The 70314-nt window shown below is 41.9% G+C and overlaps 5 protein-coding genes across 10 annotated transcripts; 1 reads left to right on the top strand and 4 right to left on the bottom strand.

Annotated features, from left to right (window-relative positions):
• Positions 1-43239: 43239 nt before the first annotated feature.
• Positions 43240-43959, bottom strand: LOC122039932 (NDR1/HIN1-like protein 13). Its single transcript, XM_042599346.1, has one exon. It carries the CDS (start codon positions 43956-43958, stop codon positions 43335-43337), a length of 624 nt encoding a protein of 207 aa, XP_042455280.1. The 5' UTR covers position 43959; the 3' UTR covers positions 43240-43334.
• Positions 43960-44063: 104 nt separating this feature from the next.
• Positions 44064-45355, bottom strand: LOC122042064 (peroxidase 1-like). The gene is made up of 3 exons (XM_042601996.1): positions 45115-45355; positions 44677-45028; positions 44064-44604 (listed from the first exon to the last, which is right to left on the bottom strand). The coding sequence occupies exons 1-3, from the start codon at positions 45340-45342 to the stop codon at positions 44204-44206; spliced, it is 981 nt and encodes a 326-aa protein (XP_042457930.1). The 5' UTR covers positions 45343-45355; the 3' UTR covers positions 44064-44203.
• Positions 45356-46825: 1470 nt separating this feature from the next.
• LOC122042066 (vascular-related unknown protein 1-like) lies at positions 46826-48660 on the bottom strand. Of its 4 annotated transcripts, none has more exons than XR_006129143.1 (4): positions 47901-48653; positions 47688-47817; positions 47311-47607; positions 46826-47231 (listed from the first exon to the last, which is right to left on the bottom strand). XR_006129143.1 is itself a non-coding variant. In XM_042602000.1 (4 exons), exons 2-4 carry the CDS (start codon positions 47807-47809, stop codon positions 47100-47102), a joined length of 522 nt encoding a protein of 173 aa, XP_042457934.1. In that variant the 5' UTR covers positions 47810-47817; positions 47901-48660; the 3' UTR covers positions 46826-47099. The 4 variants fall into 4 exon arrangements, 3 of the variants coding, with proteins under 3 accessions (XP_042457934.1, XP_042457935.1, XP_042457933.1); XM_042602000.1 differs by having other exon boundaries at positions 47311-47578; positions 47901-48660; XM_042602001.1 differs by having other exon boundaries at positions 46826-47102; positions 47190-47231; positions 47311-47578; positions 47688-48657.
• A 176-nt stretch (positions 48661-48836) lies between these two features.
• LOC122042065 lies at positions 48837-62168 on the bottom strand. Of its 3 annotated transcripts, XR_006129142.1 has the most exons (3): positions 61442-62102; positions 60225-60765; positions 48845-49259 (listed from the first exon to the last, which is right to left on the bottom strand). XR_006129142.1 is itself a non-coding variant. In XM_042601998.1 (2 exons), the coding sequence occupies exons 1-2, from the start codon at positions 62033-62035 to the stop codon at positions 49002-49004; spliced, it is 852 nt and encodes a 283-aa protein (XP_042457932.1). In that variant the 5' UTR covers positions 62036-62168; the 3' UTR covers positions 48837-49001. The 3 variants fall into 3 exon arrangements, 2 of the variants coding, with proteins under 2 accessions (XP_042457932.1, XP_042457931.1); XM_042601998.1 differs by lacking the exon at positions 60225-60765 and having other exon boundaries at positions 48837-49259; positions 61442-62168; XM_042601997.1 differs by lacking the exon at positions 48845-49259 and having other exon boundaries at positions 60088-60765.
• A 33-nt stretch (positions 62169-62201) lies between these two features.
• Positions 62202-69260, top strand: LOC122042063 (polyadenylate-binding protein RBP45-like). The gene is made up of 7 exons (XM_042601995.1): positions 62202-62841; positions 64544-65021; positions 67616-67671; positions 67754-67884; positions 67981-68077; positions 68146-68292; positions 69008-69260. The coding sequence occupies exons 1-7, from the start codon at positions 62461-62463 to the stop codon at positions 69011-69013; spliced, it is 1296 nt and encodes a 431-aa protein (XP_042457929.1). The 5' UTR covers positions 62202-62460; the 3' UTR covers positions 69014-69260.
• Positions 69261-70314: the final 1054 nt, after the last annotated feature.

The raw sequence follows: 70314 nt of genomic DNA, 5'->3' as shown, positions 1-70314 counted from the left end.
AACTCGCACTGGGCGAGAGTCTGGGAGTGAGGGTGAGAAGCCATTTAAGAGACTCCTTAGGGTTGGTTCGGGAAGTGGATTGATGTTTGAGGGTTGGCCCGAGGGTTATCCCCGAAATTCCCGCTCTGGTGTCGCGTTTTAGGTGTCCAGCCAATTGTGCGTTACTTGGAATATTTTTTGCAAATATCTTATACAAACTTTAATCAGTCAATCTCTTTGTTTATTTTAAATCTTATTGGGCGCCAAATTTAAATTTGTGCTCCTCTTCATTTCTTCCCCCTTTCCCGAGGTGACTGCATAACCATGACGTATGGTTTTTGTTTGCTTTTCCTGAGGTAACCACATGATCGCCTTTCCCTCTGACGTATAGCCTTCCTGTTCCGGAATGCTGTCGTACAAAAATCTCCTTCCATGATTTCCTTGTCATGCCCATCATTAATACCTTTCGTAGGGGAATGGCGTGTGCCCCACTAACCTTTCCCGACATTGTGACTGATCAGCACCTTTTGGCACGCGACCCTAGATCCGACGACTCAAGCTATCATACCTCCCCCTCACCTTTCAATGCTTCCTAGGGGTTTGGCTTTATAAACTCTAAAGGTTGTCCGCCGTCATCTTCTCACCCCTTTGGCTGCTTTCACCTCTTTGCATTTTCTCTCGGCTCTTCCCGTTAAGTCTTTGCTTTGCATTTGTTTCTTGTAAGCGCTTCTTCTTTTTCTCTTCATCCTCCCCCGTGTCCCCATGGCTGAAGGTAAGGAGATGTCTTGGTATTCATATTATATTTCAAACTTGGATGATAGCGACTTGTTCCAGATCCGTACTAATTTACACCTTACTGAAGACTATCAACTACGAGCTCCCCAACCGAATGAACACCCTTCTTCTCCTCCCCAAGGCTTTGTAACTTTCTTCAAGGATCAACTCTTGGGAGGTCTTCGCTTTCCTCTTCATCCAATTTTCTCGTCCTTGAGTCAATATTTTGGTATTCCACTTTCACAGTTTGCCCCCAATGCTTTTCGTGCTATCTATGGCATGGTTATCCTCTGTAAAGTATACCAAATTCCTTTAACCGCTCAACTTTTCCACCACTTCTATTCTCTTAAACGATCCGAGCCTACGTGTTTATGGTGCAATCCAGGGTCAGGTGTAAATTCTTCTTTGATACGCCTTCCTCCAACAAAGGTTGGAAATCTCACTTCTTCTTTATCGGGCTGCCCGAGGCAGTGACTTGGCCGACCCTATGGCACTCCATTCTTCCTTCACCCTTTGAACTGTTTGAACACAGGCATCAACCTACTTGCCCTACAGCTTCAGCGAAATTAAAGGGAGTCCGCCTTCTCCTATCCGTAATATTACGAGAAGGTTTTTTACATTATTTTGGACTCAGCCCGATCCCCGCAGCTATATGAGCTCCATTTGGTAAGACTTTGCTTTTCCTTCCGCTTGTCTTCACTAACTGAGGTATTTCCTTCCTGTTTTGCAGAGGCTGCAATGTTTCGGGCCTACTCGGCCGACTTAGCCAGGATGCCGAGCAATATTTTGAAGACCGTGGGCGAGGAAATCACGAAAGGCCTCGTCACTCCCTCAACCACTTCTTCTTATGAAACAGCGGAGGAGCCATCAGAGTCCTCCGGCCAACTTCTTCTGGAAGCTGCTCTTCCCGAGACTGGCTCTATAGCTCTGGAGCCCATCGAGGAAGAGCAAACTCTTTCTCCATCCCCAGATAAGCGCCTCCGCCTCTAGCGCAAGCGTAAAAGAGTCACACCATCCGTTCAGCCCTCCCCTTCGCTTCCTCCTCTTGGGCAGGCTTCCTCCAAAGTGCCAAAGGTCAGGGTTAGAACAACTAAAACCCCTATCCAGGAGTCTCCTCTCGTGACGGAAGTCCCTGCCCCTACTTTCGTCCGGGCCTTAGCCCCCGCACAGGTCGGCCCCTCTGTAGGAGATCAGCCCGGGAGTTCTGTGACCCCTTCCACAACCCCTATCGCTTCCTCCCCTTCATCTGCTCATACCAGGGCTCAATCCAGCAAGAGTAAATATGATTTCACGGCCTCCTGGAACCTGCCCTCTGTACTCATGCTGGATTTGGCAGGGGGTTCAGCAAATGTGGGTAGCACTTCTCCTCTCCGCGGCCAGGTTCAACTTCATAGAGCCTTAGCCACCTCCTGAAGGTCGGTTAATGAGCAATTCTGGGGAGGCACATTGTGGGAAGGGTTGGATCTGGCTTTGCACCATATTATATTGGTGAGTCTTCCTTTTCCTGGCCTGACTATTTGACATTATTTCTGACTCCCCTCTTTTTGCCGAGCAGCCCTGCTCCGCGAGCCTTAGCTTGACCCAATTTACCGCTGAGCTGCTGAAAGAGAACGAGTCACTAAATGCTCGGATTCAAGAATTGGAGTTGCCCCTAACTCCCCGCGATCCGCTTGACCCTCTGACCACGGACGACCCTCTGGATTCTTATCTTCACATGGTAGGGGAATTTGCTCAATCTGCAAGGAATCTGGCTCAAGCGTCTTCCGAAAAGATAAAGGAATTACAAGCGGTCCTGAAGACCAGTGATTCAAAACTAAACTCAGAGGGGCAGCGTCATCAACAGTTGGCAACCGAGCTGAAGGAGAAAGAGTCAGAGCTGGCCACTCTCTCTGCAGATCTAAAGGCGCTCCGGGAGTCTAATAAAGCCTTACAGAAAGACCTAGGAGTTGCCCGAACAGACCTGGCTACAAGCGCGGATCGGGAAAAGGCTCTCAAGACCCAGCGGGACATTGACCAAGCCACCATTAAGTCCCTCCAAGCAGATCTTCTCAAGGTCCAGATGGATGCCTCCATCCTTAAACAGGAGAAGGTGCTCGCTCTTGCGAATGCCGACAAGATCAAGGTCGAGCTGGTGGAGTAACGATCGGGCGAAAATGATCGCCTCAGAGCCTATAGAATCTCATACGTCAAGTCTCCACTCTTCCGGAAGAAGATCGACGATCTAATTGGCTTGATGGTCTGCTATGGGGGTGTGGGTGATGTACGCCAACTGTTTGAACAAGGCCTCCTTCGCTCTGTCCCCTCGGATGATTTCCTGGACAGGGCTCGCCTGATGCAAGAGCTTCCTGATAGAGCCTTCCCTTCTTTCGTTGCCGACGATGACTTTTTAGCTGTTTATGTACCTTCTCCAAGCGTTGTACCTCCTCAGCCTTGATGTAAAAAGTTTCACATGCAAACATTTTCTAATTGCTTTTATCTGAAGTTATTTAAGCTTAGGAAATCTCTCGACCATTATCTTTTTCTTAAGAATTCTTTATTTTACTTGTCCTCCGACCCCGGATATGTTTTGACCATGGTGACGTTCTGCCTAGTGCCCCTGTCGTGGGCTTCTGCTCGCTTAGTGTCCCGGGCTGGCTCCCGAATTGGGTTCGCCTCCCCAACTTTAGCAAACCACGGTGAAGGAAGGAGAGAGAGAGAGAGAAAACGTGAGAAGATCTCAAAAGCTTCGTACTACAGTAGCGCGCTTTCCCGAGGTAACTCCATAATAACCTTCGTACATCGCGCCATTTACTTTCTCCAACACCCTTCACATAGCTTCATTTTCTGTGATGATCCGACGACCCCTTTTGCTTGGATATCTTAAACCGCCTTTATTGTAAGCCATTGGATGGTGATTTGACCTTAATACCCTTATAAATGTCAGCTATAAATAGGACGCCGCCTCTATCCCATGGGACTTTTTCACCTGCTTCTGCCTCCTCCTCTCGCTCTTTGCCCCTTCTAGCCTTCCGCTTCCTCTTGTATTCTGCTTCGTCCTCTTGCTCTTTGCCTTGTGCCTATATCCGTCCTATGGCTTTCCCTACCATCGTTTACCCCCCTGGGGTTTCTTCCTTCGCTGGCGTGGATCTGGATAATCTTCGTTTCACCTACAAAATCTCGAAAGACACACATATCATTATCCCTAACTTGTTGTACCGGGCCTCCTCTCCTCCAAAAGGATATGTCACTTTTTATAAGGAGCAATTTGTCGCGGGGCTACATTTTCCCATTCACCCCTTATTCTCTAACGTAAGCCGCTACTTCAGGATTTCTCTGAGCCAACTTACTCCCAATTCCATAAAGATCCTGTGCGGATTCGTGGTCATGTGCGAAGTTTGTGACATATCCTGATCTGCTCGCTTGTTCCATTATTCTTTACTCCCCGTCAGCAAAGTGAAGACTTGTTTCGTTTCCAGACCCGCACCCGCACTACTTTCTTTTGTCTCATTCCCTCCTCCAAATCTAATTGGAAGGATAAATATTTTTTCCTTAAGTTTTCTTCCGCTGTGGAATGGCTCATCAGGTGGCAACAAGTGCTTCCTGTAGCACCTTATGTGGGGGACTTCAGCACCGATCCCCTCTTCACAGAAGCTTTGGCTCAACTGAGATGCTGAAGGTTAGACTTGACCAGGCTACTATTCGAGGACGTGTTGTCCTTCTTCTGGCTGAGCCGCATTTTCACTGCTGAGTTGTCTTGCTCCTTGGGTGAGTCTTGCTGGCCCTTGAATGAATTACTTCGCCCTGGTTTTTTTTTTTGGGTATTGTTATTACAATTCTCATTTCCTAATGAAGCCAACACCTTGCTCCGCGTGTCAGACGTCCAGCCTCTCCCCTTTAGCCACCAAGAAATAATGTGTAGAGGCAGAATCATTTTGGAAAGGAGACCCCTCCCACATTCTACTCCTACCCGGTTGGGAGCGCCTACCGCTGCACTTCCTCGGTCAGCTCCTCAACCAACTCCCCTATCCGCTCCCCCAACAACTCCCGAACCTACAGTCCAACCGGCTCCCAGACCACCTTCCAGGCCGGGCATACCTTCGGCCAGTCCTTCCTTTCGAGTAGTTTCTCAGGCAGCCCGGTAGGCACGTGCTGCTGTTGATCCCACAAGTCGAACTGTTGCCCCTCTTTCTGGTCGGCGACCCCGACCTTCGCCTGAAGATTCGGATTCAGACGATCAGCCATTGATATGTCGATTCCGACATCGAATTGACCCTGTCTCTACTGGTCATCCCGCTGCGCACCGATGGCTGCCTCTAGATCAGTACTCCTGGGTACTTCTGCGCCTACCTCGGAGGTCCCGGAGCAAACTCTTTGAGGGATGCCCCAAATTATCTCCGAAGAAGCCCAAGGCGAATCTCATCTGCCCCCCAGGGGTCCTGCTTCACCTCCAGCATCTCCTCGTGCCTCTCCGACCTCTGCGTCCCTTCATCCAGGAGCCTCCACTGCAGCTGAAGGACCTACCACTCATGCCCCTGCGGCCGGAGGCGAGGCCGGACCATCTGGATCACAACACCCAACAGCCGGGGTGATGCAAGAACATCTAGAGTACGACACCCAACTTACTCACATTTCAGGGTCACTCTACCTTCAGAACGACACCTGCAACGCCAAGAAGAAGCCCATACCAGCCGCATTACTATGCGAGGGCTATTGTCTAACAGCTGGCAAGAACACATGGAGCAGATGTATTCTTGTTCAGTACCAGGCCAGTTGGACCTGATCGCGGAAGGAGCTATAGTCGTAAGCTTCCCACATTATTTCCTTCCCTAATTCCTGTTGGGGTTGCAAGGTTACAAACATAGTCTCACATTGAAAACACATGGGAAAGATCATGGGTTTATAAGAGAAAAGATATCTTCATTGGCATGAGGCCTTTTGGGTAGAGCCCAAGAGCAAAGCCATGAGGGCTTAGGCCCAAAGTGGACAATATCATACCATTGTGGAGATATCTAAATTCTTTTCGATCCTACAATTGGTCTCAGAGCTCGAATTGCCAGAAGGTTTAACCGCCAACTGTGCACAAAAGCTATGGTCTGATTGAGCCATGTGGGTACAATATTGACCTCGAACAAAGAAAGTGGGGGCTCCTATGTTCGGATCAAGAGGACTAGACACCAGGCAGGAAGTCCTAGTTGTGGCTAGGCAAGGAAGTCCTAGTAGGTCGGGTGGACCGAGGGGCAGGAAGACCTGGTGGGTCGAGGATCAGACATGGGAAGCATGTGGTCCTTTGTTTGAGGGGGGGATTATTGGGGTTGCAAGATTGCAAACATAGTCCCACATTGAAAACACATGGGAAAGATCATGGGTTTATAAGAGAAAAGATATCTCCATTGGCATGAGGCCTTTTGGGTAGAGCCTAAGAGAAAAACCATGAGGTCTTAGGCCCAAAGTGGACAATATCATATCATTATGGAGATATCTAAATTCTTTTCAATCCTACAATTCCTACTATCCCTGATACTTATCTTTCTGTAGAACCTCACTGAATCTTTGGCAATGAGTCACACATTGTCCGCCCTATATCTAGAGAATAAGACTATGAAGGACAGGGTGGCCGAAGTGGAACTCCAATTAAATAACCCGACGGAGGCCAACCAAATACTGCGGGCTGAAATAGAGACCTTGAAGAGAGCAAACGCTCTTCATAGGCAATCCCTGAGGGAAGTAGACCAGGAAATCAAGGGCCTTCGTGAGGAAAAAAGCTAGGCCACGACTCTTCATCAGCAAACCGTGGATCAATTGAATAAGGAGCTGCAATCTAAAGAGGCACTGTTATAAGAGCAGAAGAAGACTCTAGAATCTCAAGCAGCCAAATTATGTGCGGTACAGACTGAACTAGCGCAAGCCCACTCTGCTTCCTCCAGAGTTACCATAGCTCTGGAAATATATAGGGCTAGAGAGGGCGAACATTGCAGGTTAAGCCGAGAGGCCTACCTCCATTCCAGAGAGTTTGACATCCAGGTCGAGGACCACTTCGTGACCTCCATAGCTTATGGTGCGGCAGGGGCATTGTGACAACTATATGAACAAGGATATCTTAAGTCCGCTCCCCACGAAGACTTTTTAGATCATCATCGTATCTTGAACGAAATACCCAACGAAGTCTTTTCTGCCTTTAAGTAATTTGTATTTGTATATTGTGTAAGCCGAACTACTATCTGCTTAATGTTCTATCTCATTTCTTGCTTTCTGGGTATGAGTCCAAAATGGGTTTGATGATTTACAAAGAGTACGTAACAATCCTGACCACGCAGACATTCTCATTGATTGGTCGGGTAAGTATTCCCGACCTGCTCTATCCTACCTCCCTCAGACCCACACGTATCAGGGTCAGGTTTTACAAAAAATAAAGTTGTATATGTGTGGTAAGGCCGAAGATAGTTAGAGTTCCAGGGCCGATCTAGATTCCTACCCCGGTCATCCTGCAGGTAGTAAGCACCTGACATCAACTTTTTAATAATTTTATAGGACCCTTCCCATTGGGGTGCCAACTTGGCTACGCCCCCCACAGGTTTTGCTCGCTTCCAGACCAGGTCCCCTTCTCCGAAGAAGCGAGGAACTACCTTTCTATCATAACTTTGCCTCATTCTTTGCCAGTAGGCAGTTAGCCTGGCTATCGTCCATTCGCGAGTTTCACTAATGAAGTCCAGCTCTGCAAGTCGTCGCTCGACACTCTCCTCGTCGTATAGCATCCTTCTCGTGGAAGGCACCCCAATCTCTATAGGCACTACCGCCTCATTGCCGTAGACTAGATGAAAGGAGTGAGGCCTGTGCTCTCTCGAGGCGTCGTACGGTAGGTCCAAAGAATACTCTGCAACTTTTCCCCCAATCTCCTCCAACGTGATCTAGCTTAATCTTCAATCTCCGCACAATCTCTCGGTTGATAACTTTCGTCTGCCCATTACTTTGTGGGTATGCTATGGATGTGAAGGCCTGGGTATTGTCGAACCCTTGACACCAGGCCTGCATCTTCCGGCCTTGAAATTGTCTCCCGTTATCCGATGCCAGTTTATGGGTTATGTCGAATCTGCACAGAATGTTTTCCCACAAAAACTTAATAACTGCTCCCTCTGTAATTCTAGCCAGGGCTTTGGCTTCTACCCATTTGGAAAAGTACTCCACTACCACAAGTAGAAATCACTTTTGATCGAGTGTCATAGGGAATGGTCCTACAATATCCATACCCCACTGATCAAAGGGGTAAAAAACGATGGACGTCTTTAGCATTGACGTGGGCATATGTGTCAGATTCTGATATTTTTGGCAAGATAAGCAAGTGTTCACCAACTACTGCGCATCCTTTTGTAAGGTAGGCCAGAAATAGCCGACCAGCAGCACCCTGCGAGCTAATGTCCTGCCTCCAGCGTGACAGCCGCAAGACCCTCGATGTATTTCTTGTAAGGCGTGCTCCGCCTCTTCCATGTTTAAACACTTGAGTAAATGCCTGGAAAATGCCCTCTTATATAACTGATCTCCTATCATGGTGTAAGCGTGAGCCTTTTTCCTGACCAGCTGTGCTTCCTCAAGGTCAGTTGGCAGGATACCCCGCTGAAGGTAACTGATCATCGGTGCTCTCCAATCAATAGGCTCGTCCATGTTATTCTGAAGATCTATCTGAACTATGAGGAAGGTTTGCGCTATTGACTTGTCTAAAACTCATGTGGTCAGAGAACTGGTCATTTTGGCTAGCTCGTCAGCTCAACCATTCTCTATTCTGGGAATCTTGCTCACCGTGACCTCCCTGAACTCTTCTTTCATTTTCTCATAAGCCTCTCGATATACCTGCAGCTTATTACTATTGATCTCAAAGTTGTCGGCTACCTGCTGGGTTACTAATTGAGAATCTGAGTAGATGATTACTCGGACATCTCCCACATGTCGGGCTGCCTACAGCCCTGCCAATAAAGCCTTATACTCTGCCTCGTTATTAGTGGCTCTAAAGTTCAACTGCATGGCTAGCTGCAAGATGTCTTCTTGAGGGGATATCAGAAGAACTCCGACGCCGCTTCCCTGTTGTGTAGCCGATCCATCCACATATACCTTCCAAATTTCTTCGGAATCATTTTGATGAATCTTGGTCAAGAAATCAGCCAAGCCTTGCGCTTTAATAGTCGTGCGAGGTTGATAAACTATATTATACTCTCCCAATTCTGTCGCCCACTTGATAAGCCGACCCACAACCTCTACATTGGTGAGGGCTTTACCCATGGTGCTATTGGTCAGGACCGTGATGGGATGTGCCAGAAAATAAGGCCTTAGACGTTGGGCCATGAGCACCAGTTCGTAAACTAACTTTTCTAGAGCTGTGTATCGAGACTCAGCTCCCTTTAGTAAGTGACTAAAAAAAGTATACTTGTAGGACCGTTAGATTCGATAGAGGGGGGGCTGAATATCGATTCGAAAATATTGAGTATAAGCGCAGCGGAAAAGTAAAGTAGACACAGGGTGTTTTTACTTCGTTCGGAACCTGTGACGAGTCCTACTCGAAGGCTCGTACTCCTTGAGTACTTTCGTTGGGCAATTCACTAGCAATTCGAATAATTACAATTTAAGTACAAAAAAGATGCTAATAAAAAAAAACAAAGCTGTACCGACAGACAAGGAATTTAAAAGAGCGGGAACGTGTCGTCGGAGCTTTGTGAGCGTCGTTGGAGCGCAGAGCAGCAGAGCGAGTAATCTCAGAGTTCTCAGATGTGAAAGATGATTCTGAAGCTCCTGCCTGGGGCTTCTTTTATATGTTGCTCCGGGCGCCTGGATTCCTTCTGGGCGCCTGGAATGTGACGTAGCTGCTCAAACCGAGATGCTCCACGTGGTGACGACTTTGCCTGGATATAATTTACTTTCCGGGCGCCCGGACCACCTTGTTCCAGAAAACTCCCTTTTCCTGCAAAACAAAGTTAGTCCGAGGCAATATATATCCTGCAAAATAGATTGTTAGCACATTTATGAATTAGCACAAATAGTATGACTTAGATTCCGTCTTTCCGAGACCGGAATCTAGTCACGATCTCGACTTAGACATCTGAAATGGATCTAAGCCGGATCGACGCCTAATGTTCCCTTCTTGGGAACGCGTCCTCGCAGTCATCCCCTCCAGTGACTTACCTTACTTACCTGCCAGACGTCCGGTCAGCCCTTCGACCCGTCTGGACTTCTTGCCAGCTATCCGGTCAGCCCGTCGACCTAGCTGGCGTCCGGTCAGCCCGTCGACCCGCTTGGACTTCTTGCCAGCTATCCGGTCAGCCCGTCGACCTAGCTGGACTTCGTGCTAGACATCCGGTCAGCCCGTCGACCTGTCTGGACTTATCCTGCACACTCGATCAAAGTGTCAGACAACAACAAAACTAACTTAACCTATTTGTCATTCATCAAAACCTAGGTTAGACCGTTAGTGCTACCCGCACCAACAATCTCCCCCTTTTTGATGGAATGACAACCTGGTTAAGTTAGTGAAATGAATAAAACAGGTACATGGTAGTTAGTTTTAGTGTTTTCAATTTGATTTAGCTAACTTAACCACCTAACCCTCCCCTTTGACATTCATCAAAAATAGGCAAGGATAAGCAAGCATAGTGTAGAGTTACTGTAAAAATTTAAGAAACAGCTAAGTTTGGAGAATATCTAAGTCTGATAAAAGTTACTGTAGAGTTACATGGTCAAGTTGACTTGGGGGAGTCAAGTTTTAAATTTTGAAAAAGTATAAGTTTAAAATTTGATTTTTCAAAACAAAGCAAGAATAAGTAAAATTAATTTTTCAAGAAGTAAAAGTTTAGCCAAAATAATTTTGTTAAGGCTAATTTGATAAAAGCTAAGTTTGGAAAGTTTAATTTTCAAGCATATGTTACAAAACTGAATAAGTTTAAATTTGCAATATTCAACTTTTAAATCAGGTTTAAAAATTAGGTGGGATTAAACTTCCAAGTTTTTCAAACACTTAGTTAATTTTAACTTTTTGAAAACTGGTGTTTAAAAATAAGTTAGTTTTAAAATAAATGTACAAAAGCATTTTTAAACACACAAAATTTTAATTAATTTCTCCCCCTGAACTTGATACTTAAAATTAAACAACTGTCTAACCAATTAGGTACTAACTAACTATCAGAAGATAGTAGCTTTCACTTGGTTAGTCAGATTAAGGTGATTATAAGCAGTCAGTGTTTGACTTGACTGATGATCTTAATCTGATTACTGTCTGATTTGTATTTAACGTCCAGGCTTATGCTGATGCACTGAAATAAGCATCTTAGTCCAGACAGTTGGCCTATGCATCTCACCCCTTTCTATGTTTGTCAAACACAAGCAAGGTAAACCTAAGATGTTGGTGAGATGCTAAAAAACTAGTCCTATGGGTACATGCTTTCTAGGGATTCAAAACTAGTCTAAGGCCAAAACTGTTTTTAAAAATCTAAAAATGGAAGGTTTTGAAAACAAATAAGTTTAACTTATAATTTGATAAAACATGTTTGAAAATATTTTTGAAAAATCCTAGTCTACCAAGATTGAACATAATCAATGCAAGTCTGAAATATCACTAGATAGATCCAAAATATTTTACAGGTAGTGTAGCTACAGAAGTCAGTCATAACAAGAGCTACTGAGATGATGAAGGGGGTGGTCCAGATCCCAAGGATCGGAGAAGCGCCATCAAGGTGTGTCTCCCCTCAGAACTCCAACCTCTCGCCAGATGTCCCGATGAAAACCGAGTTCTCCTGTGGAGACTGCATAGCTTTCTAGTCCTACCATATGGTGGCTAGAGTGCGAGAGCGTGACGTGGTGCTCGAGTTGGTGGTGGAGTTGGAACAACCTCCTCCGGAAACAGTGCAAGCATGAACTCATCATGCTCGGCCTCTCCTGGTGCTGTGCCCCCCTCCGCCAAGACATAGTCCCGTCATCCCTATCTACGTGGATACCATCTAGGGAGAAGTTCCTAGCTGCTATAACATCGAACTCGGTCATATAGGCAATGTCTCCTCTAGTGACATCAATGTGCAACGAGGACATATATGCTGTCAGAATGTGACAGTGCGGCATGTGAACTCGTCTATCAGTCACATATCCAGCCGAGTAGATAATGGTGGAGAAGATATGTAGGCTGATGTCAATATCTAACCTATGACTCAGGGCATAGAGTAAAAATGAATGGAATGGGCGCATCACGGCGATGTCCCGAGTAGTCAGTGGTAAAACGCAACAGACTAAGACCCTATAAAGAGCGTAGTCCTGGACTCGAAGTTCTACTGACCTAAACTGGGTCACAGTGGGATCTCGTTCTCCCCCCAAAAAATATGAATAAATCGTATCGAGAGTAATATGTGAGTAGGGATCTCCGAATGGTAGATCCCTGGGAGGATAGCACAAGAAAGGACAATCAGACGGACGTAACTCTAAAAACTCTCGGATGGTCGTAGGGGAGAACGTGATATCAGTACCTGCTGCCCTAGTGGTATAGGTGAGATCGTCTACTTTCACTAGGTTATTGCAAAATTCAGCACACAGACTTATGTTTACTGGACTGGTACATTCGACTAGGTTCCTTAAGTTATAGTGGTTTATCACCTCTATAACGGAGGCACACGAATTTAGAAAGAACGATCTATCTATACATTTAGTCCTAATGGCTTTATAAATGGTTGACTCAAACTTAAGCCTTAGTTCTTCTGTGGGAAACCTAGGGTCAGTGCTAGCATTAGAGGGTCCAGCACCAGTATTTGTTCGTTTCCTACTGTATATAAAACAATATTCTAAGAAAGAATTAAAGGACAAATTCAAATAAATTTTCAGATAGGTGAAGAAGATTTACCGAGGAGCCATCGACAAATATAGATCTGACGACCTCGGTTGAATCGCAGCAGCGTCTTCACCGCAAGAAAATTTTGATTTAAAATACTTTCGCACTGAGGTTCGGAGTGAACCTTGGCAAAAGTGAAGGAGTTTGTGGCAAGTGTTGGGGGCACCTTATAGGGAGCTCCGGGCGCCCGGAGCCTTTCCGGGCGCCCGGGGTTGATTTTGGGCGGGGCGCCCGGATCCCCTTCCGGGCGCCCCGGAGGGGAATACCAGGGGCGCCCGCCCCTAGTTTTTTTTTTTTTTGGAGATTAGGTTTGAACTTAAGTTTTAAAAGTAAAATTTTGAAATTAATTTTTAAGTTTAAAATTAAAATTTTGAAATTAATTTTTAAGTTTCAAATTAAAGTTTTGAAATTAATTTTTAAGTTTAAAACTAAAATTTTGAAAATTTTAAGTTTAAAATTAAAGTTTTGAAATTAATTTTTAAGTTAAAATTAAAATTTTGAAACTAATTTTTAAGTTTAAAATTAAAGTTTTGAAATTAATTTTTAAGTTTTAAAATTAAACTTTTTGAAATTAATTTTTAAGTTTTAAGATTAAAGTTTTGAAATTAAAATTTTTAAGTTTAAAATTAAAATTTTGAAACTAATTTTTAAGTTTTAAAATTTTGAAATTAATTTTTAAGTTTAAAATTAAAATTTTGAAATTAATTTTTAAGTTTAAAATTAAAATTTTGAAATTAATTTTTAAGTTTAAAATTAAAATTTTGAAATTAATTTCTGAGTTTAAAATTAAAATTTTGAAATAATTTTTAAGTTTAAAATTAAAATTTTGAAATTAATTTTTAAGTTTAAAATTAAAATTTTCAAGCCTTATTCATCTCACCCGATCTATATTATCAATCAGGGAATCCTATGATTTTGTGAGATGAAATTAGATTTTTTAATTATGGAGTTTTGGTTTAACTTGTGTTAGATTCAGATTTAGCTTTGGTCTCCACAAATAGGCAATCTTCGGATAAATTTCTAAGCTTGGTGAGTCACATGGACATCATTAGAAGTAACCAACCTTTCGAGGTTTTCCGAATAGTCCTATCCACGGAGCTTAGTACTAAATCTTGGTCTAACTGGTTAGGATTCATTTAAGGGTAGCTTCGGTCAGTTCCACTTGGCCAAATGCACCAGATCGAAACCATATCTTTCTAGACATGCGATGCCCAAGTTTCCCTAACGTACTATCATCCAAAAACTTCACCAGTACCATGATTCAAGTTAAAATTGGTCTCTAATCCTAATTACCCTGCCGGGTTAGTTTGTTTTAGGTTACCCTATCGGGTAAGTTAGTTTTGGAGGTGCCAGCTATTCTGGAGCCTCCCCCTGAATTATTGGCCATTAATTTAAATTTTGGATTTAGGTTTGTGTCGATTCCTTTTATAGTTATGGTTAACTTGATGATAATTTTGTTGATGTTTAAAGTGTTTAAATTTTGAATTTGATTTAGGTTTGTATTTTGGATTTTGGTTTGGTTTATTCGATTTTATATAATGTATTTTTTCTTTAGGTATATAATATTGATTAAATCCTATTTGGGTGGTTAAGCACGCTTTCGGAACCCAAGCTAGATTGGTTGATTTGTATTGGGTTATTAATGATTTGAAGGTTTTATTTGAATTCGACTTATATCCTAGTCCGGTTTTATTATAGCATGCCTTTTGATTATTTAGGATTAAGTCTAGATTTTTTGATCTTGTTGTGAATTTTTCTAACATTTCTTTTAAATTGTTAATCTCATTTTTTTAATGATAAATTCTCCTCTTCAAGTGTTAGATCTTGAGTTGGATTTGTATTTTCTTTTTGTTCCTTGAGGTTTTGATTTTCCTCAAGAAGTGATTTGTTTTCATTTTCTAGTTTAATCAATTTACTATTTAAACATGAAATAATTCTAAAAATTTTTTGTTTAAATTAAAATCTACCTCATTCGGGCCTTCGGAAACGAGTACGGACTCGTGGCTTGTTTCGGGTTCAGACCCGTCTTCATCTTCCGACTCATCTTCTGTTTCAGCTTCGCGGGCCATCAGTGCGAGGTGGCTCTGATGTTTCTGCTCTTCTTCCTCCGATTCGTCCGAGGAGTCGTCCCACGTTGCTTTGAGAGCCTTCTTTTTGGTTGACTTCGGTTTGTCGAACTTCAGTTTTGGGCATTCATTCTTGTAGTGTCCCTTTTTGTTGCAGCCGTAGCAAGTCACGTTCTTTTGTTCTAAGGGAGAACTGATCTTTTGAAGGTCCTTTTTGCTGAAGCTCCTTTTTCTCCTGGTGAACATTTTTCTTACCAAGTTCACCAGGTGTTCTTCGTCTTCGGAGTCTTGGTCGGAATCTTCTTCAAATTCAGGCTTGCTCTTCTTTTCTTTGGAGGAAGCTTCAAATAAAGTTATACCTTTCTCGGCTCCAGCATTAGTTTGTTCATGTAATTCTAATTCACAGAAGAGCTCGTCTAATTTTAACTTAGAAAGATTTTTAGAGATTTTGTAGGCATCTACGATTGATGCCCACAAACTATTACGTGGAAAAGCATTTAATGCGTACCTTATTAAGTCTCTATTTTCCATCTGGTGGCCTATCGCATGAAGCCCGTTGAGGATGTCCTTGATCCTCGCATGGAGCTGATTTGCCGTTTCACCTTCCTGCATTTTTATATTAAAAATTTTGTTTAAAAGCAGGTCTCGTTTTGTTACCTTGGCGTCGCTCGTTCCCTCATGCAGCTCGATTAATTTGTCCCACAGCTCTTTAGCATTTTTGTGTGGACCGACTCTGTTTAGTTCTTCTCTTGTTAATCCGCACTGTAGAGTGTTGATCGCTTTATTTTTTGTTGACGCTTTTTTCTTCAAATCTGCTGTCCAGTCTTCAGGATCCAGTATATTCCCAGAGTTGTCCGCTGGAATTTTATAGGGTCTCGTGACGCTCATCCACTGGTCGAAGTCTGTTTTGAGGTAAACCTCCATGCGCTTCTTCCAGTACGGAAAATCGTCCCCGTTGAATAGTGGAGGTCGTACTGTGCTGAAGCCTTCTTGTTGGGACATCCTATACACAAGTAAATAGCCAAAAAAAATATCCCAAGACTTGGTCTTGGATTAGTAGTGCGGGAAAAAAAATCTAGATTGGTGTTGCACCAATTTATATTTAATTAAAAAAAATAAACCAGTTTGGAATAAAGTGTAAAAGTGAAGACCAAAAAAAAAAAGGTTTCACCCCCAGTCTGATTGGTGGTTGCACCAAATCAGAGCGGTACCGCTCTGATACCACTTGTAGGACCGTTAGATTCGATAGAGGGGGGGTGAATATCGATTCGAAAATATTGAGTATAAGCGCAGTGGAAAAGTAAAGTAGACACAGGGTGTTTTTACTTCGTTCGGAGCCTGTGACGACTCCTACTCGAAGGCCCGTACTCCTTGAGTACTTTCATTGGGCAATTCACTAGCAATTCGAATAATTACAATTTAAGTACAAAAAAGATGCTAATAAAAAAAAAACAAAGCTGTACCGACAGACAAGGAATTTAAAAGAGCGGGAACGTGTCATCGGAGCTTTGTGAGCGTCGTTGGAGCGCAGAGCAGCAGAGCGAGTAATCTCAGAGTTCTCAGATGTGAAAGATGATTATGAAGCTCCTGCCTGGGGCTTCTTTTATATGTTGCTCCGGGCGCCTGGATTCCTTCCGGGCGCCTGGAATGTGACGTAGCTGCTCAAACCGAGATGCTCCACGTGGTGACGACTTGGCCTGGATATAATTTGCTTTCCAGGCGCCCGGATCCCTTCCGGGCGCCGGACCTCCGGGCGCCCGGATCCCCTCCGGGCGTCCGGACCACCTTGTTCCAGAAAACTCCCTTTTCCTGCAAAACAAAGTTAGTCCGAGGCAATATATATCCTGCAAAATAGATTGTTAGCACATTTATGAATTAGCACAAATAGTATGACTTAGATTCCGTCTTTCCGAGACCGGAATCTAGTCACGATCTCGACTTAGACATCCGAAATGGATCTAAGCCGGATCGACGCCTAATGTTCCCTTCCTGGGAACGCGTCCTCGCAGTCACTCCCCTCCAGTGACTTACCTTACTTACCTGCTAGACGTCCGGTCAGCCCTTCGACCCGTCTGGACTTCTCGCCAGCTATCCGGTCAGCCCGTCGACCTAGCTGGACTTCTTGCCACGCGTCCGGTCAGCCCGTCGACCTGCTTGGACTTCTTGCCAGCTATCCGGTCAGCTCGTCGACCTAGCTGGACTTCGTGCTAGACATCCGGTCAGCCCGTCGACCTGTCTGGACTTATCCTGCACACTCGATCAAAGTGTCAGACAACAACAAAACTAACTTAACCTGTTTGTCATTCATCAAAACCTAGGTTAGACCGTTAGTGCTACCCGCACCAACAATACTGACCGTTGTACATTGTCATGCTCTTTTACCACCACTGCCCCCACGTCCTCAGGGGTGGCTGACAGGTAGACCCAGAGCGGCTCTCCTGTAATAGGCTTGAACAAAGAAGGCAAGGTCTTCAGATACTTTTTTAGCTCTTCAAAAGCCCACATGCATTCCTCGTTCCACTTGAATTTGGAGGCTTTCCTGAGCACTTTAAAGAAGGGTGTCACTTTGTCTGCTGATCGGGAGATAAATCTGGATAGGGTTGTTATCCTGCCCACCAATGTTTGAGCCTCCTTCAGGTTTTGGGGAGCCTTCATATCCCGGAGTGCTTGGGCCTTCTCAGGATTGGCTTCGATTCCTCGCTCAGTCACCAAATATCCCAAGAACTTCCTGTAAGACCGTTAGATTCGATAGAGGGGGGGTGAATATCGATTCAAAAACTTAGAGTATAAACGCAGCGGAAAAGTAAAGAAGTAAAGAGATGAACACTGTTGATTTTTACTTCGTTCGGAGCCTGTGACGACTCCTACTCGAAGGCCCGTACTCCTTGAGTACTTTCGTTGGGCAATTCACTAGCAATTCGGATAATTACAATTTACGTACAAATATTGCTAATGAAAAGAAAGAAAACAAAGCTAACCGACAAACAATGAATTAAAAAGAGAGCCGGAGTGAGTCGTCGGAGCTTTGTGAACGTTGTTGGAGCGCAGAGCAGCAGAGTGATTGGACTCAGAGTTCTCAGAAGACTGATATCTTGAAGCTCCTGCCTGGGGCTTCTTTTATATGCCGCCCGGCGCTGGATCCTTCCGGCGCACGAGGTGACGTAACACTCCCAACCAGATGCTCCAAGTGTCAACGTCGTCCTGGGATAAAATTTGCCTCCGGCGCTGATCCTTCCGGCGCCGGACCAGCGCCGGGACTTCCGGCACCCGAGCTATTCGCGCCTGACCCTCATCGCTCCCTACCGCAAAAAGTGTTAGTCCGAGGCAAATAAACCCTGCAGCACAGTTAGCACATTTTTAGATACGCTAAGTAATAAAAATTAGCATCAAGAGTATGACTTAGATTCCGTCTTTCCGAGACCGGAATCTAGTCACGATCTCGACTTAGATATCTGAAATGGATCTAAGCCGGATCGACGCCTAATGTCCCTTCCCGAACGCGTCCTCACGGTCACCCTCCGGACTTACCTCACTTACCGCCAAACGTCCGGCCAGCCCGTTGACCGCTCGACTTCTCGCCAAGCGTCCGGTCAGCCCGTCGACCGCTTGACTTCTCGCCACTATCCGGTCAGCCCGCCGACCTAGTCGACTTCTCGCCAAGCGTCCGGCCACCCGTCGACCGCTTGACTTCTCGCCACTATCCGGCCACCGTCGACCTAGTGGACTTTTCTCGCACACTTGATCAAAGTGTCGACAACAACACAACTAACTTAACCTATTTGTCATTCATCAAAACTGGTTAGACCGTTAGTGCTACCCGCACCAACAATCTCCCTTTTTGATGGAATGACAACCTCGTTAAGTTAGTGAAAGCATATGTACGAAACAACATGCATTTGTGTGGTTTTAAAGTCTTTGTGTTTTCAAATTGGTTTAGCTAACTTAACCACCTAACCCTTCTCCCCTTGGCATTCATCAAAAGTAAGCGGGGTAAACAAGCATAGTGTAGAGTAATAAAAATTCAAAATCTATAAAGTACAATTTTAACAGCAAGTTAAAAAATAGTCAAGTTGACTTGGGGGAGTTTAAGCTTTTGAAAGTTTGTTTAAAGCATTAGCTTTTAGCTTTTAGAAAGCTAGCTAAGTTTTCATTTTCAAACACAAGTTTTCAAAAACCAGAATTCCAAAACTAAGTTTGAAAAATTTATTTTTCAACACTAAGTTTGTAAACGATTTAATTTAAAACTTAAGTTTTGACAGTGATTTAAGTTTGAAAAATTTAACTAATTTTGATAGAGTAAAATAATTAAATCTAATTTTCAAAAATCAAAATTTTAAAGTTCAAAAGTACTAGTTTCAAAACCATTGTTTAAAATATTTGAAAAGTTGAGTTTTCAAAAACTAAGAAAAATGGATAAAAAGTTTGTGATTTAAAAGAAACAATTTTGAGTTGATTTAAAAAATTTTCACAATTTTAAGCAAGTTGATTTTGAAAATTGATTTTTAAACTTTGATTTTCAAAATTAAGAAAAATGATTTTGAGAAGCTTAGTTTGTAAACTTAAGTTTTAAAAAATCTAATTTCCACAATTTTCAAAACTAAGTTAAATCTAATTTTCAAAATCAATTTTCAATAAAAAGTAAAACCCAATTCTTAAAAACAACTTAGTTTTATAAGAGTTAGTTTTCAAAAGTAGGTTTAAGAAATTTTTAAGAGAACATTTTTCAAACAAAATTTAAAATATTTTATATAAAGGAAAATTTTTAATTAATTCCTCCCCCTGAACCTGACATAACTTTAACCAGCTGTCTAACCAATTAGGTACTAACTAACTATCAGAAGATAGTAGCTTTCACTTGGTTAGTCAGATTAAGTTAATTACAACCAGTCAGTGTTTGACTTGACTGATGAACTTTAATCTGATTAATATCTGAATTGTATTTAACGTCCAGACTTATGTTGATGCACTGAAATTAGCATCTTAAGTCCAGTTGGCCTATGCATCTCACCCCTTTCTATGTTTATCAAACACAAGCAAGGTAAACCTAAGGTGTTGGTGAGATGCTCAAGAACTAGACCTATGGGCACATGCTTTCTAAGGATTCAAAACTAGTCTAAGGCCAAAACTGTTTTTGAAAGTCTAAGAATGGAAAGTTTTGAAAAACAAACAATTTTAGCCTATAAGTTGGTAAAATCATTTTTGAAAGTATTTTTGAAAGATTCTAGCCTATTAAGATAGAACATATTCAATGTAAGTTTGAAACGCTACTAGATAAATCCAAAATATTTTACAAGTAGTGTAGCTACAGACGTAGGTCATCACTAAGGCTACTGAGATGATGAAGGGGGTGGTCCAGATCCCAAGGATCGAAGAAGTGTCATCAGCTCAGTGTGTCGGGTGACTCCGGCAGCTCGTAACTCGACAACCTCTCGCCGCATGTCCCGATGAAAGTCAGAGTTCTCCTGTTGGAGACTCGCCATAGCTCTCTCTAGTCCGGTCATACGGTCGGCTAGAGTGCGGGGAGCGTGTCGTGGTGCTCGAGCTGGGGGTGGTGGTGGAGCCGGTGCGGCTTCCTCTGGAAATAGTGCGAGCATGAACTCGTCCACCTGTGCGTCTGGATCGGGCTGGTGCTGTGCCCCCCTCCGCCAAGACATAGTCCCGTCATCTCTATCTATGTGGATGTCGGCTAGAGAAAAGTTTCGAGCGGCTATAACATCGAACTCGGTCATATGGGCAACGTCTCCCCTAGTGACATCAATGTGCAACGAGGACATATAGGCTGTCAGAATGTGACCAAATGGCATATGTACTCGACTGTCAGTCACAAATCCAGCTGAATAGATGATGGTGGAGAAGATATGTAGGCTGATGTCAATGTCTAACCTATGAATCAGGGCATAAAGTAAGAACGAATGGAATGGGCGCATCACAGCGATGTCCCGAGTGGTCAGTGGTAAAATGCAAAGGACTACAATCCTATAAAGAGCGTAGTCCTGGACTCGAAGTTCTACTGACCTAAACTGTGTCACAGTGGGATCTCTCTCTCCTCCGAAAAAATACGAATAAATCGTATCGAGAGTAATATGTGAGTAGGGATCTTCGAACGGTAGATCCCTCGGAGGATAGCACAAAAAGGAGCAAGTAGATGGACGCAACTCTAAAAACTCTCGGATAGTCGTAGGGGAAAATACGATATCAGTGCCTGCTGCCCTAGTGGTATAGGTGAAATCGTCTACTTTTACTAGGTTATTGCAAAATTCGGCACACAGGCTTATGTTTATTGGACTGGTACATTCGACAAGGTATGTTAAGTTATAGTAGCCTATAACTTCTAAAGCAGAGGGACATGACCTTAGAAAGAACGATCTATCTATGCAGGTAGTCCTTATGGCCTTATAAATGGTGGACTCAAACTTAATCCTAAGTTCGTCTGTGGGAAACCTAGGGTCTGTACTAGCATTGGAGGGTCCAGCACCAGTATTTGTTCGTTTCTTACTGTTTTTTAAAAAAATATTCTAAGAGAGTTTGCAAAGATAATTTCAAATAAAATTTCAGATAGGGGAAGAAGTTTTACCGAGGAGCCATCGATAAATGTAGATCTGACGACCTCGGTTGAATCGCGACAACGTCTTCACCGTAAGAAAATTTTAGTTAAAAATACTTTCGCGCTGAGGTTCGAAGTGAACCTTGGCAAAAGTGAGAGTAAGTGGTGCAAGAATTGGGGGCGCTTACTGCCCCTTATTTATAGGGGACTCCGGGCGCCCGGATTCCTTCCGGGCGCCCGGGGTTGATTTAGGGCGGGGCGCCCCGGAGGGGAATACCAGGGGCGCCCGCCCCTGGTTTTGGACTGACATTTTTTTTTTTTTTTTTTTGGGTTTTAGGTTTTGGAGTTAAGTTTTAAAATTAAAATTTTGAATTTAAGTTTTAAAATTGAAATTTTGAAATTAATTTAAGTTTTAAAATTAACATTTTGAAATTAATTTAAGTTTTAAAATTGAAATTTTGAAATTAATTTTTAAATTTAAAATTGAAATTTTGAAATTAATTTAAGTTTTGAAATTTTGAAATTAATTTAAGTTTTAAAATTAAAATTTTGAAATTAATTTTTAAATTTAAAATTGAAATTTTGAAATTAATTTAAGTTTTGAAATTTTGAAATTAATTTAAGTTTTGAAATTTTGAAATTAATTTAAGTTTTAAAATTAAAATTTTGAAATTAATTTAAGTTTTAAAATTAAAATTTTGAAATTAATTTAAGTTTTAAAATTAAAATTAATTTAAGTTTAAAATTGAAATTTTGAAATTAATTTAAGTTTTAAAATTAAAATTTTGAAATTAATTTAAGTTTTAAAATTAAAATTAATTTAAGTTTAAAATTGAAATTTTGAAATTAATTTAAGTTTTAAAATTAAAATTTTGAAATTAATTTAAGTTTTAAAATTAAAATTTTGAAACTAATTTAAGTTTTAAAATTAAAATTTTGAAATTAATTTAAGTTTTAAAATTGAAATTTTGAAATTAATTTAAGTTTTAAAATTAAAATTTTGAAATTAATTTAAGTTTTAAAATTAAAATTTTGAAATTAATTTTTAAAATTAACATTTTGAAATTAATTTAAGTTTTAAAATTAAAATTTTGAAATTAATTTAAGTTTTAAAATTAAAATTAATTTAAGTTTAAAATTGAAATTTTGAAATTAATTTAAGTTTTAACATTTTGAAATTAATTTTTAAGTTTTATTCATCTCACCCGATCTATATTATCAATCAAGGAATCCTATGATTTTGTGAGATGAAATTAGTTTGATTACAGAGTTTTGTTTTAACTTGTGTTAGATTCAGACTTAGCTTTGGTTTCCACAAATAGGCATTCTTCGGATAAACTTCTAAGCTTGGTGAGTCACAAGGACATCATTAGAAGTAACCAACCTTTCGAGGTTTTCCGAATAGTCCTATCCACGGAACTTAGTACTAAATCTTGGTCTAACTGGTTAGGATTCGTTTAAGGGTAGCTTCGGTCAGTTCCACTTGGCCAAATGCACCAGATCGAAACCATATCTTTCTAGACATGCGATGCCCAAGTTTCCCTAACGTACTATCATCCAAAAATTTCACCAGTATCATGTTTCAAGTTAAACTTGGTCTCTCTTTAACTAATCCTAATTACCCTGCCGGGTTAGTTTGTTTTGGGTTACCCTGTCGGGTAGGTTAGTTTTGGAGGTGCCAGCTATTCTGGAGCCTCCCCCTGAATTATTGGCCATTAATTTAGATTTTGGGTTTGTGTCGATTCTTTTTGTAGTTATAATCAACTTGGTGATAATCTAAATTTTGTTGAGTTTTGAATTTTGATTTTAATTTAGATTTATATTTTAGTTTTTGATCTGATTTATTCAAGTTTATATAATGTATTTTATCTTTAGGTATATAGAATTGATTAAGTCCTACTTGCGTGGTTAAGCACGCTTTCGGGACCCAAGCTTGTTTAGTTGCTTTGTGTTGGGTTAATAATGATTTAAAGGTTTTGTTTGAGTTTGACTTATATCCAAGTCCGGTTTTATTATAGCATGCCTTTTGGTTATTTAGAATTAAATCTAAATTTTTAGATCTTGTTGTGAATTTTTCCAACATTTCCTTTAACTTATTAAGTTCATTTTTTAATGATAAATTCTCCTCCTCAAGTGTTCGATCTTGAGTTGGATTCGAATTTTTTAATTGTTCCTTGAGGTTTTGATTTTCCTCAAGAAGCGATTTATTTTTATTTTCCAATTTAACTAATTTTTATTCAAACACGAGATAATTCTAAAGAATTTACGATTTAAATTTAGGTATACCTCTTTGAACCTTCGGAAACGAGTACGGACTCGTGGCTCGATTCGGTTCGGACCCGCCTTCCGATTCCTCCGATTCGCCTTCCGTTTCAGCTTCGCGATCATGAGGTGACTTTGGTGTTTTCTCCTTCCGATTCATCCGAGGAGGAATCGTCCCATGTTGCTTTGAGGGCTTTCTTCTTGTTGACTTTGGTTTGTCAAGTTTCAATTTTGGGCATTCGTTCTTGTAGTGCCCTTTTGTTACATCCGAAACATGTGACATTTCTTGAGTCGGTTGGCGAACTGATCTTCGAAGATCCTGTTTGCTGAAGTTTCTCTTTTTCCCGGTGAACATTTTCCTTACCAGGTTCACCAGGTGTTCTTCGTCTTCGAGTCTTGATCGGAATCTTCTTCGATTCGGCTTTGTTCTTCTTTTCTTTGGAGGAACTTGCAAATAAAGCTACACCTTTCTCGACCCCGGCGTTAGTTTGCTCATGAAGTTCTAATTCACAAAAGAGTTCATCCAATTTTAATTTAGATAAATTTTTGAAATTTTGTAGGCATCTACGATTGATGCCCACAAATTGTTTCATGGAAAGGCATTTAACGCGTACCTGATTAAGTCTCGGTTCTCCATTTGGTGGCCTATCGCGTGGAGACCGTTGAGATATCCTCGCGTGGAGGTGACTTGCCGTTTCTCCTTCCCGCATTTTATATTAAAAATTTTATTTAACAGCAAATCTCTTTTTGTTACCTTCGCCTCATTGTTCCTTCGTGCAGCTCGATTAGTTTATCCCAAAGCTCCTTAGCTTTGATGCGGTCCGACCCCTCAGTTCTTCTTCCATCCGCAGTGTAGAGTATTGATGGCTTTGTTTTCAATTGATGCCTTTTTCTTTATATCATTTGTCCAGTCTTCAGGGTCTACTATGTTCCCGGAGTTGTCTACTGGAATTTTGTAAGCCCTTGTGACGCTCATCCATTGGTCGTAGTCTGTCTTCATGTAGACCTCCATTCTCCTCTTCCAATACGAAAAGTCATCCCCGTTGAATAGGGAGGACGTACTGTAAGCCTTCTTGTTGAGACATCTTATCCTGCACACACTAAATTAACTGGAAAACAAAATCCCAATACTTCGATTAGCAGTGCAGGAGAAATAGAAACTCTAAGTTGGTGTTGCACCAATTTAGATTTTAAATGCAAAAATCTTCCAAGAAGATAATAATAATATCAGTTTAAAAAATTCACCCCTATCTGCTTGGTGGTTGCACCAAATCGAGGCGTACTCGCTCCGATACCACTTGTAAGACCGTTAGATTCGATAGAGGGGTGAATATCGATTCAAAACTTAGAGTATAAACGCAGTGGAAAAGTAAAGAAGTAAAGAGATGAACATCGTTGATTTTACTGCTCGAGCCTCGGACGACTCCTATCAAGGCCCGCACTCTTGAGTACTTTCTGGGCAATTCACTAGCAATCGGATAATTACAATTTACGTACAAATATTGCTAATGAAAAGAAAGAAAACAAAGCTAACCGACAAACAATGAATTAAAAAGAGAGCCGGAGTGAGTCGTCGGAGCTTTGTGAACGTTGTTGGAGCGCAGAGCAGCAGAGTGATTGGACCGAGTTCTCAAGACCGATATCTTGAAGCTCCGCCTGGGCTTTTTATATGCCGCCCGGCGCTGATCCTTCCGCGCTGAGTGTGACGAACACTCCCAACCAAGATGCTCCAAGTGTCAACGCCGCCCGGGATAAATTTGCCTCCGGCGCTGGATCCTTCCGGCGCCGGAGTTATTCCGGCGCCGAGCCATTCCGGCGCCTGACCTCACTGCTCCCACCGCAAAACAGCAGTTAGTCCGAGGCAAATAAACCTCGCAGCAGCTTGTTAGCACATTTTACAGACACGCTAAGTAATAAAATTAGCGTCAAGAGTACGACTTAGATTCCGCTTTCCGAGACCGAATCTAGTCACGATCTCGACTTAGATATCCGAAATGGATCTAAGCCGGATCGACGCCTAATGTCCCTTCCCGAACGCGTCCTCACAGTCACTCCCCTCCGGTGACTTACCTCACTTACCGCCAGACGTCCGGTCAGCCCGTCTGGACTTCTCGCCAAGCGTCCGGTCAGCCCGTCCACCCGCTTGGACTTCTCGCCAGCTATCCGGTCAGCCCGTCGACCTAGCTGGACTTCTCGCCAAGCGTCCGGTCATCCCGTCGACCCGCTTGGACTTCTCGCCAGCTATCCGGTCAGCCCGTCGACCTAGCTGGACTTTTCCTGCACACTTGATCAAAGTGTCAGACAACAACACAACTAACTTAACCTATTTGTCATTCATCAAAACCTGGGTTAGACCGTTAGTGCTACCCGCACCAACACTTCCCACCTTTGGCTCTAAACAAGCATTTCAGGGGATTTAATTTTAACCCGTACTGTCAGAGGGTGTCGCAGGTCTCCTCCACATCAGCTATCAGATTTGCGGCTGAAGGGGATTTGATAAGTATATCGTCCACATAGACTTCCATGTTACGCCCAGTCTACTCCCGGAAGATTTTATCCATCATCCTTTGGTATGTGACTCCAGCATTCCTGAGTCCGAAAGGCATGACAGTGTAGCAGAGAGTACCATCAGCCGTAATGAAACTGACCTTCTCCTGGTCCTCCAGGGCTAGGGGGATCTGATGGTACCCTTGATAAGCATCCAGTATGCAAATCCTCTCACAGTCAGCGGTTGAATCTACTAGCTGGTCGATTCTTGGAAGAGGATAACAATCTTTAGGGCTAGCGCGATTGAGATCCCGGAAGTCTATACAAACTCAACACTTATTGTTGGGTTTTGCTACCAAGACCACATTAGAGAGTCAGGACGGGAATTGTACTTCCCTAAAGTGGCCCGCTTGCTTGAGCTGATCCACTTCAGCTCAGATAATTTTATTTTGATCGGTCGAGAAATTTCTCTTCTTCTGCTTGACGGACCGAGCGTCAGGCAGGAGATGTAACTTGTGTTCCGCTACTTCAGGCTTGACCTCTGGTAACTCTTCAGTAGACCAGGCGAAAACATCTCTATTGCGGGTCAAGCACTGGATCAATTCTTCTTTAAGCTCAGGAGGTAAGTCACCGGCTACACGAGTAAGACTTTATGGGTGTTTAGGATATAGCTGAACTTCTTCCCAAGGAATGAGTTCTTCAGCTATAGGCAGGGGTTCTTCTTGAATGGCATGCATAGCCCCATCTTGAGTCCTCTGTGCCTTGCGAGCCTCTACTTTGGCCATGTCAATATAGCATCGCTGAGAAATCCGCTGCTCTCCTCTAACTTCCTCAACCTGCTCTCCAACGGGGAACTTGATTTTATGGTGGAAAGTAGAGATAGCAACTCGGAACTCATGTAGAGTTGGTCGGCACAAAATGACATTGTAAGAAGAGGGCGAGTCTACTACAATGTGTTAATACAGTCTGACATGGCTGTTGTTTTGATGTTGACACTAATTTAAGTTTGTATCAGATATTAATTAGACTCAGACTGATTAATGATCAAGGTTGACCAGTCGGAGAGGGCTCGGTAGCTCGTTCTCTGGACCGGACGAAGTCGGAGAGGGCTCGGCAGCTCGCTCTCCGGACTAGGTCAGAGAGGGCTCGGTAGCTCGTTCTCTGGACCGGACGAAGTCGGAGAGGGCCTCAGAGCTCGCTCGACTAGGCCGAGAGGGCCCTGTAGCTCGCTCGACCGACTAGGTCGAGAGGGCCCTGTGAGCTCGTTCTCGACCGCACGGCCCGAGAGGGCCTCAGCTCGCTCTCCGCACTCAGGTCGAGAGGGCTCGATAGCTCGCTCTCTGACCGGACGGAGCCTGAGAGGGCCTGTGAGCTCGCTCTCCGGACTAGGTCAGAGGGCTTGTAACTCGCTCGACCAGAAGACGTTAGGTTTTAGGCCGAGGCTCTAAAACTAACATGGGATATGGATCGGTCCGCTGACCGATCCAGAGGCTGATGTTGACTAGATCGGTCAACTACTTCCCAGCTAGCTGTTGATCGATCCACGGATCGATGAATCATCCTACGATTCTATTGTCGATCGGTCTGCGGACCGATCGTAAACCACACGTAAGCTTTCAGGTTATCCGACGGCCTGCGGACCGATCGCTACCATACGTAAGACTTGGTATATCCGATCGGTCCGTGACCGATCGCAATGCTTATAGGATTCGGGGAATAGCGGGGATCGGTCCGGACCGATCCATTTATAGGCCGATCGGTCCACGCATCGATCAAGATATCCTGCATCGATCGTGGTGTGTCCCGATCGGTCCGGAGGATATGGATCGGTCTCGATGACCGATCCACAACAATGTCGCTTGTTTCTGCCGCTTTTCTGCAATTTCTGACTTCTGATTCACCTGATCAAATCATCTGCTGTGAGATTTTTAAGTTACAGGTTGCAGGTGTCGTGCCAATGGTTGATTTCAAATTAAGCTCCATCAGAAGAATAAGACCAAGTGATCTTTCTGATGTGTTCCGCTGCAAATGGTGCATTTGGAGCATCAACATTCACTGGCGGCGATCAGTGGCTACAGCTTGACTCTTGCTCATTGGTTCGAGCTCAGAGACACCAGTGAAGACCATGGATGGTATTGGTGTGAGTTCAGAGAACCAGATGAGGAGGAAGAGTGACTGGCGACGCAGTGATTCGATACAGGTGACAGCGATTCAGCTCTGGCTGAAGACAGTGAGCAAGCAGAATAAGAAGAAGGAAGAAGAGAGGTTTGCAAAGGTTCTGGAAAACTCTCTGTCGATCAAACAAGAGGCTGTGTTGTTGAGCTCTTGGCTTCCTTCTATCTTTGCATTTTGCTTCGTGGCTGTAAGTTCATTTGTTCAATCCTTTAGCCACTGAACTCTGTAAGTCATTGTGCTTTATTTTCAAATCTATTCTGTGACTTTTGTGGAGAGGTTACTCCACCGAGAAGGAGAAATATTTAGCCGGATTTTGTTCGGAGTGTGATCTACCGAAAGATCAAGGGATCGTCCACCTTACGACACGTCGAGGAGTAGGGGCAAGTTATCCCCGAACCTCGTACATCGTTTTGTTAGTGGTGGTTTGTTCTTTTCCTTACATCAGTTTTTATTTTACTTATTTCCGCTGTGCTAACAAACTCTTGTGAGGAAATTGATTGAAGTTTTTAAAGGAGGCTATTCACACCCCCCTCTCTAGCCATCCGAAGGTCCTAACAAGTGGTATCAGAGCAAGGCGCTCTTCATCCGGATTAACACCCTAAAGAGCAAGAAGATGGCTATGAAGGAAGGTTTTAGTACCAACCGCCCACCCTACTTCGATGGAGCGGACTTCCAATATTGGAAGAGCCGTATGGAGTATTATCTCAAGACCGACATCTCCATGTGGTTCTCGGTCAAGGAAGGTTTCACACCTCCGAAGGATGAAGAAGGTAAGGAACTAGAGTCGTCAAGGTGGTCCGCTGAGCAAACTCGCAAAGGACAAGCCGATGCCAAGGCGGTGGTCACACTACAATGTAGAATAGCCAAAGATCAACTTGTCAAGGTAGGTCCATTTGTGAGTGCAAAGGATTTGTGGAACAAGCTCATCGAGCTCCAAGAAGGAACTCGAGACTCTCGGATCGCCAAGAGAGACTTGTTCCTAAACCAACTACAAAATATCACCATGAAGGAGAATGAAACGGTAAGTGAACTACACGGAAGGTTCAAAGAGATCATCAATGGTCTTCATTCCGTGGATGAACGCGTAGAGAATCGCGATCTCGTAAGGTACGCTCTCAAAGCCTTTCCAAGGAATGCCTTGTGGTCATCTATGGTAGATGCCTACAAGGTCTCCAAGGACCTTTCAATTGTTAAGTTAGATGAATTCTTTTGTGAAATGGAACTTCATGAACTTACTAACAAGGGTCAAAAAGAGAAAGGTATTACTTTAGTTGCAAGAGAAAAGAGCAAGGATGGAAGAAGGAAGAAAGAAAAGAAGAAGGAGAAAGAAATTCCTACATCCTCATCCTCCTCCGAGTCCGATGATGAAGGTGGATCATCATCAAGCGAGATGGCCAACTTCGTGAGAATAATCATGAGAAGGAGCCGGAGATACAAAGGGAAAGGTAAGTCTATTGATCAAAATATTGATAAGACTAACGTTACGTGTTATGAGTGTAGCAAGAAAGGACACTATCGAAGCGAGTGTCCAAAACTCAAGAAGGAGGAGGAAAGGGCCAAGAAGAAGAAAGCTCTCAAAGCTTCTTGGGATGAATCCTCCTCAAGCTCATCGGAGGAAGAGAAGGAGAAAACCACTCGTCAATTAGCACTCATGGCAAGGGAGGAATCGAACTCCGGAAGTGATACATCAGCCGCGACTTCATCATCTTCGGATGATGAAGAGGTAACTTCTCCACATTTAGAAAAATGCTATAAAACTATTGCACATTTATCAACTTTGCTTAAGAAATCAAAAACTGAAATCAAATTATTAAAAGAAGAAGTAGAACACTTGAAGACTCTTAGGGAAGATGAGGTTGATGACCTTCATCAAGAGATTCTTGAGGATGAAAACAAAGCCTTAAAGAGTGAAGTTGAGAAACTCAAGAAAATACTTGAGAAATTCTCAACTAGCTCTAAGACCTTAGATATGATTCTAAATGCCCAAAGGACGGTCTACAACAAGGCTGGATTAGGATATCAACCTAAGGAGTCTAGTTTCATTTCCTTAGTGTCTAGAACCCAATTTCATAGATCACATGCTTCTAGGGTTCATGAGACTAGGAAGGGTGTGACCAAGGCATGGGTTCCTAGGTCTTTCATTGTAGATGCATTAGGTCCCAAGATTTGGGTACCTAAAACATCTATCTTTCATGTCTTGTAGGCATTTGTCAAGGGGGAGCATCTATCAACTTGGTTTGTTGATAGTGGATGCTCCAAGCACATGACTGGGGACAAGTCACTCTTTACTACCCTTCAAAACAAAAATAGAGGTAATGTGTCCTTTGGTAATAATGGTAGCCTTAAGGTTATAGGAGTTGGAGATATTCAAATATCCGAATGTCTCCAAATCAAAAATGTCCTTCTAGTCAAGGGGATGACTTTTAATCTCCTAAGTGTAAGCCAATTGTGTGATACGGGTTACACAATTGAGTTTCATTCAAGTCAATGTCTGGTCAAACACATTGACACACTTGACACGGTTCTAGTAGGCACAAGGGTAGATAACATTTACCAAGTATCTTTTAAAAGTGCTACTAATGCCTCTGCTAAGTGTTTCATGTCAAAAGAAGAAGAATCATGGTTGTGGCATAGAAGGTTGGCCCACGTAAACATGAAGAACATTCGAAAGCTGGCCAACAAAGGATTAGTGCGAGACTTACCAAGCATCAAGTACCAAAAGACAAAATTATGTGATGCATGTCAAAAGGGTAAGCAAACAAAAGCGGCTCATAAAGGTAAAACGCTGTAAGTACATCTACTGCTTTAGACTTATTGCATATGGATTTGTTTGATTGCAGTAATGTTATTTCATTGAATGGGAGTAGATACTGTTTAGTGATCATTGATGATTTTACTAGATATACATGGACTTTCTTTTTGAAAAATAAGGATCAAACCATAGATGTTTTTGTTTCTTTTAGTAGAAGAACTAAACATGAAAAATCAACAATAATTAAAACAATTAGAAGTGACCATGGTGGAGAATTTCAAAACCATAGATTTTTAGAATTTTGTCAAGAAAAAGGATATAGGCATGAGTTCTCTACTCCAAGGACCCCACAACAAAATGGGGTTGTGGAGAGAAAGAACCGAGTCTTGCAAGAGGCTGCATGAAGCATGCTTAATGAGTACTCACTACCGAGCTACTTATGGGCTGAAGCGGTAAATACCGCTTGCTATGTGCAAAATCGAGTCTTGAGACATAGGTTTTTAGGAAAGACTCCCCATGAACTCTGGTTTGGGAAACCCCCTACAATTAAACATCTTAGGGTGTTTGGTTGTAAGGTGCTTATCTTGAACACCAAGGATCATCTTGGAAAGTTCACGGCTAAGGCTGACGAAGGGATACTAGTCGGGTACTCTCTCACCAGCAAAGCCTATCGAGTCTACAACAATAGGACTAAATTGATTGAAGAGTTCTCGGATGTAGCATTTGAAGAAATCCCTAAATCAAATGATCAATCAAGGGATATAGGAGAAATTCAATTTGAACTTAGAAATCTAAGTTTAAATGATCAAAACATAGAAAGAGTCGAAGTTGACTCTGATGACGATGAGCAAAGGCAAGAGAGGGCTCAGTCTGATCCTTTACCTGATACTGAGCCCTTGCCTGTGTCTAGTGAGATCACTCATGAGGCACCGCCAACACCAAGGCAATCTAGGATAGCCTCTAGTCATCCCCAAGACCAGATTGTGGGAGACATTCAACAAGGGGTTAGGACTAGATCATTCTTTAGGAATGAGTCTAATGAGGTCGCTTTGATCTCAGAAATCGAACCAAAATTAGTTGATGAGGCATTGCACGATCCTGATTGGATCATAGCTATGCAAGATGAGTTAGGTCAATTTGAAAGGAGCCAAGTGTGGGACTTAGTTCCTAGACCTAAGAAGACCACCATTATTGGAACCAAATGGGTCTTCAAAAATAAGTTAAACCAAAAGGGAGAAGTCATAAGAAACAAGGCAAGACTTGTAGCCAAGGGCTATAGTCAAGTCGAAGGCCTCGATTATGATGAGACTTATGCTCCCGTGGCTCGATTAGAGTCCATTCGTTTAATGCTAGCTTTTACTGCACATAGAGGCTTCAAGCTCTATCAAATGGACGTTAAATCAGCCTTCTTAAATTGTTTCATTAAAGAAGAGGTCTATGTTGAACAAACACCGGGGTTTGAGAATAGCGAAGCTCCAAACCACGTGTACAAGCTCAAGAAAGCTCTTTATGGGCTTAAACAAGCACCTCGAGCATGGTACGAAAGGTTGTCAACTTACTTACTAGAAAAGGGTTTTGTAAGAGGTCAAATAGACCCAACACTATTTCTGCGTAGAGATGGTGAAAACATATTTGTAGCCCAGGTGTATGTCGATGACATAATTTGTGGCTCGAATAACAAGGGCTATTTGAATGAATTTATCACTCACATGGAAAATGAGTTTGAAATGAGTCTGGTGGGAGAATTGACATTTTTCCTTGGACTTGAAATCAAACAAACTCGAGATGGCATTTATGTCCATCAGACAAAATACACTCAAGAGATGCTCAAGAAATTCAAAATGAGTGACTCTAAGGAAGTATCCACTCCAATGGCGACTAACATTCGCCTTGACAATGATGAGAATGGAAAACCAGTTGATCTAACGCAATATAGAAGCATGATTGGTAGTCTTCTATATCTCACAGCTAGTCGACGGGATATACTTTTTGTTGTGGGCATGTGCGCTAGATATCAAGTATGTGCCAAGGAATCTCATTTAATTGCAGTTAAAAGGATTCTGAGATATCTTAAGGGCACAATTCGAGTAGGTCTATGGTACCCTCGTACGGAGTCTTTTGACTTGATAGGCTATACCGACTCCGATTATGCTGGGTGCAAATTGGATCGGAAAAGCACTAGTGGGGGTTGCCAATTTCTAGGTTCATCATTGGTTAGTTAGTCAAGTCGAAAGCAACATTGCGTTGCTCTCTCCACAACCGAGGCTGAATACATTGTCACGGGAGAGAGTGTGTCACAATTGTTGTGGATGATCCACACTCTAGAAGATTATGGACTTTCGTATAAGGGAGTGCAAGTGTTGTGTGACAACATCAGCACAATAAACCTAACAAAAAATCCAGTCCATCATTCAAGGACCAAACATATTGAAGTGCGTCATCACTTCATTAGAGATCACGTAGCTAGGGGAGACATTGCACTCACATATGTTGAGTCAAAGTCAAACCTAGCCGATATTTTCACCAAACCTCTTCCGGAAAATGAATTTAGTCATTTGAGGAGAGAATTGGGGATGTGTTTGGCTCAATAAGCCATTAGGACCCCATCATGATCAATAAGGACAATTAAAACAACAAGAGAAATTAGGAAATTAATTTGGGCAACTTGGGGACATCTCACACAAACTATAGGATTAACAAATGATTTTTGTTTGCTAGAAATGGGGTGAGATGCTAGGATCAGCCGAATTATTCAAAATGTATCATGCATCCCTTGAATAATTAGGTTGAAGAGACATAAATTGAGTATGGGGAAGGCCATTACATAATTCATGTGTATTTGGTTCCTAGATCTTACTCATATATTCCAACCAATGAAACTTGGTTGGACCTTTATCTAGAAATAATGTAATTTTGGTTGATGGACTGTTTGATACATTTGAACGATACTTTTCATGAGTTTGATTGAAACTAGGACAAGTCCTTGAAAGAATAATAGCAAATTAGTTATATTTTGACAAACTTGAAACTGAACATAACAAGTCAAAAATTTCAGTTTTCAGACCTTAAGTTGCCTGTTTTCTAACTGTCTGAAATTTTCGGGCTATAAACAAATTCAGATCATAATTTTTAGGAAATAGTTATGCTTGTAGATCCTCCAGGTTCTAGGTACTGAACTTGGAAGTTTTCCTGGAGACACTTCTACGAATTATCGAACATCTCTACGAACTTCAGTTACTGAAATTACTGAAAAATTTAAGTATCAGACATTGATCGGTCTACGGACCGATCTCTCCACCCTTCTGTGTGTAATCTGATCGGTCCGGGGACCGATCAGGTCAGCCTGGCACGCAGAGCCCGCTACTGATCATTTTCTGATCGGTCTACAGACCAATCAAGTAGTTCCCTGATCGGTCCGGGGACCGATCAGGTTAATCTGGTACGCAGAGGGCTACTGATCACCTTCTGATCGGTCTACAGACCGATCAGAAGGTTCCCTGATCGGTCCAGGGACCGATCAGCGACTGCTGATCGTCTCCTGATCGGTCTACAGACCGATCAGGGTGTCCCTGGATCGGTCCAGGGACCGATCAGGAGATTCCTGATACCTCCTGATCGGACAGCCGTCTGATCATTTCATCATCTGTTCACCCATCTCCCTTAAATCTTCCCGATCCTTTCTTTCCTTCTTTCACGCAGAAGCCCTAGCCGACTCTTTCCTACACCTCACCTCTTCTCTTCTCTTTGCACGCCGGAACCCTAGCCGAAGCCCTAGCCAAAGCTCAATGGCACCAAGGTAACTCCTTATTTCTCTAGAACTTGGCATTTCGGTTTCATTTCTCACCATATTTGTGCTTTTTGTTTTGGGTGTTGGTGGCTCCGGTGCTCACTTATTTCCCCTATTGGATCCCATTGTTACACCTTAGGAAGAAACAAGTAGGTGAGGGGACCTCTAAGACACCTGAGAAGTCTAAGTCTAAGGCTCCCTCCCGACCTCAACCATCTGTCTCCGGGAGATTTCCAAACCATCATTTTGAGGAAGCCTTTAAACAAAGAACCTTTAAATTACTCCCTTGTAGGTCTGTGGATCGTAAATTCATGGACGAATTTTGTCCAACTGTGTCAGAAATCATTGCCTACTACAAACTTGATTCACTTGTTTATTTAGAACGAGATATCAACTATGACTTAGTGTCTGAGTTTTATAACAACCTTCATCAGACTAATGATGTAAGTTATAAAACAAAAGTTGCTAAGCAAACTCTTGATTTCAGTTTCTCATCCTTCTTTGACTATCTCGGTTGCCGGAGGTGTTCCGGTAATGTCTTTTCGATATATCCTGACTTACCAGACCCCTTACCTCCACCCTTTGATGTCTCATCTGACGATATTTATGAGTACTTCTTCAGACATCCTAGACCGGGTGGCCTTGATGAGTTAGATGTTGATTTCCCTACTTTTGCAGCCTTGAGATTATCTGCTCAAGATTACATTCTTTTTAAGATTGTCACAAACTACCTTCTACCAATCACATCTAAACCCTTATCTGAGATCCGACCATATCATTGCCTGATGCTTTATGGACTGCGTCGGCGTCTCGACTTTGACATCATGTCTAGCATCTATTCTTCGATCATCTCCTATAGCGAGCCAAACAGCTTCACTGTTTATATGCCTTATGGGCATATAATTACAGATTGGCTCGAGACCCTTCAGATTGATGTCTCCAGGGGTAGAATAGTCAAGATGGTTAGGCAGGATTGCAGACTTAGGAAACGGACATTTTCTAAGTCTGGCATCATAGGACAAAATGGAGATGTTCGGTGGAAGGATGGGAGAGCACTAGGTGAGCTACCACGGGCACCTCCACGACAGGTTGCGGCTGCTCCTGTTGCTGCTCCTCCTGCTGCTGCTGCTGACGATGGAGAGGCAGATCCTGATCTGCGCTGGCAGATCGCCGAGCTGGAGAGTCTCTTTGATCGACACGATGAGCTGCTGGTTGCTGAGCTCCACGGGCTGCGCATCCGGATTGACCAGCGCTACGATGAGTTACGCAGTCAGCAGCTAGCGACACATCAGGCGATTATGGGATGGATGGCCAGATACCCACCTCCGCAGGATTTCCCGGGCTATCCATCCTCGAGCAGCGGCATGCCACCTCAGGGACCCACTCCTCCCATTGTTGATGCTGATGCTCCTCATGATGAGGAGGCTGATTGATACACATTGTTCTATGATGTCATTTTGACTGTCTATGTTTTGGATGTTGTTTGTTGAATATTTATGTCTGACCTGGATATTTGCCGACTTCATATATTTATGCTGCTCATTTTCTTATTTTTATCTATGTTTCACTTCTTATTTGTTATTAACATGCTGTTCATATGTCATGTCTTGTATGTCTCTTATTTCTTTATTACTGTCTTATAATACACTTAGAGGGCATTCTAGGAGGATTAAGAAAAAGACAGTATGGGTTAAGGGGGAGTCCTTTAACGTTTTCTTACCTAATTCGCACCTTTTCGGTGTTTGACAAAGGGGGAGAAGATAACTAAGTTTAGAGATAAATAGGGGGAGGACCTTGATTCTCCTATCCTTACATGGTGTTGTATCTGTCTTAGGGGGAGGATCCTGATTCCCTTAAAATTAGGGAAATATGAACATTTCTGATCTAAACTTAAATCGTGTTGTCAAACAACAAAAAGGGGGAGATTGTTAATACAGTCTGACCTGGCTGTTGTTTTGATGTTGACACTGATTTAAGTTTGTATCAGATATTAATTAGACTCAGACTGATTAATGATCAAGGTTGACCAGTCGGAGAGGGCTCGGTAGCTCGTTCTCTGGACCGAATGAAGTCGGAGAGGGCTCGGCAGCTCGCTCTCCGGACTAGGTCAGAGAGGGCTCGGTAGCTCGTTCTATGGACCGGACGAAGTCGGAGAGGGCTCGGTAGCTCGTTCTCCGGACTAGGTCGAGAGGGCCTCAGAGCTCGCTCTCCGGACCGACTAGGTCAAAGAGGGCTCGGTAGCTGCTCTCCTGACTCAGGTCGAGAAGGCTCGGTAGCTCGCTCTCCGGACCTGACGGAGACGAGAGGGCTCAGAGCTCATTCTCCTGACTAGGCCGAGAGAGCTTGGTAGTTCATTCTCGACCAGAAGACGTTAGGGTTTAGGGCCGAGGCTCTAAAACTAACACAGGACATCGATCGGTCTCTGACCAACCAGGATACTTTGTTGATCGACGGCCGATGCATCGATTCGGATATTTAGGTATCCGACGGTCCAGGACCGATCGAAACCACGTAAGCTTTCAGGTTATCTCGACGGCCTGCGGACCGATCGCTACTACACGTAAGACTTCATATCCGATCGTCCGTGACCGATCGAATGCTTATAGGATTCGTGGGAATAAGGGAGATCGGTCCGTGGACCGATCCATTTATAGGTCGATCGTCCACGCATCGATCAAGATATCCGCATCGATCGGGTGTGTCCCGATCGTCCGGAAGGATATGGATCGATCGATGACCGATCCACAACAATGTCGCTTGTTTCTGCTGTTTTTCTGCAACTTCTGATTCACCCGATCAAATCATCTGCTGTGAGATTTTTAGTTACAGTTGCGGTGTCGTGCCAATGGTTGATTTCAAATTAAGCTCCATCAGAAAAATAAGACCAAGTGATCTTTCTGCTGTGTTCCACTGCAAATGGTGCATTTGGAGCATCAACGTTCACCGGCGACGATCGGTGGCTACAGCTTGACTCTTGCTCATTGGTTCGAGCTCAGACACCAGTGAAGACCATGGATGGTATTGGTGTGAGTTCGAGAACCGGATGAGGAGGAAGAGGATCGTGACGCAGTGATTCGATACAGGTGACAGCGATTCGGCTCTGGCTGAAGACAGTGAGCAAGCAGAATAAGAAGAAGGAAGAAGAGAGGTTTGCAAAGGTTCTGGAAAACTCTCTGTCGATCAAACAAGAGGCTGTGTTGTTGAGCTCTTGGCTTCCTTCTGTCTTTGCATTTTGCTTCGTGGCTGTAAGTTCATTTGTTCAATCCTTTAGCCACTGAACTCTGTAAGTCATTGTGCTTTATTTTCAAATCTATTCTGTGACTTTTGTGGAGAGGTTACTCCACCGAGAAGGAGAAATACTTAGCCGGATTTTGTCCGGGGTGTGATCTACCGAAAGATCAAGGGATCGTCCACCTTATGGACACGCTGAGGAGTAGGAGCAAGTTATCCCCGAACCTCGTACATCGTTTTGTTAGTGGTGGTTTGTTCTTTTCCTTACATCAGTTTTCAGTTTACTTATTTCCGCTGTGCTAACAAACTCTTGTGAGAAAATTGATTGAAGTTTTTAAAGGAGGCTATTCACACCCCCCTCTCTAGCCATCCGAAGGTCCTAACACAATGAAGGTGCTCCTCCTGGTTCTTACTAATGGCTCGCTCCCCAAGGATATGGCCAACTTGATCTGGCCCATGAGTTTTATCTCGTTACCAGTAAAACCATATAAAGAAGTAGCCATTGGCTGGAGCTCGCTGGCATCGATCTGCATTTCTTCAAAAGTAGTCCTAAATAATACGCTGACAGAGCTCCCGGTGTCAACGAAAACCTTGGCCACGCTGCTATTGGCTATGATGGCTTTGATGATGAGGGGGCGTCATCATGAGGCAGCTCCAGTCCTTCCAAGTCCTGTGGCCAAAGCTGATGACAGGGCCAGCAGCTTGCTCCTGACTGCATCCAATAGCATGGATCTCCAATCGACGTTCATGGGATTTGCGGGCCCTTCCCGAATCTCCATCAGTAGGTCCTCCGGAAATCATGCCTATATCCTGGATGATCGCATTACCTTGATTCTCCACTTCGTGAGCTTCTCCTTGCTCCCTGGTGCAATAACGCGGCCCCCAAGGCCTAAGTCGAGGGGCGTGAACTGCAGCTACGCGCGGGATCGGTCAAACATCCTGACCGGGGTGGAAGGTAGGTCGGGTGTCCCGAGCACGCGGGAGAGGTTGAGCAGACGGTTGGGGTATCCTTCTCTCCAGCTTATTGGCAGAAGAGGGTGGTTTGGCTGCCTTCCTTCGAGCCGCCTGCGCTTCTTCCACATTGATGTAGCTGGAGGCTTTCCCCAGCATCTCATCAAAATTCCGTACGGGATTCCTGATGAGGTCCCTAAAGAATTCTCCTTCTGTCAGATCATGAGAGAAGGCGCTCATGAGTATTTTCGATGTGGCTGCGGGGACGTCCTGAGCCACTTAGTTGAAGCGTTTGATATAGCTTCTTAACGGCTCAGAAGGCCCTTGCTTGAGAGCGAACAGACAGTGGTCAGTTTTTTGATATTTCCTGCTGCTGGCGAAGTGACGCAGGAATGCAGTCTTGAAGTCCAAGAAGCAGGTGATGGACCTATGCGGCAGTCCATCAAACCACTTTTGGCCAGAGCCCAATAGAGTATTCAAGAATACTTGGCACTTAACGGCGTCGCTATATTGATGTAGCAGAGCCGTGTTTCTAAACTTATGGAGGTGATCTTCAGGATCTTTGTTGCCGTCGTATTCCCTAATAGCTAGGGGCTTGTATCCTTTTGGCAGCTTTTCCTCCAATATCTTAGAGGAGAAGGGCACCTTTTCTTCTAGCTCCCCCCGACGTTCTTCACGGAGGATGGTAACATTTCCCCTTTTCAAGTCTTTAGGTAGAGAGCTTTCGGCCATAGAAACTTGTGGTTGCTCCTTGTGGCTATAGCATCCCGGTTTTGGCTGATAGTAACCTTAGCCAAGCTCCCTGTAGAAGGTCGGGGGAAATTCCATGGGTTGCTTTCTCTTGGAACCCTGATCCGAAGCGTGGGCCGGCTCCTTGGAAGCTTCTGGCAACTTTCACGGTCGGGAGGCGGTAGTTTATTGCTTTTCAGAGGTCACCCGCCTTTTGGCTTCCTTGAATAGTTCGTATTCTCCAGCTATCATGGTCACGTTAATTCAACCAGAGTCCTCTATCTTTACGTTCCAGAACAGGTGGAGAAGATTCCCACAGACGACGCCAAATTTGATCCCTTCCGGAAGCTGAGTCGGATAGAGGCTAGCTGCGCTATCGCTGGTGTTGACGGAAAGTCGTTGAGACGCCTGGTTGACCTAGTACCTCCTGGAAAGGCTCCCACGGGTGGATAACGGAGGGTGGTGATGAGAACGACGAGGCGAGGGCTCTGCACACACTCAGACAAGCCGCCCTCACGTTAGATACCAAGAACCAGGGAAAAAGTCGCTGGGTCAGGCCCTCCGACGCTCAGGTCAGGTACTTTTTCCCCAGAAGCACAGTGGAAGAATGAAAAGTAAAAGACGAGTGCTAAAAGACGAGTGAGCGTACCTGCGTAGAGACAAAACCTCCCTTTTTATATGGCAGTGGGTACTTCTGGAGTCTGACGAGTGTCAGGTAATGTCGGGTGTCAGGATTTGTCTGGTGGCGAATGACACATGACATCTTCCTATAGGTTTAACGAGGAATCGGTGGGCAATGAGCCCTCGACCGTTAGCATATTCCTTGACATACGACGATTATTCTCTGACAATTTGTTACGATTCTCTGACTCGATTGTCGTATAGTGTGCGCCGACCCTGGTTTGTTAACCTTGGAATGGATCCTTGTACCTGTAAATCTTGACTTGTGGACACAGACCTGCATTCCCCAACGCATTTCCTGGTACATTCCCTGGCTTGTGTTTATCTCCCTATAAGTCTAGATCTGTACGCCTAGCCCTCCATTTGCCATTCGGTAGATCCCGGTAAATCCCGACCTACACTTACCGTCTTGTCAGTCAAAGCCTTCGCTTAGCGTTCCTTGAGTCTCGTTCCGCAAACACAACCTTGCTCTTGCACTGTAATCCTTAGTCTTGTCCTGTATGACCTGGTCTGTGTGTGTGCCTTGAACTGTAAGCCTTATTCCTCCTATCCTGTCATGTATGTCCTGGTCTGTATATCCTGTTTTGCGAATCTAATCCTGTAAATCCCTACCTGTAAGCCTTTGGCCCGCGTATCCCGACTTGTACATCTTTGGTCCGCGTATCCCGACCTATACGTCTTTGGTTCGCGTATCCCGACTTGTACGTCTTTGGTCCACGTATCCCGACCTTACGTCTTTGGTCCGCGTATCCCAACCTGTACGTCTTTGGTCCACGTATCCCGACTTGTACGTCTTTGGTACGCGTATCCCGACCTGTGGTCCGCATATCCCGACCTGTACGTCTTTGGTCTACGTATCCCAACCTTTCCATCCTACCTTCTGAGTTCCTACTCAACATGTAGGCTTAACCCCGGAATGCCACTTGGGCCCGACCTGGACCACCCTGTAATCTGAACCTTTGACTTTGACCACCACGTATGCCAAACTTTTGACCACCACATAGGTCGGACCTTTGACCATTATGTAGGTTTGACTTCTGACCGCCACATGAGCTTGACTTATGACCGCCTCGTGGGCTTAACTTCTGACCGCCCCTTGGGCTTGACTTTTGACCACGTTAGCTATCCAACCCTACTATCATGCACCGTATCATACTCTATACACATCCAAAAAGAAATTAATTTAAAATTTTTTATATCTTTAATATTATAACTCAACCCCTAAATCCTATATACAATGGATGGAAGGGGGAGGGTCACATGGAGGATAAGAAGAGCATTTGAGTCATTTTGGTGGGGGTTCTTTCTTTAGGTTTTGGAAGACATGAAAATAGAGAAGGGGCTAGGTCATTTTTGAGGAGCTGGCTGAGACACGTTGTCGTCGCTAGTTATGCACGTCACGTCCTCCTCCCTCGCCAGCCGCCACTGCCTCTTGTCAAGAATGCCCCTGGCCTTCCTCTAGTCCATCGAGCAGACCACATCGCTCCTCTCCTCTTCTCGCATATGCACGCCATCTCTCACACACGAGGCCGTCATTGCACCGCCTCCCTCCAACATCGCCTCATGCAGGGATCAGGGTAGTCCCCACCCTTTCTCCCTCGTGTGTTCCATCTTCGTCGGCAGCATCACACCACACCCCAACCTCTCTCTTCACGTTCGTCATTAGCGGCTGCTGTCGCATCCAGCGGTCGTCGCCACCTCCAATGGTTGCCACCACCTCTAGCGGCCAAGCGTCGCTCCCCTCTCACCTCATTCGTCATCTGCTCGACCACGCTACCCCGACACCTCCTGTATGCGCATCTATAGCCCTATGCCCCCGTGCCACCTACTCCATTCGACTCGCTGTCATTTACTACGTTCGGGCTTCAAGTTGTCTGACCTTCAAGTCGATATTGTATTCTAGCTTTCGAACTGAGGCTATGTTCCGATCTTAGTGTTGTTCGGTCGGTGTGTTGTGTTCTGGCCTGTGCATCGTTATCATATCCCGGTTTGCATGTCGCTGTTATATTTCGGCCTGCGTACCGCCTTCTGGATCCATGCCACATCTGGCTTCGTACTATCAGATCCAACTCCTTATCGGGCTCACATTCATCTACTTTTCTTGGTCACGAAAACTCGATCAACATCATTACTAACTCATCGGTCTACTAGAGGGTGCCGTCCTTTGGGCCAGGATATGTTTTCCATGTTTATTCTCCACGCACTTTATTATTCTACTATTTATTCACCTCCTTATATATTTTTGGGTCATACCTCGAGCATTGGGGTACCAGGAACCGGTGTAATCCAGTTGTTGTTTGCAAGTAGCGCGACCAGAGGCCTTTTGATGATTTAATCAATATAGAAGACAGTATATCATTCCTCCTCCCTCCTGGTCATAGCGCTTGATTAGCATTTCAAGCGTCCCATGGGGTTATCCGGAGTGGTTAGTGCGTAGAAGATTGCTCAATGAGATCGTGAGTTCGAATCGCGGAGCAGTCAGGACGTAAATCCTTGGTCCTCGTGTCCCTCTTCCCACTGCGCACTAGCTTCTCCGGTTACCGTGTTAACCTCTCTCGTGATGGTCTTGGGCAAGGTACGATGGAGGCGCTGGGGGCGAACGTTATCGCCTTTTGCCCATTGATTAGCATTTCAAGCACATCACCTAGTCACTTCAGACGTGATGAATCTTAATTGTAAAATTTAATTTGTACAATTAAAATTAAAAAAATTCAAAAATAAAAAATAAAAAAATTATATGTGACACGGAGACCAGGGAATATATTTTTTATTTTTTATTTTTTTTTTGGCAAGGAGGATCCGATCTCCTGTAATGCCTTCTTAACAAGTCGTTCTTGTTTCTTTCATGCTGCATGAGCCAAGTTAAACAGCAACACAAATGAAGATAGAAGGGAGAAGATTACGGACAGGAGAAAGACATGATCACAAAATAAGATGATAATGTGCAACAAAAAAATATAATAAATTAATTTTTTTACACATACGTTTCGATCATTTAAAACAATTCAGCATTTCTCTTCTACATTATAATTTAATTAGAACACTAATTAGTGAAAGAAACAAATCCATGCTACGAATTTCAATCTAAATCAGAAATAAATAGAGCATCTAATGCCCTTCGACTCAGGCAAAATCTCGCCGTCCGATCCCACCACCAGATTGCACTGCACGTGCAAATTATGGTGTCGCGTGTCCCACACCCTCACCTTGAACCGTACGATCGAGCTCAGCTCCAGCCGGAGCTCGACCCGTCCGGCCGCCGCTTCTCCCACCAATTGAGCTGCCATCGCGCTGCCAGACGGGATCGTCGTGCCGACAATCTTGCCGGCGATCACCGTCGTGTTCTTAGGTGGCTGATAGAACGGGAGCATCACCGGCCCTGACGCCACCTGCCGGTCCTGGTAGTAGACCGAACCGGACATCGCGCCGTAGTAAATCCCGATCTTCTGGTTCGGGTTCCGGTCCATGACGTTGAAAGAGAAAGCTAAGTCTGCCAGACCAGCCGGTTCGGCCACGCCGGGCGCCGAGAAGGCCGCGAGGTGAAACCGGGGGCGGTGCGGGCGGAGGCTGAGCCAGAGAGCGAAGAGGATGACGCCGGCGACGAGGAGGAGCAAGAGGACGACGGAGCAGAGGCACTTGACAAACCGGCTCGTGAGGCTCTTGAGCACACGACGCGAGGTCGACTGGGCTCGATCTCGTAGAAAGACTGCCATTGCATACTTCATGCATTCCTTCTCTGCTATGCTTCTTATAAAGATAAAAATTCAACCTTTTTTTATCCTTTTTATTTTTCTCTAACCCGATCGAAGAAAGGAATATACTTGAGAAATGGTACTGGCAAAAGTAATTCCAAAGTGTTGAAAAGAATCCAAGCAACAAACAGTCAAAAGTGTAATAAAGTATATAATCTGTAGATAATTTGACGTAAAATCGATTCATATGGACAAACAACGCTAATCTAATTGATCACGGAGCACTTCTTCCTGATCTCACCAGCTGAGCCAGTGAGCACGCCGACGCTGGCCATGCTGATCATGGAGTTCCCGAAATCCTCCATGAACTCGGCCTGCGAGGCTTCGCCGGCATGACTGAGCACGTAAGCTTTCGTCAAGGGGTGCGTCAGCAGAGCCTCATCAGATTCGAAGACCCCTCGCCTCTTTGACACTCCTCTGTAGTAGCTCGTGTCGAACGTCCGGAAGCTCCCTGGATCCATCTCCACAAACGTGACGGTGTCGTTGGGCTTGCAGATCGTCCTCAGCTTCGACAAGTACTCCTGGTCGAGCGCCGGGCCCTTGCCGGTGAAGTTGTAGAGGCGGTGGTTGATGGACGAGCAGTGAGAGATGCCGATTGTGTGCGCACCTAATTCAGGCAGGGTACTATTTGCATTAAGAACGGATAATGTTCAAGGTTTACAAATGGAACGATATGCACCTGATAAGACAACAAGGTCCTTCACGCTTAATCCTTTGGATTGGAACATGGAGATCAATGTGGTGATGTTTGCAGTGGGCTGTGGCAGCTGGTAAGTCTCGTTGGAAAACGACACCAGGCCATCTCTCCGGCCGGTTGCCACAGGCCAAAACTTGCCTCTGACCATAACCACTGCATCTCTAGCCACAAGAGCGAGGATGTCAGCGCAGGAGACGACTCCAGGACAAGCTTTCTCCACCTTGGCCTTCACCCTGTCGATGACTCCAAAGCCTCTGAGTGATAGATTTGGAGTTGCATCCTTCTCGGCCACATTGCCTTCTGTGGAGTTCAGTAACACTGAAGCGTCACATCCCTGCATGCACAAACTCTGTCATGGCCTGGTCCTAGTTCATGGCTTTTCAATTGTGAATTCCGATCAGAAAAAAGTTTAACGCACACCCTCACGAAACAATCATGGAAGTGCAACCTCAAAAGAGGAGCAGCAAGGCTTGGAACGAGGTTGAGAATGGAAGAGACCTCGGAGAACACAATGAGTTCGAGACTAGGACATGTCTTGTTGTAGAAATTAACAGTCAAGCCTTGTGCTTCTGCTGGCCTTGATACTGATGACAGCACAAGGCCAAAAGCCAATGTGGACAATAAGACAAAGAGAGTCCTCGAAGCCATTTTAATAAGATGATCTGAAACTCTCATGGTGCAGTAGAAGATGACAAAGAGTGCTTAAATAGAGTCTCTCATGCAGTGAGTGCTTAACAGTCAAGCAAGTGAATTGTTCCTAACACCTGTTTTAGTTCTTACATAAATAATGATATATGTAAAAAGAAGAGTTACTGAATTGGTTGGAAATCTGTTGGACTGTCAAAACTGAGTTGTTAAACAGTGAGTAGGCATATCCAGCACATGAATGCAGTTGTTACTTGTTGAGTAATAAAGGGGAAGAGATTACTTACAAGTCAAGAAGTAGAAGAGATTATATATATAAATATAAACTTGACAATTTTTTACTGTGAGGTTCTTTGCAATCTACCAACCGCATGGTACAAAAGAATACTACTTAGCTTTGATGATGCAAAAGGATACTACTAAGCTCGGTACAGGAGGCTTGCGAGGACACGTTAAGTTTGAGTCTCTCGAACCATGTGTTTTGCTTAGCCAGATATAAAGTCAGATTAGGTCTAAAACAATTGAGCTCCACATGTTATCCTTAATTCTCAGTATGAAAGGTCTAACAAGGCACAATCATTGCTACTGGTCTAAATGATAAACTAAATTAATAATAGTTAACTCATCAAACTCCTTTATTGATTTACAACTCATGTCAATAAATAAGTTTCTCTATTTGAAGTTGAAAATATGAGAGATAAAAAAACCCTCAACGGTTAAAATTACACAATTCGAAAGATTCAGATATGTTACTATGTATGTATTATGACATAGAGTATAATGCTGACAAAATTTGAGCATTGTCTTTCTTATACAAAATTCACTATTATTTGTTTACTGCAACCTCTTTTTTAGACTTAGGCTTTACCGTTGATTAAGTCAAATCACATAACATTCTAAAAAAATAACACTGAAATTAACATGTAGTTGCAAGACATGAATAATCTTGTGGCAGGAAGCAAAGCATAACTTTCAAGAAAGACTTTATCAGCTTTCTCAAGGCACAAATGTCCAATTTGAGCCCTGCAAACACCCTCCTACATGACTCAGGATAGCGCTCATCCTCTCCATTTGATGGAAACCTCCTCCAATTCTGCATCAACTGTTCAGCAATGGCAATCTCCTCCTACTGATGAGAGCTTTATCGTATATGTTTTTGATGTTGAGTTTGTTGATAATTATGCAAGTTGATTTACTGTGCGTGGTTGAGTGGAATGTTTGGCCTGCTTAAAGGTGTTTATGTGATTTGTCTTATTGCAACGTGAGCTGGTTGAATAACTTAGAAGAAATATATTGATGGCCTGTTTAATGTAGAAAGAACAATTGTTTTGTTTTGCTATTTTTTTTTTTCTAATATTCAATTATCCAACTTGCAGGACTGTTGAAAAAAAGGACAGTTTGTTTAAGTAGGGACTATTCAAGCTCCCTTAATGCATAGAAGGCATAGATCAAACTGCCATTAAGAAATAGAAGAAAGATATTCCTCTTATCACAGCTAAACAAGGAAAAATAATCGATTTTCCTTGTAAAACTTTATTCAGAATTTCTTTATACATGTAAATCGTTTCCAGCACAATTTTGACAGAATCCTTTTCAACTAATTAAAGAGTTCCCATGTCTGTTAATCATCCAAATCAAAGGCTTGTCCTTGGTAATGTACTAACATGGACAAAGGAACTAAACAAGTATTCTTCAGCACAAGATATCCATCAGTTCCCTCAATAAAATTGAATTCAGCTTCATCTTCTTTCAGTTCTTGCTCACTCATGACATGAAATGCAACACCCATTTATTAAAAACAAAATTAGCAAAATATTTACGTGGATTAACTGATAACTGAAAAATAATACCTTAACTATGCTCCTCTGAAGACTCTGATCATTTTCAGCAACCTGTTTGAAAATTAAAATGAATACATAATCCTAAAGTAAGTTGGATTTTAACTAAATATAAATCAAGGTTTTATATAACCTTGGGACTGGGACTGTTAAACGATGAGGAGGCAGTATCTTGCAAAGAATCATCCTCCTCCCTCTTTAGTCTCAGTTTTCTGCACTCTCCTGATACATCGACTATTGTTGATGAAGCTGAAGCAGCATCAGAGATGATGGAAGAGCAACTCACAACCTGAGATTTCTCTTCTGCTGCAACGAAGTCCTCCAAGTACATGGTCCATCCACTCTCCTCCGAGCTGCACGGTAGGCTGCTAGCAGACGAGTTGATTGATTCCTCCATGTCTCTGTGATGGTGGAAGAGCCATGTGGAGTCCTATTATTTATACACATCAACAAAGAAGACAGAGAGAGAACTTTAGGTGACGATAGAACAAACATTACAGATGGTTATACCTTGATTGTGAAATATCAACTTTTCCTTGTTCCTTTGCTTCATTTTCAGACCTCCCTAGTGCTAGCCTTGAATGATCATTCATGCTCCTTAATATCACCATGGAGGGGGGCTCTTCCCACATGGGGGATGCTATTAGATTACAACAAATGCTCGTGAACCTGTAGTCACAGTTAATGCAGTGAATGTTCATCAAAAGCCAAGGCCCTACTCACCCAATTTATTCTGAAAAAGGCATCTGCTTTAGTTGATTCCAAATTTTCAACCCCCACCTTAACCCTTGATCCAGCTACTCCCAGACTCCCATGTTCAGCATTTATACAACCAGGAAATTTACATGCTTCATGTGTTGAAGATTCTTGAGCCTGATTCATGCTCATTGTACACTTCTATTTTACAGGCGGAATGTGACAGAAGAGATGAGTCATTCACCAATGTTTCAGTGACATCATCATCTATGATTGTTCAGCAGCTTAGAGAGGAGGAGATTTGTAGGTCTTGAGGATTGAGGTCCCTTATAATAGAAAGGGACTGTTCCACATTGAACCAAGAAAAGCCTCTTGCCCTGCTGAAGAGGAGTGACAGAGGCAGGGACTGCATTTATGGCAAACTAGACTGAGATAGCTTGTGAACATTACAACTTGGCAACCACATCACTGTTTATTCCTTACTTGCTGAAGACTGGATTAGTCCTTTCTCTCACATTTAATTACCATAAAAAAGTGGGAGAGGTCCCCTTCTTGAATATTTAAGTAAGGTATCAAAAGATGGTCTGCCTAGCTCTCCCACTAGTCATGGCCATATTTTAAAAACTTTTTGGTGAAAAGGAGGACAACAAGAAGACTAGCATTATATGATTTTTAATTGATAATCACACGAGTTGGTAAACTGACCTTCTCTAGATCACTTAATCAGCTGGCAGATGAAGTAACAGTAGTTATATTTAAAACTCTTAGGATTATTCACAAATTGGTAGGTGGAGAGACTAGTTTTCTCCTTTCGCTTACCTGAAAATAACAGCTTTAGTAAAGACCTTCTTGGTTAACCGAAGGATATTAAATAATAATAAAAAATAATGCGAATAGAGAGGATGCAATTTTGCAAGACTTGTAAAATTAATCCACACATTTGGACTTAAGTAACAATTTAACCACATTTTTTAATCTTTTGCTGCTGCTCAAACAATGATAATGAGCATAACTACCAAGGGCTAGAGGTTGGTGAAAAAGGTACAGTTTCACTAACTTCTACAATGACTAAAATGGATACCTAAGGGAATTTTGGAAGAACGGCATTGTGATTGAATAGGTTCTAGCTCATGCTTTCTGTATTGAGAAGCCTAAAATTAATTCCTTGATCTCGTTGCTAGATGCTCGGTCCAAAGCCGTTCTTCCATTTGCATCTTTGACATTATAGTTAGCACCTGCTCTCTTTAGTTCCTCAATTTTAAGTTTGTCACCTTCGGCAGCAGCTAACATTAACAAGATATCCACAGGATGAATGTTTTGGCTTAGAAGTGCCTCCATTTTATCATATGTGCCTTCAACAGCAAGCATTCCCATATAATTGAAATTCTGCAAAAGGTAGGCTATACATAAGGTTTAATCTCCTACAAATATGATAGAATGATTTCACGATCATAAAAAACACAAACTTAGTGTATGTTTCCTACACCATTGGTATTATCAGAACCATATCAACAAAAATTGGCGAGCGAAAATTTACTGTAGGAACAAACAAGATAACAAGAATAACAAATATTGCCTAGAATTTCAACATACAAGTGTTACTATACATTTCCACACCCCTGTGCAAGGTTTTGAATATAATGCGAGTCAAAGAAATCATGGATGGTACCTCTTGTTCCCTCTGAAATAAATCAAAGTTTTGCCTAGCCACAGTAGACAATAAGGCACCAACTAGTCAATGATGATACAAGCATATGCTAGTAAACTATTGTTCAGAGGGTAGATCATGTCCCAGAAGACCCAATTTCAAAAGAACCTTTTAGACTAATTTGTGGCACGAGGCAATGTTTCAAGCATGCTAATTATACTGCACCTTGAGTTGATCCTAGTAGACCATGTTCACATACAGACTATTAAAATCAATCAGTTGCCTGCCAAATTCTGCTCAATGAGTTTAGTGTTTGTAGCACAGCAAAGTTTGCCAATTTGCCCAATCCCTGATTCTCATATCTACGCCTAAAAAACTATTTATTGCTAATTATTGTTGGGACCTTGATACCCGGCTAGAGGGGGGTGAATAGACGGTCACCCTCTTCATCGCTTCCTACGTTTGTTAGCGCAACGGAATACCAAAACAAACAAAGAAAAACTAAAACCTATATGCAATAAACAAAAACAATCAAACCTCTAACACGTTGATTTACGTTGTTCAGAGATTAGGGCTCTTACTCCACGGTTGTCCGTAAGGTGGACGATCCCTCAATCCGTCGGTGGATTAATACCCGGAACTCCGGCTAGCTTGACTCTCCTTATCGGTGGAGAAACCTCATCACAACACGATCAAGATCTCTTGGATTACATCTGAGCTTGAGAGAATCTATTAGGGGTTAACCACCTCTAATTTTGTCACTTAAGCCAGCCACCCCGAGCTCTATTAAATAGAGCTTGGGAGGAAAACACCAAGTTATTTTCCCGTTACCAGTTGGCCTCGTGTGGAATTCGATCGTTATAGTCCAACGGTTCGATACTAGTCGACTGGTGCTAGGACCAATCGACTGGTCCACTTCAGTTGAAAGAACAAAAGTATTCTATTCTCTCCCAGTCCAACCACCAGTCGACTGGTAACCCTAAACCTAGGGTTTTGCCCTAAGTACAATCCCTCAGCACTCGGCCTCGCCCGCACAAGCTTGACCTTGCATTCTAGCCTGCTCCATCAACTTTGCGTACCTTAGATGATTCCCCGTCCTTCACGCTTTGCCTTCAAGAGCTTCCTTCAGCCTTTTTCCTTGTTGCAAGGTCTTCCATTGCCAAGAGCTTCTCGTTCTGGGACTTCAGCCTTGCCAAGTCACACTTGGACTTACGTTGCCAAGACTATATACTTGGACTTACACCGTCAAGATTCCACTTGGACTTTTACCAATACCAAGATCCCACTTGGACTTTATCCAAGATCACACTCGGACTTTCCTTACTGTACCTGCATCCTTCACGCTCACAAGTGCATATCAAATACAACAATAATCTAACTTAAACCTTTGCCCAAACATCAAAACCTAAGGTCACACCGATTGCTCCAACAATCTCCCCATTTTTGATGTTTGACAACCCGTTTATCTTAGGGAAATAATATAGCAATACATATGCAAATAAATATGTAAATCAACTCATGCATAAATGATGGAACCTAATCCTAGACTCCTCCTTCACCTAATCTCCCCTTTGAGCTAGAATTTACCGCAAAGGTAAACTTCTCCCCTTTGCTAATAAATAAACAATCTACTCATGCTTATATCATGGAACCTAATCCTAGGCTCCCTCTTCACCTAAGCTCCCCCTTGAACTAGGATTTCTTGTAAAGGTATTTAGGTTCCCCACTTAAACCTAAACTTCTCCTCCTTTGTCATACATCAAAAAGAGCTCCAATAATATCCCAATAATTGGACTCTTTAACATCTAATGACCATAATTATCATGTATTAATCTCCCATAAAATTACATACATGTTTACCATTCTTTCGGTCATTTCCTATTGCTAAAAAATAGTTTCAACCTGTATCAGTTAACTGTCATAAACCCCAGTCGATTGATCTCATCGAAATAACCTCACAGAATCATTTTATGCTCGATAAACACTATTACCAGTCGACTGGTATCTGAGCCAGTCAACTGACACTTATTTTCAGCCCAAACAGCATTTTTGACCCAACTTTATAAATGCAACAAAAATTCCACAAACCTCCAAAATTTTTAAATTTTATGAAGATGTCTATTTTATCATATCTACTTGGAAAAAATATATATAAAAATATGTTGATCACAGATCCCAAGATTGACACAAAATCTAAAACTATCTAAATGGTTCAATTGAACCTTGACCTAAAGTCCTAGATTTGACTTTCTCTTGATGTATCTGCCCATACTAAACCACAATGCATCCCTTGCATTAGTTTATATAGCATTTATACATTTAAAACTAATTTTCATGCAATATGAACTCCTTTTCATATTTTCATGCATTTCATGCAATATGAACCCCTTTTCATATTTTCATGCTTGATACTCATCCCATATGTGTCAATTCCCTAGGTTTGAGACTCAAATCCATCTTCAAACCACTTTGGCACATTTCATGACCCATCCAGAATCCTAAGCAAGGCCCACTTGAGATCCATTAACCATGGGTCCCAACTTGACTCCTTGAGCTCCCCCTAGAGCTCTTAACCTTAGCCACCTCCCTAAGTGACTCATCCACTATAGCTAGGTCACATTAGTGCACCTCGGGTGACACTTGGCCTACAAACTTGACCTTCTTAACCTTAGACATCTTGTCCTTGGTTAATTTCTCTTTATATTTAAATGCTTTCCCTTGTCATTTCTAGACCTCTCCTTGCTATAGTCATATGCAACCCTAGCATAAGACTCTCCCCTAGCCTTGGAGGATTCCCCTTGTCATTTTCACTTACAATCATTGCATGTAATCTTCTTTTGGCCTTAGAGGACTCTACTATGCATACTCGCCAAAGTGCTCCATGGGTAATTTCCCTTTACCCTTTTTTGATGAAGACTGGTATCCCAAACCGAATATATCACTATTGGGTCTTTAACTATCCAATATCCTATCACGTCCTTTAGATCCATTAATGACTTGACCTAGGACTTTTTTTGTTGGCGCAGTGGAGCCGGCAAGAAGCAAGAAGGGGGTAAATTGCCTAAAAAAAATAACCCCTTGTCGTTCTTTTGATTAGTAGCACCGTAATAATAATGAATTGATTGAACAACTAAATAAAAGAAAATAAGAGGACACTTTGATTTGCTTGGTTACAACCTAGGTGGTTGTTAATTTAAGGCGTTGAAAAAAACTCTACTAGAATTCTCCTTTGTTGCAGGTGGAGAAGCCTCTCACAGAAGTTGATAGCTCAAAAGAAAGACTAGGAAAATGTACAATACTTGTTGTTCAAGTTCATAAATATTTCCTAACTCCAGGGGTCTTTTTATAGCTCTTGGAAAATTCTATCCATGGGTGGAAGGCGCTTTCAAAAGGGTTCAAGGCGCCTTCAAGCCTTTAAAGGCACCTTCGTCGTCTTCCAAGCCTTTGAAGGCGCCCTGTTTATGGAAGGCGCCTTCGGTACTGTTCATGGAAGGCGCCTTCGACATTGTTCATCCGAAAATGATTAACTTCCCTTATTAACCATTTTTGCTCCGCTCGCTTAAGTGATGCTCCGGCCACCCAACTCCGGCCTTTTCCTCGAGCAGTCTGCCTCCTTGGCTTCTCGTCCCTCGGACAGCCACGCGCGTCCTTCTCGTCCGCCGGTGTACTCTTCCGCAGCATCTTGTCCTTTGGATACACCGAGCCCGTTGACTCCCTTCCCGTACCATCCTTCTCGCTAGCTATGTCTTCCGCTCGACTTCTTGTGTTCCTAAGCTCCTGCACACTTAGACACAAGGATCAAATACAATAGGACCAAACTGAACTTGGTTAACCATATCAAAACTACCCCGGATACTAACAATCTCCCTCTTTTTGATATGTATCAACTAAGTTCAAGTTAGGGTAAAAAATGCAATGAAATAGTAAAGCAATGAATTAAACAAAAATAAATACAATGATAAAAATTATGGGAATTGAATTATCCTAACTCCCCCTTAATCCCCTTAACTTTTACCAATCTCTCCCCTTTGATCACATAAAAAAAAAGTAAATAACATAGACAGTTAGAAAATTTTAAAATAAATTTCAAAGGGTACATAACAAGAATTTTCAGTAAGATGATATTTTTCAGAAATAATTGTCAGACATTTAATAAATTTATAGAAATAACTTAACGATAAAAGAAATTTTAAATATTTTTTTTCTAATTGAGATAAATAAAAATAAAAAATGAAATTTAATCTAATAAAAATTTTAGAACCCAATATAGGTTCTTACCTACTGGATTTATCAAATATTTTAAAGGTACATAGTTTCTAGGGATTTTCCTAATTTATCCTTGGTGATTTCTTATGTACCAATTAATTCTATGATTATTTTTTAATGTTGATTTTTGAAAGATATTCGAATTTAAATATGCATAGTCATTTTCTAGTTTTTCTATTTGTGCTTTCAATTTTTCATTTTTTAAGTTTAGATTATCAAGCATGTCTAAGGGGCATGACTTTGTTAAGTTTAATTTTAACCTAGCATTATCTTTTTCTAATTGTACTATGTTCTTTGAAAGCATTTTAATGAATTGAAAAGACTATTTGGGAGAAAGTGCATGAACCTCACTTACCTCGTGTTTTGATGCCCCCCTCCTTTGTCGCAGTTTTCTTCTGAAGATCCTGCCCCTTCATCGATGCTCATCTCTGAGCCATTTTCATCTTCTCCTTGGTGGTCTGCCAGTAGAGCTAGTCCGGCGTAGGCTTCGATCTCAGACTCGGAGGACGACGATTCATCCCATGTGGCTTTCAAGATCTTGTGCTTTGATCTTGTTGGTCTTTTGCCCTTATCCTTCTCCTTCTTCTTCAGTTCGGGGCAGTCGTCCTTGATGTGCCCTTCTCCTTGGCAGTTGTAGCACCAAACCTTCCTTTTGCTCCGAAAGTACTTTTTCACCTACAAGTTATTAAATTTATTGGATTTTATAAATTTACTAAATTTTCTTGCGCTTCGTCTTTATCAATTGACGCTTTAGAGTCTGGATCACCCGTTCTTGCCTTTAAGGCGATGTTCTATCTGGGCTCCTTTGATTCTGCACATCTAGATTCGTGAAGTTCTAAAGTGGAAAATAAACTTTCTAATGTGCTTACCTCTAGATCTTTAGAAATATAATAGGAGTCGACAATTGAGGACCATTTAGGTGTCCTTGGAAAAACATTTAATGCGTACCTTAGGGAATCTCAATTTGTTACCTTTTATCTGAGATTCGTGAGTCCAGTGATCAACTCCTTCAATTTAGCGTGCAGTTAAACTACTGATTCTTCTTTCAGCCGGAGGTTGATCAGTTGGCTCCGGAGCAGATCCCGTTTTGCGAGCTTGGCTTCAAATGTACCTTCGTGTAGCTCCAGGAACTTCTCCCAAAGTTCCTTTGCTGATTCGTAGACGCCAATTCTGCTGACTTCTTGCGGCGGCAGCACGCTCAGTAGATGGAATTCGGCTCGTCCATTTGTTACGAAGTCCGCTTGCTCCTTCTTGGTCCACATATACTCTTCTTTTTCTACTCTTTGTTGGTCTTTGGGGATTAAAAAACCATATTTAATTATCAAAAGAATTTCAAAATCAGTTTTAAAAAAATACCTTCATGTGTTTCTTCCACAACGCGAATTCTCCCCTGAATTTCGGTGGATAGATGCTTGGTTCGGCCATCATCTCAGTGCTTTAGTGGGCAGTTAGTCCTTCTGAGGCGTTCTAACTCTGATACCACTTGTTGGCACAGTGAAGCCGGCAAGAGGGGGGTGAATTGTCTTAAAAAAATAACCCCTTCTCGTTCTTTTGATTAGTAACACAGTAATTATAATGAATTAATTAAACAACTAAATAAAAGAAAATAAGATGACACTTTGATTTACTTGGTTACAACCTACATGTTTGTTAATCCAAGGCGTTGAAAAAAGCTCCACTAGAATTCTCCTTTGTTACAAACGGAGAAGCCTCTTACAGAAGTTGATAGCTCAAAAGAAAGACTAGGAAAATGTACAATATTTGTTGTTCAAGTTCTTGAATATTTCCTAACTTCAGGGCCTTTTTATAACTCCTGAAAAATCCTATCCATGGTGGAAGGCGCCTTCAAAAGGGTTTAAGGCTCCTTCAAGTGGATAAAGTTTTATCCACAACTCAACGGCAACAAACGGTTACTTTAGGCTGATACTGTTCACTGAAAGCGCCTTCAAACTTTTGAAGACGCCTTCGTACTGTTAATGGAAGGCGCCTTCCAAACCTTTGAAGGCGCCTTCGGTACTGTTCATGGAAGGCGCCTTCCAAGCTTTTGAAGGCGCATTCGACACTGTTCATCCGAAAATGATTAACTTCCCTTGTTAACCATTTTTGCTCCGCTCACTTAGGTGATGCTCCGGCCGCCCAAAATTGAGCTCACTCGAATCTAACTTCAGCCTTTTCCTCGAACAGTTTTTCTCCTCGGCTTCTCATCCCTCGGACCTTTGCGCGTCCTTCTCATCCGCCGGTGTACTCTTCCGCAGCATCTCGTCCTTCGGATGCATCGACCTTTCCGTGCCATTCTTCTTGCTAGCTACGTCTTCCGCTCGACTTCTTGTATTCCTAAGCTCCTACACACTTAGACACAAGAATCAAGCACAACAGGACATAACTGAACTTGGTTGACAACATCAAACTACCCCGGGGTACTAACATTTTCTACCCTAGCATGCTTCTTCCTCAAAGCTTGATTTTCCAATTTTAGGTTTCTAACCTTAGAATGTCCACCATGGACATTCTTAGACCTACCCACCTTCCTAGGCATATACCTCCCCTTCTTAAGATTAATGTCTTAGTTTTCAACTACTTTCCTCTCCTTAGGCAAAATAGATTGTTTTTAGTTCGGTCTACTCTTTAGGTTTGACTTCCTAGGGTTATTAACTATGTTAATTCTATTCCTATCATTATACCTAAATCCATAATTATGCATGGGTAAATAATCTACATTATTTCTAACATGCATGGAGGAATTAAAATTTGAATTAAACTTCAAATTAGGGTTTATCTTCTCCTTTACCTTTGGAGCTCCCCTTGACTGAGCCTCCATTCTTCCTCCACTTCTTTAATTGCTCCATCTTCATGAGCTCTCCCTTCCTTAGACACTTTGTGTGGTAGCTTCCCCACTCACCACATGTGAAACATCGAATTTGCCTCTTCTCCTTAGCACCATTCCTACAACTCACGTTAGTTTTTAAAAGAACTTTATCGGATTTAGGATTTACCTCTTTTACCTTCTTGAGTAATGGACACCTACTCTTGTAGTGTCCCATCTCACCATATTCAAAGCACTTGATGTGGGCTTGCCTGTTCTTCTTCTCAGTAGTTGAAGTTGAGGGTTGAGCTTTCAAGATCTCCTCTATCTCGGATTGCTCTTCTTCTTCTTCCGTCAAAGATATGGACAATTTCACATCCTCCTCCTCTTCGGATGTTGAGCATGTCTCTGCATCCGATTGGTCCTTCTACTCCTCTTGGACCAATGAGCCCTTCTCCTTGGGTTCCTCCACTCCTTGGACTCGTGTAGGGTCTTTATAAAGCGCAATTACTTTGCTCTATAACTCATGAGTACACTTAAACTCACCTACACATGACACAATATTAGGAGGGAATAAATTCAACACAATTATAGTTACCTCCTTATCTGTCTCCCATTGCTCCCTTTCTTGGTCTAATACCGAGGTTGGAGACGCTTCCCCTTCTTGTCCATTGGAACTTTGAAAGAAACTTCCAACGTGGTCCAATAGTCTCAATCCATTTGGAACCACGTCTCCAACCACTTCCTCCAATACTCGAAATCATCTTGATCGTATGAAGGTGAGATTCGGATATCCGATCCTTTAGGTACTTCCGACTCCATCTTCTTCCTCTAGCACTTGCTCCGTCCGGAGATTAGTCCAATGAAGAGCGACCCCGCTTTGATACTAATTATTGGGACCTTGATGCCTGGCTAAAGGGGGGAAAATAGATGGTCACACTGTTTGATCGCTTCCTATGTTTGTTAGCGCAGCGAAATACTAAAACAAACAAAGGAAAACTAAAACCTAGAGGCAATAAACAAAAACAATCAAACCTCTAACACGTTGATTTACGTGGTTCAGAGATTAAGGCTCCTACTCTACGACTATCCATAAGGTGGATGATCCCTCAATCCGTTGGTAGATTAATCCCCCGAACTCTGACTAGCTTGATCCTCCTTATTGGTGGAGAAACCTCACCACAACTCGATCAAGATCTCTTGGATTACCTCAGAGCTTGGGAGACTCTATTAGGGGTTAACCACTTCTAATTTCGTCACTCAAGCCAGCTACCCAAGCTCTATTAAATAAAGCTTGGGCAAGCTATTTTTCCGTTACCAATCGACTAGTAGAGACACCAATTGACTAGCATTGTGTGGAATTAGACCTTTACAACCCAATAGCTCGATACCAGTTGATCAACCCACTTCGGTTGAGAGAACATGAGCATTCTGTTCTCTCCCAGTGCAACCACCAATCGACTGGTAAACCCTAAACCTACGATTTTACCCCAAGTACAATCTCTTAGCACTCGTCCTCGCTCAGCACTCGTCCTCGCTCATATAACCTTGACCTTGCCTTCTAGCCTCCTCCATCAGCCTTGAGTTCCTCAGATGTTTCCCCATCCTTCGCGCTTTACCTTCAAGAACTTCCTTCGGCCTTATCCTTGTTGTCGGGTCTTTCAATGCCAAGAGCTCCTCGCTCCGGGACTTCAACCTTACCATGTCACACTTGGACTTACGTTGTCAAGACTATATACTTGGACTTACACTGCCAAGACTCCACTTGAACTTTCACCATTACCAAGATCCCACTTGGACTTTGCCTTTCCCAAAATCAGTACCTATATTCTGCATGCTCACAAGCGCATATCAAATACAACAATAATCTAACTTAAATCTTTGCCTAAATATTAAAATCTAGGATAACACCGATTGCTCAAACAATTATTTATTCATAGGATTCAAAACTTTATTCAAAAGCACGAAACCTGAAACCTTGAAAGGTCTAAATGCAGTTATTTTTTCTATATTAAGTTTTAAACCAAATAGAAATACACTTCATTTCTTTTATTAATGTTCACACTTCCAAAGGCTGGTAATCAAATAATAGAAGAAACTGAGTATAGCCCTCCTATCAAACTTCAGATTTCAGAATAAGCAAAAATCTGCAAGAAGTAAGTTTTGCAAACATAAATTTGATGTACAAAATTATGGACTTTAAGTACCAAATTTAGACATGATGAAATATGTAAAATCCATGCAAGTTATAATTAAACAAGTGTACCATTTTATCTCAACTTCCAAGTGGGCTTGCGTGCACTAAAACTCTAGCTATGGTCTCGGTGTTAGTAACTTGCAGATTGTGATAATGATCTTACACAATCGGAACGAATTCAAGCTTATTACCCTTGCCTAGTATGGCTTACAAAATTTCCTATTGGGTTCTTCAAGAATTTCAGCATCTGAATCCAACGGTAGACTCCGTTGAAACCTCCGAGATAGATTAAACTATGAAATACCAAATGCATATGCTTTAGTCTTTGTTTGATATGTAGTAGAATGAATTATGTGTTAATTTTCAGCACCAGAATTCCAACCGCAGCACCCAGCTTAACAACTTTACAAGATTTCCATGACATGGTACATGATTCTAAGATCCTGTGACATTACTACTCATACCATACATCATGGAGCCTGATGGAGTAACCATCACCAATGTTCTAGATGAAAGCACATAGATAACATCATACTGCAATATTAATATCTACTTTCCCATTCCATATGGTTCCCTGAAGTCGTTTCTCTTTTCCCCATTACCATTTTTGGCATACCAATTTTTATGCCCTTTCACCAATCATAGGACCATGAGGTTCTCGTCGTCCCAACTTTATGTCCCAGAGCACGTTACAAAACCCTAAATTACCAATACAAGGAATGCTGCCGGATTACAAGTAAAAGCTCACATGTTCTACATCATCCCGATCGAAATCATCCCGCTTCTGACTTCCATTTATACCAGCTCCTTCAGAGACGATTCCCCGGTTGAAACCAGCAAGTAAGGTGAGATGTTTATTGATTTTCTTCCCGTTATCCAACCCAGATAGCAGTATCGTAACCCACTAACGACTCGCACTTTGATTCGAACGCTCGCGCGGATCCACAGCGGAGCCCATTTCACCCGCACTTAGATTCAAATTCTCTAAAATAATTTATAAAAAAAATATCATTTTTTTTTATTTGATATGATATTAAAAACATGCTTTTTCTCTCCTCTTTTGCTTTCAGAGCTTAGTTGTAGGTTTCAACTAAGCGATAACTTGTACATAAGCAATTTGAGCAGAATTAGGCATCAGTGACTCAGTGTGCTAAATCTACATTAAATTCTAATAATTAATCTAAAAGTAGGAATGCGAGAGAGAAATAGATCAAAGAATTTTGATGAGCTAGTGAACTTGTACAACTCAAAGTTTAATAGTATCATACTGACAAACACTGGAAACTGTCAATCATCTCAACACACACATGACAAAAATTTCATTTGACAAGACCTACAAGCATAAAATACTTACAAGACGTGTAACTGTGTAAGCAAGAAATTGTTTTATAGAGCAGAAGACAATTGTTAGGAAAGAAACCAAGACCAAGAGATCACCATGCTGCATCTCCCAATTCTTGAGCACCACCAGCCCACAATCAGGTAAGTCGACGTGCAATTCACTGTGTGTCCAAGTCAGATTTCTAGTCTGCATCGGTATTGCATAATTTTCCATGGTACCTGCAATGAGACTATATCCCACCCAAGCATGATGATCTCCAAACAGAAATGCTAAAATTTAATCCTTTGTGCAGTGTGCATCGGTACCATGCCGACTGCAATGATGATAACCCATACTACTAAGGAACTTCCTGATCTGATCTATGGTCGTGTTGCTTGCCTGGAGTAACCTTTCATCTTCCTCATATATAAGGTAAGGAGCTTCACTTTTGCCTCTAGACAAGAGCTTGGAGGCACCTCTAAGGACATGGTACTCCCACCCCTGAACATCAATCTTGATTATCAGAATCCGCTCTGCTTCAGGAAGTACCTCATCCAATGGCACTGTTGCCACTTCCACAGCAACCTCTTGGTTAGATTTGAATGCAAGCTTAGCTCCAGTTGCAGAGATTGCACTGTTGTCAAGCCGGCCGACCAACTAAATCATCATGAAAAAAAATATACTTTAATCAGCAAGTCCTCAACTGTGCTGCTATCTTTCATATGATGCATATTTAGACCAATTATGATTTACTAACCAACAGAACAATCAAATTGATCCATAAATCCTACCCTTTAATTGTTTCCCCGACCTATCCTTCCCTCAAAGCCGTCGTAGCTTCCACGCCTCTGTCAAGTGCTGCCTTGCCTTGCCTCTCCCTCAGGGGTAATGTGATTGGTAGCCGAGGCCTCTACCTCTCCCTTTTATGTGGTAATGTTATGCAGTTCTATGGCTTCAGATCATAAGGATCTATTTGGCACTAGTGTACAAGCTCTTGCGTGTTTCATCCAACACAACTAAGCACAATGATTCCAACAATGTAGTTTCTGTACGTGTGCTTATCATAACATGAATACGGTCTTGTATGAACCAAATTTGGATAACCAAATTTATTGAGGTTTTTTGCTTAAGTAGCCCTAAGACAAGAAAGGACATTCGGCATTATTGAATTTGTAGAAGGAAGTACTGCAAATCAATATTGTTTGTTTGATTCCTCATCCTTAGTCAATCGAAAGCTAAAAAATCTTAACTTTCTCCAAGGTCAATACGTGCAAAGAAAATCACTAATAATGAATCCGAATGCTCAACAATTCAGGCGATGATCGATGCTTACCTTGTGGAATGTAATGTTCCCGATCCGATCGGAGGCAGCCGCAGCATATAGAGTTACCCGATCCCCTGCCCGATTCAAAAACATGCCGTCGCAGATCCTCTGCAGATTCTCAAACACCGGCTCGAAAGCGACCACTCTGAAACCCATCGCAGCCGCCGCGAAGGTCGCCATCCCGACATTGGCCCCCACGTCCACCACCAACCCCTCATCCCTCTCCTTCCCCTCCAGAAACTCTTGCAACGTCGCCGAAATGTCAGGACGGCGAAAGGGCTTCCCCTTGAGCATGCGGGCTATGTTCTTGTGTGGCTTCTCCGGGAGGGATCCGAAGTCAGAAAGAGAATACAGGAATGGGTGCTTGACGCCCTCGACGAGGCTGGCAAATACCGGCGACGCCTGCGGGCAGGCGTGGCAGTCGAAGGGCCGGATCCCGGCAGGGGATAGGGCGAAGGTCTCACGGCCGCGGAGGGGTGTGGATCTGGAGGAGGAGCAGAAGAAGAAGAGGAATAGGAGCAAGGACGTGGAGAGGAGCAAGGAGATTAGGGTTCTCGGGGAGAAGAGGTGAGAGGGCTTCTCCCTCCTCCACGCGTTCGCCATTGCTGCAATCAGAAAGGAACTGCACTAGCTCACCGTAACAGCTCACTGTAACAGCTTTGATGAAAAAAGGAGTTTCGGATATCCGGCCCAGCCCACGTATAATGCGCGCACTGAATAATCTGTGCGGGCGTGCGCATGGGTGGAACATCAGGCGGCATCAAAGACAAATGATCGCCTACTGGGTACTGGCAGTGTACATCTTCTCCGCTTACCACTTTTCACGGTCTGTCATCGACTCATCCCTTTGTTTCTAGGGTTAGGGTTCTTTCCGACCCGCCCTTCCTTTCATCACGTCCCGATCCTTCTCGTGTTTATCCGTCTATCGAATTGTGAGCGTGGCGGGACTCTGGCAATCGATTTGCATCCTTCATATCCCGATTTGAACGCCGGACTTTTCGATCGTTGGCCGTTTCCTTAGCTCTAGAATGATGCAGACGGGTGGTGGAATGGTTCATCCCCCGCCAATGGTACCGCCGCCGATGGACCAGCAGCAACCTCCCCAGCAGTGGATGATGATGGCGCCGCCTCCTCCTCCCCCTCAAGTGCAGTACTACCAGACTGGCCCAGCTCCGCCCATGTGGAACCAGCAGAGTTCCCAGGTGCCACCGCCGGCCCCCCAGTTCCAGGTCTCGCCATCGATTCCACCTCCCCAGATGCAGTACCAGGCAGCGTCAGCTCCATCCCCGGACCAAGCATTGGCACCGCAGCCTTCTTCAGCTGATGGGACTCAGACGCTTTGGATTGGTGAATTGCAGTATTGGATGGACGAGAATTATCTCTACAGTTGCTTTGCTCATAGTGGAGAGGTCTCTGTCTCTGTCTCATTCCATTTTCGTTTTTTATGCTATTTTTTCTTAGTTTATCTGATATTATTGTTCCGAATTAATAATCTTATGTACTGGTTGAAATTTTGATAGCTATGATAATATTTCCATGTTTGTGTGGCTATTTTTAAGAATATGTTTCTTACACAAGTACAAAGTTTGGTTGCCAATGAAGCATTACCATTTGTATGAATATGATCAAGTTTTTCATTGGAGATTTAACAGTTTTTTAGGATTGATTATGTTGTCAGATATTGAAAATTGAGATTTTTTTGGGTGAGTAGGAGTTAACTGAATATAAGCCATCTTCAAAATCAGGCTACTGAGTCCTTTTTGTTGTTGTTTTTATGTTGTAGATGGTCTGAATTCTGATATGATTGATTCCCCTTTTTGTAATAGATAAATTGTAAAGTAGTGCAGTAAGCCAATGTTCTTAAACAACTAGTCACTATGGACATGTACTGTAATGGTTTTGATATTTAATAAGCAGCATACAACATGATTTCTCAACTTTAATTCTAAATGTAACACGGAATCCTCAATTAGTATTAATGTTGTACGAGTTCTGTTCATTTAATGGGCTAATCCATTTTGCTGAATTTTGTATAGTGCATAGGATTAGCCTTCAGATTTCTTGATCATTTACAGTGTCTTGCTAACTGGTTAGCTATCTTACTATTTTCTTAGGAATGGATTTGCAAATGATTATATCTGAAATTTGATGAAAAACTGCTACAATATCAAATTTACTTGTTCTAATATAATGCCAGTTTCTGTCTCAAATAGCTGATTTTTTAATTTGTTACACAGCTTGAGTGTGTGCTTATTCATAATGCTTTGTAAAGTAGTGCAGTAAGCCAATGTTCTTAAACGACTAGTCACTATGGACATGTACTGTAATGGTTTTGATATTTAATAAGCAGCATACAACATGATTTCTCAACTTTAATTCTAAATGTAACACGGAATCCTCAATTAGTATTAATGTTGTACGAGTTCTGTTCATTCAATGGGCTAATCCATTTTGCTGAATTTTGTACAGTGCATAGGATTAGCCTTCAGATTTCTTGATCATTTACAGTGTCTTGCTAATTGGTTAGCTATCTTACTATTTTCTTAAACAACTAGTCACTATGGACATGTACTGTAATGGTTTTGATATTTAATAAACAGCATACAACATGATTTCTCAACTTTAATTCTAAATGTAACACGGAATCCTCAATTAGTATTAATGTTGGACGAGTTCTGTCCATTCAATGGGCTAATCCATTTTGCTGAATTTTGTATAGTGCATAGGATTAGCCTTCAGATTTCTTGATCATTTACAGTGTCTTGCTAACTGGTTAGCTATCTTACTATTTTCTTAGGAATGGATTTGCAAATGATTATATCTGAAATTTGATGAAAAACTGCTACAATATCAAATTTACTTGTTCTAATATAATGCCAGTTTCTGTCTCAAATAGCTGATTTTTTAATTTGTTACACAGCTTGAGTGTGTGTTTATTCATAATGCTTTGCCTCCTGTGCATTTGTAGTATGTGTTTTGTTTACTTTTACAGTTGTGCTTGACAGGACCTTCGATTTTTGTTTTAATATGGGTGCAATGATTCATGCTACATTGTGGGTGTATTAATTTTCTTGTTTGTCTTTTCTGATTCCATGTTTGTAAAAATTCTAGGTTATTTCAGTTAAAGTAATCCGCAATAAGCAGACTGGGCAGTCTGAGGGTTATGGCTTTATCGAGTTTGTATCTCATGTTGCTGCAGATCGAGTTCTTCAAATATACAATAGTCAAGTGATGCCCAACTCAGAACAAGTTTTCAGGCTGAATTGGGCAACAAGTGGAGCAGGTGAGAAACATGATGATGGTGTAGATTATACAATTTTTGTTGGGGATTTGGCTGCCGATGTCACTGATTATTTGCTACAAGAGACATTTAAGAATCAGTACCAATCAGTCAAGGGTGCCCGAGTTGTTACTGATAGACTGACTGGGCGCACCAAGGGATATGGGTTTGTTAAGTTTGGCGATCCAAGTGAACAAGCAAGGGCCATGACCGAAATGAATGGTGTTTACTGTTCAACAAGACCCATGAGAATTGGTCCAGCTGCTAATAAGAAGACTCTGGTAACCCAACAGCAATTCTCTACAAATGGTATGTGATCATAGTTCCTGAAATTCCATTTGTGTTTACATAGCAGCCTCATTCTGTCATTGGATGTGAAATTCCTCTTGATTTATTGATTGAAGATTTAAATGTTCTATTTGTAATTGTAACTTATAATGCATACGTTGTAGTGAAATAGTGAAATAATGCACACTTTGTAGTGAAATAATCTGACCTTAGATTTATTGTACTAACTTCAAGTTGAATGGTGATGTTAAGGCCATTTCTTTCTTTCTACAAGTTTCCTTCAAGAACATATCCTTTGTGAAATTGGGATCATCAAAAATATTATTTAACAAAGAGCTCTTATAGAAACTTATATTGTCTAAAAGCAGGATTCCATACTTCCTTGTTTTAGGACATGGAATTGGCTTCAGCTGAGATGCATATTCACTAATACTGGTGGCCCAGTTAGGTCAGTGTTTCGATATTGTCATAATGTGTCTAGTCCTTTCTTGTGGCTTTATTGCTACAATTTTTTTAATATATTTATTGAATTATTGCAAGCTATTTTTTATCACAACTCTTTATCTCCTACTTGCCCCTGTATTTTAATTCTCTCGGTTTCTTGTATCTGGCATCTATCTGTCAAATTTATTACTGCTATAATCATCTTGCTGATCACACCTTTTCTTTTGGTCATTCATGCTTTGCATCTACCAGTTACTTTTTTCTTCCATCTACAGCAAAGTATTTCTATTTTTGGAAGAACAACATGTTATGTAGATTATTGTTCTTCGGGGTTCCTAAATTTATGACTCTGGTCCTTATCCTTCAATCTGATTGTGTTCCCTTAAGTCTTTACTTGTATGTAGCCTATTGCGCTTGTCTTTTAATAGAGATATTAAGATAATGTTTTGTTATCTTGTTTTTTCTATTAAAAAGCATTATTAAGAGTATTTCTCAGTGCAAGTCATTTTTTTGCAATAACTTCCCTCTAATAAATATCCAGACATGCCGACATGATTCCAGTTGACATTACTGGCATGCTTTTTCTGTTTTATGTTACTACTGAATTCATTATCTTTAAATTATTTGTTTGCTTTCAGTTGATTTATTTCAACTTCATGTTAAGAAAAATTGTAACCAATACACTTATTGTTCTTCTGCTTTTTTCTTAAGAGGATTGGAACATGTATGCACTTTTTAGTTCAAGTACAAGACTGCAGTCATTGGTGGAAGTGAATAATCAATTGCTGCGGAGTAGTTTTTGTTGCCCTTTATGTTGAGGAAGTGACCTATCAGTGGTTTGGCAGACAGAACAAGGCCTTGGTGCTTGGGAAACCAAATGGGGTCTTGAGAACAAGGATTGCTGGTTGGCAATTTGATGAATGTTAATTTCAGCTCATTTTTGTTGGGGCATGGTCAGTCGGTGATAACAAAAGAATTCATATGGAGGAGGAATAAATAAATCCTAATATTTTTTGCATCACTAAACTGTAATGTAATAATGGATTTATTTATATGTTAAAATAAATAATTGGATTGGATTGAGGTGGTCTTAAGGTTTTCAGGCTTGAAGCCTGAACTGGACCTGAGACATAGAGAACCTTAGGTTTCAGTGTGGACTGGGTTAGATCTTGGTGCCCTGTTGTGATTTTTTGTTCATCCTTATTTCTGCATAACATTTTGTTGAAAAACACTAATTAAGGTGTGACACTGTAAAATATTATTAGTTGACATCCCAATTCCTATTGAATGATCTAGTTTTGGATCAGGCCTGTAAAACACTAATTAGCATCATCAATTTCTTGGTGGTGTCAGTTTGATTCAATTGAGCTTGATTTGGCTGGCCAAATTCACTGTACTTGGTCATTTTTAGCTCAGCTCAACAAATGGTTGGCTAAGTCTATCTAAACTAAAAGTTCAATGCCTGGGCAGCATGGGTTTGGCCCATAGCATGTGTTACCAGATGAGCTCCTGATGTTACTTAATTTGGCCTATATGTATATTGACCATATTGTGGCATCTACTAACCTGTTTTCTCTGTAGGTTGAGGCTGACATATGCTAACAATTCCAAATCCAGTAGGCATTTACCTCTTTAGTGAAAAGATTTGAGTATAACTGAAACAGTTAAACTACACTGATTAAAACTGCTAGTGTTAACCCCAAGTCTGGATGAAAAAGGCTGAGGTTGCTGTCAGGTCTTGACAGCCAATCAAGAATATTGTTAAAATGTTATGAGCATGAATATTAATTATATTCGTTATGAGATTACATAATCTTATTTTGAAATTTAAATATATTCGAAGGAGAGTCTGTGTAGTCCATAGTAGGAGCTTATATCTTGTTATATATTAGGGCCAAGATGAGGCTTTTGACCACAGCATGTTAGCCCTGTTCGTGGTCATGCTATGCCAGGATAAATTCCTGCAATACCTAAAGTACAGCCTGGCAGGCCATTTGTGTTATATGACAACTGAAAATTTCATAAGTACCATATATATAAAATGCTTGCTGTGTTTGTGGTTCTCATTCTTAAGTCTTTTATAACAGCTTATCTTCCCTTCAATTTATTTTCATGATCATTACCTTAGAGATTATTTAGTTCTATTCAGAAAGTTATATTTTTATTTGCAGCTTCCTACCAAACTCCACCGAGTACTGACTCTGAGAATGATCCAAATAATACCACTGTGGGTACTTTGTTCAGCTTTTTATATGAATTGCAAATGCATTAGGCTACTGATATTTATCATTTGTCTTACACCATTACAGTTGTTTGTTGGTGGCCTGGACTCAAACATCACAGATGATCATTTGCGGCATACATTTAGCCAATATGGAGAGATAGTCCATGTTAAAATACCTTTAGGCAAGCGTTGTGGTTTTGTTCAATTCTCTAATAGGTGAGTTCATAATCGGTCAAAGTGGAATGTACAAGTAGGCAACAATGTAAATCTGGATGCTTATTATCATGTATTTTGTAAATTGATTTTTATCAGACCTAGTGCTGAGGAAGCTTTGAGGATGCTTAATGGGATCCAGTTAGGTGGTCAAAACATCCGACTCTCATGGGGCCGCAGTCCAACAAATAAACAGGTTGAATTTTCTCATATTCAATAACTACTATGGGTTATCATTCATTCATTCATTTTCTTGGTCATCAGCCACAACAAGATCCCAGCCAATGGAATGGAAGCTACTATGGGTACAACCAAGGTTACAATGTCTATGGATATGCAACTCAAGACCCTAATACATACACTTACACTGGATATCCAGGATACAGAAACTATCAGCAGCAGCCACCTCAGGTAAAAGCAGTTGTTAATGTTACTCTATTTTATTAAGGTTAAGTGGGAATCTTAAGCATTAGATCTATCTTGCTACTTATGGTAGAAATCTAAATGATCAAGGTGATAGCATGGGTGATAATACTGTACCTGTTGCCTATATAATCTTCTTCCTGCTCAAACATACTGCTTTTGTAAACCTTTCAGTGGTTGAGTTTCAGTTGCGTGATATTCTTGATGATCATACTGCATGGAACTATAATGACATATTAAGTTTGATTTTTGTTCTTTTATACTGGTGTACCATCCTTTATTCATCGTGGAGGTCCAGGTCCAAAAGTATCCCAATGTATATGGTTTTTTAAGATTTAAGATCAAATACAAGTATTTCTTTCTTGTATCCTTTTTTATTTTTTTAGATATTTGCCAATCCAAAACTTAATTAATGTGGTAATGTTCCACTAATCAATATATAAATAGGCCGTTCTTGTGTAGGTTTCATCTTTAAATTTTAGAATGTAAATAATGAAAATACCATGCCTTCAGGACAAAGCCATTGAAGTGTAGATGATGGTGTTTAGCTTATGGTTCTTGCTGATATCATGTGGCGTTGTAGAAGAATATATTACATATTACTTCAACATGGTTTTACAATTACTATGTTCCATGTGTCCTCTCTACCAACATAATCTCCATATAAATGCATTAAATTCACCTTCAGCGTCCTGTTCTGCAGGCTTGAGTTGGAGGGTACACAAACAATAGCACAATGCTGGTAGTTATCGGAATTTGAAGCATTTACTTTCCAGTTTTTGGTAAGGTAACTTGGATATAACAGTGTTTGAGCAATTCTACTGTAGGATGATTGCTCTCATAGTGTATTATTTAGACTCATGTTAACTGATTGCAGTTGGAATACTTTGTGCCAGTTTTGGCAATATCTGTGTCGCAGCTATTTATATACTATCTACATGCTTTTCTGTACTTAATTGTGGTCTATTTCGTGTGTGTATATATCTTCATCCTTGCTTCTTTCATTGCGTAACTCTTTTACTTTCGTGCGTTGTATGCTCTTTTTTGTTTTTTTGAAAAAAAGGTTGAATATTCCCTGTAATTAGTTTAATTGCTGATTTCTACTGATACTGGATTCATGTGCCTGTTTATTGCAACTGGATCACTTCGATGTTTAGTTTTCTTTCTTGCAATTTGACCAGCTCTGTTTGTCAAAAAATAAAAAATGGAAAGATGGTAAGCATGCTAGTTTAAAATTATATAGAATCTCACTTTGTATAATTTAAGGTGCGATATGGTCTATGTTAATATATTACACAGCTATAAATCAAAGGTGGGTTTATATAATCTGTTTGTGCAGAAAGCATGCTACATAATAATTTATTATATTTTTAACCAGGGTACTACTGAATAATAACAATCAAATTTTGTTGGCTATAATTAATTTATGTTATTAAGTTCTATCTTGTATTATAATATTATTTATATTTAAATAAATTTTATTTTATTATTATTAATTAAATTTTTTTAAATTTTTTTCATTTGATGTATTTATCATAATTCTATGTCACCTAATTAAAGTATTTATTGATGTTCTTTATTCTAATCTAGGATAGATAAGAAAAAATATTGTAAATATTCAAAAAAAAATGGATCTACTATTAAAAATTTTATTATTTTAAATTCGTTCTTTTGATTAATTGCCGAATTATTTATAATCACTTTTAAATTTTTATAGTGTTTTTTTAAATCAGTCCATCATGCCGACTTTATTCTACAACAAACACTAATTTACAAAAACAAAAAGAAGAGAAAAAAATAGATGATTGGAGCTATTATTGACCGGCAACAAATAGTATTATTTTTTATTTAAAAAAAAAACAATCGTAACAGTAGCATAAGATGAGGTCTGAGTCAGCTCTGTTAGAATAATACGAAACAAATAATAGAGTCACTGAGTCGTTTATGTTTGATTTTACAAATTTGGCTATTCCAACAATTGCCAAACTAGAACTGAAATTGATAAATCAC

Source organism: Zingiber officinale, chromosome 2A, assembly GCF_018446385.1.
Source record: "Zingiber officinale cultivar Zhangliang chromosome 2A, Zo_v1.1, whole genome shotgun sequence".
In the NCBI taxonomy this organism is placed as follows: domain Eukaryota; kingdom Viridiplantae; phylum Streptophyta; class Magnoliopsida; order Zingiberales; family Zingiberaceae; genus Zingiber; species Zingiber officinale.
The sequence above is the reverse complement of the archived record's forward strand: the minus strand, read 5'-3'. Positions and strand labels throughout refer to the sequence as shown.

Bases quoted from the DNA above. Each gene is read 5' to 3' on its own strand.
- LOC122042065 (XM_042601997.1), bottom strand. From the start codon at position 62,035: ATGGCGAACGCGTGGAGGAGGGAGAAGCCCTCTCACCTCTTCTCCCCG. The intron at 60,766-61,441 runs GTAAGCATCGAT...ATGATGATTTAG, and splicing joins GGAACATTACATTCCACAAG to TTGGTCGGCCGGCTTGACAA.
- LOC122042064 (XM_042601996.1), bottom strand. From the start codon at position 45,342: ATGGCTTCGAGGACTCTCTTTGTCTTATTGTCCACATTGGCTTTTGGC. The intron at 45,029-45,114 runs GTGTGCGTTAAA...TTGTGCATGCAG, and splicing joins TCCATGATTGTTTCGTGAGG to GGATGTGACGCTTCAGTGTT. The intron at 44,605-44,676 runs GTGCATATCGTT...TGCCTGAATTAG, and splicing joins GGACCTTGTTGTCTTATCAG to GTGCGCACACAATCGGCATC.
- LOC122042066 (XM_042601999.1), bottom strand. From the start codon at position 47,878: ATGAACATTCACTGCATTAACTGTGACTACAGGTTCACGAGCATTTGT. The intron at 47,579-47,687 runs GTATAACCATCT...CCACCATCACAG, and splicing joins GTTGATATTTCACAATCAAG to AGACATGGAGGAATCAATCA. The intron at 47,232-47,310 runs GTTATATAAAAC...ATTTTCAAACAG, and splicing joins TTAACAGTCCCAGTCCCAAG to GTTGCTGAAAATGATCAGAG.
- LOC122042063 (XM_042601995.1), top strand. From the start codon at position 62,461: ATGATGCAGACGGGTGGTGGAATGGTTCATCCCCCGCCAATGGTACCG. The intron at 65,022-67,615 runs GTATGTGATCAT...TTTTATTTGCAG, and splicing joins ACAGCAATTCTCTACAAATG to CTTCCTACCAAACTCCACCG. The intron at 67,672-67,753 runs GTGGGTACTTTG...ACACCATTACAG, and splicing joins ATGATCCAAATAATACCACT to TTGTTTGTTGGTGGCCTGGA.
- LOC122039932 (XM_042599346.1), bottom strand. From the start codon at position 43,958: ATGGCAGTCTTTCTACGAGATCGAGCCCAGTCGACCTCGCGTCGTGTG.